A 72,089-nucleotide genomic window follows, 5' to 3' on the forward strand; every position below is an offset into this window, starting at 1 on the left:
CCACATGCCCTGGCGGGTGTTGTAGGTTCCAATCCGGTTAAAATCTCAGATTATCGCTTGGTTCGACCCATGCACCTTCCAGTATTGGACAAAAGGTAGGAGTCACGACAGCAACTTGTTAAGCGTAGCTACCAATATCCCCCCCCCTTCCTTTTCATTCTTTCCCCTCCATTCCCAAAAAATCCTTCTTCATTACTTTCCCTTACCGTCCCTTCATCAATTGTAGAACCATCGTTTCACTGGGACCTACTTAAAGGTTGATTCGTTTAAAAAAAATGAAACTAACGTTTTAAAACAACTAAGTAACTATTATTAGCTGTTATTTTCGATATGCTGGCTGGTTCCAAATTGTCGCCATCCATGGAATTTTTCAATAGTTTAACGTCAAGAATCCATACTTTTCTCCATTTGGGTCAATTCTTAGAAGATTTTCCGATCGAACGGTGTAAGAATATTGAAAATCGATTGGAAAACCACTGAGCTATTAGCGCTCAAAACCTTTCATTTTTCGCGACGCTCGCATTTTTCGATTTTTTGGAATGTCACCCTATCTCAAAACTTGCCGTAAGACGTAGTCCTACGTAAAAAAATCAAAATAAATTCATGCCTCCAAAAGCCCCCTCATGCCAAATTTGATTCCATTTGGTTGATTAGTTCTCGAGTTATGAAGAAATTTGTAATTCATTTGTTTGGGATCTCCCCTTCTTAAAGAAAGCAAAGGTTCTAATTCACCATAGAAAAATCCCCCCCCCCCCTGTTAAAAGACGGATGGCTCTCAGTACACCATAGAAAAAATTTTTACCTCCAAAAACCTCCACATGTCAAATTTGGCTTGATTAGTATCGTTACCGCTCCTAATTCTGCGCAGCTCCTAATTCTGAGCATTTTTCTTAATATATGTATATTTCAACATTGTGCATAACTATGACCATTGTGTTATTTTTTTATAAATGCCTGTTGAATATCACGCCATTATTCACAAAAGGGCCATAATATTTGACAGCGAAATAAATTAAACAGATACTGAAAGTATTTTATACATCAGAAAACAACGTCGTTAGCGCCAGTAGTAGTAGTAGTAAGGGGGAAATCCACCATCATTTCAAGGACTTGCCAGTGTATGTGGGTAGACTTACAGTAGATCCAAATTTGATTATCAAATGAATATCACACTAATGCTGTCGTCGTTAGCGCCAACGCTAAAACTGTCATTCTAGAAAATAGACAAATTTAGGATCGAAATTCCTTGCAATGATCAAATTACCCAGCATAGTTAGAAAGAATAATTAGTTTTAGTCATGTTTAAGACAAAAAGCGTGATTACATGTCTTGGTTTCGTTGGAAAAATGCGACGCAGTAGTGCGCAGATTTAGGCACAGGTTTTTACCTTTGTTATACTATATAACAAAGGTTTAGGAATTGGTCGAAAAACACGAAGTTGATCTAAGGCCCGGAGGGCCGAGTCACATATACCAATCGATAGGGTTCGACGAATTGAGCAATGTCTGTGTGTGTGTGTGTGTGTGTGTGTGTGTGTGTGTGTGTGTGTGTGTGTGTGTGTGTGTGTGTGTGTGTGTGTGTGTGTGTGTGTGTGTGTGTGTGTGTGTGTGTGTGTGTGTGTGTGTGTGTGTGTGTGTGTGTGTGTGTGTGTGTGTGTGTGTGTGTGTGTGTGTGTGTGTGTGTGTGTGTGTGTGTGTGTGTGTGTGTGTGTGTGTGTGTGGCTTATTTTCTATCGCCTATTTCTCGGAGATGGCTTAACCGATTTGTCTGCTATTACTTTTGTTTGAAAGGTATTATAGTGGAGAATATCACTATTGAATTGTTTCATGGTCCGACTTTTTGTTTAAAAGTTATAAGCAAAAATGTGAAAACTACGTGACTCGATTTTCTCCGGAACCACACAACCAATTTCAACGATCTTAGTACCAAATGAAAGCTCTTACTATTGCTATACTATTATGCTAAGTTTTATTGAAAACAAACAAGTGGTTTAAAAGTTAGCCTTAAAAAACCAGTTTTGACAAGGTCCAAATGATCGCCTGTTTCTCAGAGATGGCCTGACCGATTTATGCGCTATTAGTTTCATTTGGCAGATAATATAGCCTGATAGATCACTATTGAATGGTTTTTTGATTGGACGTTTAATTTGAAAGTTATGAGCAATCGTATACACCACACCAAAATTAACAATAATTTTTAATGATTTTAACCAAGATAATCTACCTAATTTCAATTATTTTTATATCAAACGAGAGGTTTTGACACTACGAATATATATGCAAAATTTTATAAGAATTGGTTTTACGGGTCAAAAGATATTAACCCTCGAACACTCGCGCCATCTTTTGTAACACGGTTACTCGCGCGCACAATAGCCCCAAAACCAAAGAAAATGTGCGTACTAGAGTTTTGACTAGGAAAACTTGGTTTTAGGTTTATCGAACCTGCGGAAGAGTTTCCAGAAATTGAAAGCTATATTGTCTGGTGGAATTTAAATTTTGATTAATCCCCCTAAAAGTGAAATAAAAAAAATATTTTTCTGCAATGTCAATATAATACATTGATGTGTTCTGCAAAGTTATAGAGCATATTATTACAAGAAATTTTTCTAAAGACAATAGCCTTCTATCTCTGCAGCAAAGATAGAAAAATCTTATTTATTGTATATAATTTTGTAAAATCAGTTTTTCTATTTTTGCTCTTTTTGTAATTGTTGTATGACTTTTTCATGTACTAAAAAATTGTACAAATAGTAAAAATACACAACTTTGCTGAAAATAGTATACCTCTATGTTTGCTTGTTTAGGAACTGTGGAACTTTGATTATAAAAAATACCCTAATTAGGCCATTGCGAATCATATTTAAAGTTTTTGTCACCCCCCCCCCCCTGGAAATTGGCTTGAAAAATCGGGGGGCAAACAAAAAATTATTAGTAGGATATGAGTCAAATTTCTTTTTATAACATCAATTGTCTGTGGGTTCTACAGTCTGAAAATCTCGAAAACTGAGTCTCCGAGTTGAATTAACGCTTCTAGCACGAAACAGAAATGGAAATTCAAACAATGGAATTTCCGAAAATCGTCCAAAACAGTGACCGAACACCGGAAGGACAAAAACTTTTTAAAATATTTGTAATGGCCTTACTCGAGTACCAGCAGACGGATACATTTTAAACATTTTACATTTGCTGATAGTTTTGCTGCATACAGACACCATTTTTCCATATGAAGAAACAAGAGAAAATTCCAGTTGGGGCCAAATTCTGATACACCTCACATGCTGATTGCTTCGTTTCTGTGATGGCAGCTTATGCTGATCTATTTTCCCAACAATTTAAATTATTGATGCATTGAATAATTATGATATTTTGCTCATAATAACTTTATTGGAGAATATACGTTAGTTAAACAACGATTTGTAGTTTTATAACAATATGGCGTAGGAAAACCAACACGTGTTGTACAAAATACAACAGCGTGAGTAACCGAAGGTTAATAAAAATTGATGAAAATTATTCAAGAAAACTCTATTGATGTGAATCAAATGGAATGGCATTACAGAATATTATGCATAGTTCAAAAACCTATAAACTAGACCTTTACTAGGAAATGTGTATGTTAAAGAATAAGATTTCCTCGCACAACTTACTTTTATTTGCACTTACTCAGATTAATAACGACTTACTTATCCTTACTCAGCAATTTCTTGAAAAAGGGATCTATCAAAATTTAAAAGTGTTCCTATTTTGTTCAAATTTTGTAAACCTATTCAATTTTCGAAAAATTTAAGTAAACCAACGCATTACGCAACGTTAACCAATAGACGAAGACTTGTCGATTTCTATCTCAAATAGCAAGTAAGACCGTATAACGAAGGTTTCTTTCTCCACTAGGTGGATTAAATCGGGTTTTTATTCATGTTCCAAATTCTGCGCAGTAATGTATCCTTCGAAGAAATCGCGAAAGAATACCTCAGCCATTTGGGTTGCATGAACCAGAACTTGACTAGAGGCATGAAAATTCAAGTAGAACCTTTAACTTGCATTGATTGGAATCCTGTGTTGCGACTCGGGGTCCGTACGAGCGCCAATTTATGGAACTATGCTTTCTGATTATTTTTTTTTTGAATGTTCAACTTCAAGGAGCTGTCAGGCAGTGGCGAAGTGGGTTCTACATGAAAACACAATTTTTAATATTTGTCTAAAATGTATTATTCAGTATGCAGAAAACCCGAATCACCTTGCTCTTCATGATATCGACAATAAAATTTTTAAAGTAAGCCAATCAAAATGATAACAATATTGCTGTGCCACCTGGACAGCACAAGAACGCCAAATCATGGGTTTATTTACGGTAATGGCTAATGGATTTTTGACATGCTTTTAGCGTATAAAGACATAAACAACATGGTATGAGTGTTTATAGTTACTTTTTAGGTGCGCAGAATTAGAAACAAACATGCGCAGAATTAGGAACATGGGCAAGAGAGTGCGCAGAATTAGACACAGTGGATAAGTTTACAAAACAAAAAATATACGCAATTGTTGGTCGACTTTTAGTTCCCATGTTATTTACCAGATACTATAGACCGTAGCACTACACGTTGCTGCTATCAACGTTATTAATTTAAGTCTAGAATACTTATATAGCGAATAATATATAGCGGAAGAATCATAAAAATGTCTTAACTGCGCAGAATATGGTACGTTCACGGTACTCCAGTTATGAGGAAATTTGTATATTATTTGTATAGGGGCCTCCTCTCCTAAAGAGGGGAGGGGTCTCAATTTATCATTAAAAAAATTCTTGCCTTCTGGAACCCCTACATTCCAAATTTGGTTCTATTTGCTTCATTAGTTTTAGAGTTTTGAGGAAATTTGTATTTAATTTGTATGGGAGTCCCCCGTCTTAAAAGGGGAAGAGGTCTCAGTACACCGTAGAAAAAAAATCCTGCCTTCTGAAACCGCCATATGCCAAATTTGGTCCCATTTTCTTTATTAGTTCTCGAATTTTGAGGAAATTTATGTTTCATTTGTATGTATTTGTATCTTATGCCCTCCTTAAAATTGCTCTCTACCCCCCTATAAAATTGCTGGTCATTTTATCCATCCAATGACATATAAATTGTTCAGTTTCGCTCAGTAGTTTAGTAGTTATTAGCATTTGAAATCTTTCATTCAAACGTTACACTTCTATTTTCGTTTTCACAAAGTGCTACCCAGTATAGTAAATAAAGACGTAGTCCTACGTCAAAAAAACCATACAGGTAATACACGTTGTTACAGATTTCAAAACCCCAAAATCTTTATTATGCTGCATCTCTTTTCTAATCCAATTATAATTTCTCAATAATGTATGCTTGAAGTTTTCATTAATAACAACAATCCGTATTAAACAGGTTGAACTGTAAAGCTAACGATCAATTCAAAACATAGGAAAATATTGTACCACTTTATACCACAGCCAAGGTGGTATATATGTACACGGTCTAAGAAACTTACTCGAAGTAAGAAAAAACTGTTGAAGATTTTTGCTTCCTTTTTATGGTCACTTTCTGGATTCGATTTCGCTTGAAATTGATCTTCCATTCTGTGCCATGATTGTGGACTGACTGTACATATATATATGTATTTTGATGATATCAAAAAATTGTTATGTTAAAATGCGTAGCTGTTATGCTTGGCTGTGTTGCAATTTTTGATAAATCCAATTTTTTTCAAGTACCTTACTGCCTTATTTATACGGTAAAATAAACATTGGCATCACTACGGATCCCTCCTGCCTTGTCTTGTCCACCATTTTCGAAAGAAATTAATCTAAGTATAATGCTTGACTATTGAAACTATGTAAAGAATTGCAAGCAGTTCACTGACGCAAAGCAGCAAAAGAAACATTCAAAACTATTTTTAGATAAGAGAGTCGCTGATTTGGCTCCAACACGTCACATGCATAAAAATCCCTTCCGTGCAAGACAACAGTTACGAACAAATTCTTGCAGTACCTATACAGATACGATTTGGCAAAAGGAAAGGATGGCCGCACACTTTTCTATGACGTTTCACTTTCCAGGACATTAATTTGCACTAGATTCAATGTTTAACGAATAATTCGGTTGAAGAAAAGGGGTGGTTTTATATTTTGACTAAATGGCTTACTTTCAGGACATCAAATTGCACTAGGTTAAATATCCAAACCATAACATCGGTTAAAGAAAAGGAGTGGTTTTAAACTTTTTCTAATTGGACAATGTTTCATTATTTTTAGTTTTTCAATAGTGTACACTTGCGAAATAATAGCGTTCTTCATTCGGGCCAACTCTTAGAAGATGTTTCATTCGATTGGTGCAATAATATTTAAAACTGATCGGGAAACCGCTAAATTATTAGCGACACCGTATCTGGCCAAACCTTGCCGTAAGACGTATTCCTAAGTCAAAAATTTTCATTACTTTCTTCTACCGTCCCTTCGTTAATTGTTAAAGAACTACCGTTCCAAAAAATATTAATTATATATGCCTGAAGCCTGACCTCATTACATGATCAAGACATATAACACGTGGTTGGTCGAGACAATAAGAGGAGTAAGAAATTCGTATACCGAGGCATGTACTTAAGAAAGTTATCTAAAAATATGTGATCCGTATGACCCTTAAGGGTTACCCGGTTGTATCCATTGGAATCCCGGTTGCCCGATAGGCCCTCCCAGCTGCGTGGAATGACCACCCAGTCCCGTACGTGGATGTTTTGCTCGGGGCTATCATCCGAGGTTGTCCATATTCCCGTACATTCTCTTGAACATCAGGAGCTGCAGTTCGTTGCGCTGGATTCTTCATCTGTTTTATTGGATTATTTAATTTGAATCCATATCTGGTACAGTACTGAAACAAAAAATATTAAAATTTATATAAAATAATTACTTACGAAAATTTTGACCAGTTTTGGTGGTTTCCCAAATAAAAATGTATAGCGAAGAAACTTCTCGATCGGCGATTTCTACAGTAGACGGAGGAAGAAACACAATTTATGTCTGCAAATAACTCAACCTGCCAAGGATTGGACCTTAGATAGAGATTATTTCCTGCTTCGAAACAATTTGAATTGTTGCCGATTTATATGAAAATTTTTCCAAGAACGGTACAATGAAGTTACAGCATAAAGTGTAGTAAACAGTAAAATTCATTGTAATCGTAAAGTTTTTACATTAATATGAAAAGTGAAGTTACAGCATAAAGTGTTGTAAACAGTAAAATTCAAAGTAATCGTAATATTTTTACATTAATATTCGTTATGCATTTCTATGCGGGCAATTCTTATGAAAGTTTGCATATATATTCGTAGTGTCAAAACCTCTCGTTTGATATAAAAATAATTGAAATTAGGTAAATTATCTTGGTTAAAATCATTATAAATAATTGTTCGTTTTGGTGTGGTGTATACGATTGCTCATAACTTTCAAATTAAACGTCCAATCAAAAAACCATTCAATAGTGATCTATCCGGCTATATTACCTTCCAAATGAAACTAATAGCGCATAAATCGGTTTGGCCATCTCTGAGAAACAGGCGATCATTTGAACCTTGTCAAAACTGGTTTTTTAAGGCTAACTTTTAAACCACTTGTTTGTTTTCAATAAAACGTGGCACAAAGTTTAGCAATAGTAAGAGCTTTCATTTGGTACTAAGATCGTTGAAATTGGTTGTGTGGTTCCGGAAAAAATCGTGTCACGTAGTTTTCACATTTTTGCTTATAACTTTTAAACGAATAGTCGGACCACGAAACAAGCAAACAGAAATATTCTTCACTATAATAGCTCTCAAACAAAAGTAATAGCAGACAAATCGGTTCAGCCATCTCCGAGAAATAGGCGATAGAAAATAAGCAGCGCACACACACAGACATTGCTCAATTCGTCGAACCCTATCGATTGGTATATGTGACTCGGCCCTCCGGGCCTTAGATCAACTTCGTGTTTTTCGACCAATTCCTAAACCTTTGTTATATAGTAAAACAAAGGTAAAAATGTAGGCTTTCGGATTATTAGGACAAAATAAAACCGGCTGATTAGTTACGGTATAATTTCATGTTTTTGAAAAGATATGACAATTAATTTGACAGACTTCGAACCATTACGACACCTACATAAACAAATTCCGCTCTTTCCTTTTCACACCTAGTCTCAATCTGTTAGATCCTATCGACTCTTTGTTTCATTACTGTCTTCTATCGTTCTCTCCGTCAATTGTAAAATCTACCGTTATAAAAAATTAATTATATGCATGACCTAATTCAAGGTCAAGACATAAAAACAGCGAAGTTTGTCAATTCCATAGAAACGGAGCCTTTCCCCGAACACCCGCGTTGAGAATCGCGGCTGACACGCTGACTTACGTTAAACCTCTCGATCGGTGCTTTTTACAGAAGATGGTTTAAACGTGAAAACCGAATCTATTCTTGCTTATAATATAAACGTTATTATTTTCTATGCAAAAATCTACGAAAAAAGACAAAAACGAAGAAAAATTTTTTGGACGATTTTCGGAATTGTTCGAATTTACATTTTTGTTTCGTTCTAGAAGCGTTAACTCAACTTCTACACTGATTTTTCACTCAGATAATTGATTTTATAAAAAAAATTTTGACTCATATCCTACAAATTATTTTTCTGCCCCCCGATTTTTCAAGCCAGGGGAAGGGGGGTGGGGTTGTGTGCAATGGCCTAATTAAATGCAGCTATATTTTTGTAAACTAAAATATGGTATGTTTAGTACTTTCTGTTTCATGTCATTTATTCTCGGAAATAAGAGGTACATACAAGCTAATAAACGCCGAAAATGTAGCCGAGGTTCATTAGAGGTAAAGGGTCCACTATAGGATAACTTATCCCAAGCAACAATTTGGGTTTTATTGCACTCTTATGATGGTATTTAAGACCAAAATTGGTCTTGAAGACCACCATAAGAGTACAATAAAACTCACATTGTTGCTTGGGATTCTAAGTCCATTGTGTATTTCTGCATCCGAGTTGGCTCGTTGTACCTGACATTACGTTTTTATTTGAAATAGATGCCTACAGATGTAGTTTTCATACCGTTGTGTTTCTTGGTTATTATCTTTTAGCAAATGTCTAATCGTTCCTCTCAAAGTGAATTTATGTCGAACTTACAGATGTCGTTTTCGTATTCGTTCGTTTCTTCGTTCCTCGACCGCTTATGCAAAGATATTTTATATTGTTTAGTGCTTGGTCACGTAATTTGTGAATTGTTCCTAAGAACGTCAGTCATTTCGCTTGTTCGATTTGACGCTGATCTTGTAGATGTCGTTAGAATTACTTGACAAAGGAAATATTTGCATACGTTCTGTCCTGAGGATGAATGGATATCCTTCGAAACGTCGACTTTAAACGAAATATAAATATTTTTGCACGAAACCCGTGTCCGAAAGCCAGTATCACATCTATAGCTAGATGGTATGTTTCTTGGCTAGAGAATTGTAGCTAGTTAGAATGAACCCGAACGGGGCCCTGTAGCCGCAAGGGTACCGAGTCTGCCTTGACAAGCGAGTGGTCGTGGGTATGAATCTTAGTAGAATCAGGGTATTCGATGTTAAGTTACTTTAGCATGGATTTATTCTCAGGCCCCTCCACATCCTTCCTACTGTATTCTGCAACTACTAACAATGAAAGCCTCTTGCAAGGGCAAGTTATACGGGTGGTACTTGCTTGAGGTGCGAATGAAGCGTCTTGTTCAAGGGCAAATTATAACTTGTTCCACTACCTGGGTTCGAGAAACGATTTGTAATGTAAAAAGTAGTAAGGAACACAGACACATATACACACACCCTCACTTTGTGCTGAACTCTGCTTTAACGGCTATGAAGCCTGTAGCCGGGGCTGGTTATAAGAATGATACTTGCTCGAGAGGCGAATAAAGCCTCTTGTCCAAGGACAAATTATAACTAGTCTCCGCACCTCCCGACTCTAAAGCTAGATTGATTGAAAAGCAGGACGAAGCGTAGAACGAAGAAAGGGAGTAAAAAACACCGACACTTTAAGCACGGATAATAAGTAGTTCGCTCCCTCTATAGCGATACTGCAAAAATAACGAAGTGCAGAACTACACCTGGATGATATCACAACAGATCAAAATGCTGGTCGTAGAGATAATATCCATACAAAAAACCCGAACCAGGGGTGACATTGCGCATCTCGTTTCGAGTGATTTTCGTTCGAGACGCCCATTTGTTTAACGTGGTCGAAACGAACCAAAATCACTCGAACCGAGATGCGCAATGTCACCCCAGTTCTTTGACTTGTGAAAAAACTTTCGAAAACGAGAATCTCATAGATGGCGCTGTTTCGTTGATAAATATCATTATTAATGCTGTTAAGATCGACTGAGGTACATATATTGTATTGCGGATTCTCGGCTTTCCAGTCAGTTTTATATTGAAAACGACTTTTTTATACTGCCTGACGTTTCGGCCTTTAGTTTTGGCCGAACCGTTAGGTACTATAAAAAGCCGTTTTCAATATAAAACCGACTGGAAAGCCGAAAATCCCAGCTAACTGGCACTTTTATCTCATTTGCTTTGCGTTGACAAGGGCTAACATCACTGCGGGTTCAGGAGTCGTGGGCCCCACTGACAGCTGAAGAGCTAACTTGTGTGAAGAGTGGTGAATATATGATATCTCGTTTACGCTAACGTTAACATGTTGGCATCGGCAACATGGCTGCCTGCCAGCTACTTGGAAAATACGCAATACAATCATTATTAATGATTTTCTGGCAATTTTGGGTGCTGGAAGAGGCTTTTCAAGAGGTTTTCTCTTGGTTTGACGCTGGTAATCAACGTACCATTGAAATTCTGCAATTTTCTTCCTGCAAAACACTTTGCTTTGATGAATTTTCGTTTATGAGCTGAAATAAAATACTAGAATATGGCAATATGGCCTCGCTTGAAAACAACAAGCAACTGGGATAAGATCAATTTGGTGCGCCATTTTGTATTGCTACGCCATACTTATGGTAAGTTTATAAGAGACGTGGTGCATCCAACTAGTTTTATCATGGTAATATAAGCAACCACAATAAATTTGCTTTATTAACAGTTTTATTATGGTTGTCTAGCTAGCTATAAGTGTGTTTTGAGTCGTAGCCTCTTGGTATTGTGTAATACTACAATAAAACCAGAGGTAATGGAAATACCGCAATAGAAGTTTAATAAAATGCAAGTAAAACCAACTGACTTTAGAATTGATACTTGGTTACTGAGGAAGAACTACGAGCCCTAATTACAAAAAGAGCCATCGACTCGAATTCAGTAATCTTCGAGGCATTACTCTCCTCGATTCTGCATACAAAATTCTTCCGCATCTTGTTTTATAGACTAAGGCCGTTGCAGGCGATTTTTCTTGGCCAATACCAGTGCGGTTTTCGAAATGGGCGCTCCAGGGCGGACCAAATGCTAACCTTGCGACAAATTATCGATTAATTTTGGAAACAAACTGTTGAGCATTTGAAAGCAACATTATCGAATTGTATCTACATTCGTTGTTCTACGTCAACCCAGCGATCGTGCCCCTACGCACAGACCTTTATACTTTTTATGCGAATTCTGCGTATTATTATGTTTCTTCCGCTTCCCGTGATCAGATCGTTACAAAGTTAATATAAAAATAAGCAGAAAAGCGTACAACCATACAGTTTACATTAGAAAACATTGACAATACTACGAATTCCGTTCAGTCCTACCTTGAATTGTTATCCATTTCTACTGTAATGATGCCAGAATTTGCAAAAACTTATATGTATAAATATTTTTTTCGAAGGAATGTAAAACTTTGATACACTGTTGTTGTAGCAAGATCAAGACAACGGTTCAAATACATACCTACACTGTGAAAAATAATGGCAAATAAACAAAATGGATTATTATTCACATTTCCGCTGTATGTATGCCGTTGTTGACTTTGCATTGCCACGGCCATTTATTTCTTTGGCAAAAGCAAAACTTTAGTTTGTTATTATACATACCCACTGTGTTGTTTCAGGCAAGTGCTTTCATCTTCATCGATCCGACAGTTTCGCTTACCAGAAGCGTTCTGGAGGCTATGAAAATCATCCAAGTGCAAGCCAATTTTAGTTTGATTGAGAATGGCTTGCTTTCGTGCTTGTTTATTTGGCTATTGAGTTGCTTTTATGTTTGTTAGAGAAGTGGGTAAGCTTCCTATGTTCTGCTGCAAATATTATAATAATAAACTACATGTTTTAACAAAATGGGATATAGAGTCTAGTATGGATCTATAATGCATTGATTCTGATGAACAAAAACAATAATATTGGTCTTCTGAAATAACGAAATTGATTATTTTTTTACGTACACTTACCGGTTTGCACCAGCCAGAACGTACATAAGAATGACGGGAAGGATTTTCACTGCAGGCGATTACTTACTTTGGCTTTTACTTACGCCAAGAAAGGCTCCTTGCGGATTCCAATCGAGAGCTTCTCTTTGTTTGCGCCTCTCCTCCACAAGATGTATCTGATTCACTGCCATCCTCGTTCCAGAATTTTCGCTGCTATTGTCCTGGGATGATGTATTTCGTAGAGATAGTGACGCAGTACGTTCCGTACGTGTACAGTGGAATGGATTTTCTGATTGACCGCAAAAGATTAGATTTTTTTGCGTGTAGTGTGGTATTAACATATCAAGAATTCAGGACCAAGGACCTAATCCAGTAGATTTTGTTTCATCTACGAAATTCAATTGTCTGTTATAACCATAATTGGATTTTTACAGTTCCCCGTAAATCATTTGTCAGCAGTGAATAAACTTGCAGTTATTACTAAAACAAGCGTAGATCTAACCCAGTGATGGCCAATCCGCGGCCCTCCGAGATGGTTCGTGCGGCCCGCGGACTGATTTGAAAGATGATGGACTTATGAGAATTTTTTTTAATGACATAGGGGTCACTCAGTTTAGTCGTAATGCTTCGTGCATGTTGTGGATTTGAATGCTTTCAAATGTAAATCTTGCAGTGATTCCTAAAAAAAATGGTTTCTGGTGTTGCATATTTCAAACTTTGTTATGTACATGAATGGTCAGAAATGGTTGCGGCCCGCGGCATTCATGGGCGATCTGATTTGGCCCGCATCATGCCTATGCTTGGGCACCACTGATCTAACCGAATTTTCACAATTTGATATTTTTATTTAATTCATGGTTAATGTATTATAGGATATATTGAATTCAATTCAAATTCACAATCAAATAATCTACGCACAGCGGGATAACATCGAAATCAATTAGTTTCGAATAAATGGTTATTGTCGAAGCACAAGCGCTCGACTTCTGGCTTTTCATCTCATGAGGTTCCATTGAAATAGGGACATATCTTGAAGGTCAATCAAACAGTATTAAATTCCCGAATTCACTCCATGTGTCCACAAAGGGAAATAGGGAATAGTAGTTACACGGTGGGTACGGAATAATGCCAACTCATCCCGTTCAATTACAACTCATTGATTGCAGGCTACGAAGCTGCTTGGGGACGCCTTGTTTGAATTGTGTTCGAATAGAACTGCAGCTGACACTTACCTACTTTCTAAGGGCGTGAGTGGTAACAGTTAGAATTTCAATTGGAATTTTCTCCCATTGTAATGGCATTGAGTCCAATTGTCTGCAGTGATTTTGAGCGGGAGTGAACTAAAGATATTGAAGTTAATGTGTGGTGCAGTTTATAAGCGTATAGTTTCTTTATTACTAGCATTTGATAACGACGGGGCTCTGTGTATACACTAAGCGAAGCAAAAATAGCACAACCCATCCTGGAATTAAACAGTTAAATTATTAAGCATCGTCTCAATGATTTGCTTCGTTTAACCGTTACTTTGAGCCCCAGAAATATCAAAAAAGGTGCAAAATAAAATTAACACCACTTACGTTTTCCTCTGAAATCAAATTTTATTTCTCAAAATTCATCATGTAGAAGTGGTTAATAATGTATGTAAGATACGGATAACTCATCAAATGCAATTTCATGGACAAAACCAATGTTTCAAGGCATGGGTGTAGCGACGGGGGCGGGTTTTGGGGGTTCAAACACCCCCCCCCCCCCCCCCCCCGGGAAGAAAATTTGTTTAACACTTTCAAGTTTGAAATTTCACAGTATAGCGAGCGCAGGGCCCGACAATGTTACCGTCAATTGCAAATTGTCCTTCGACAATGAAGCAATGAAGCTTCGGTTTCAACTGGAGCAACCCCACTTCGCTTTAAAACTGGGTTTAACCAGCTTCAGTAAAACGGACTTCACTTCACCATGACGATTGGTTTTAAAGTTTTTTACTTTTCTATCAAATATTCAGTAGAAGATCAGTAGCTTTTAACGCAAATGAACTGAATTTGAGTAACAATTGCTACAACACAACGTATAAAATATTTAACATAGTCAACATCGACAAATCGTGCCCGACCTTCAGTTGTCGTCATTTGAAACAATAATCAACTTCAGCATTCAACTATTTTATTATCTGAGAGTATGAAAAGATCGGTCAACTAGTCAATTTTCTACAGCGTTTTTCTGTGAGGCAATTTAATGTGGGACACCCTTTAACATCTCGTATTGTAAAACCTCCAACGTTGGTTTGTTCACTAAATATGCCCTTCGTCGTCTATATTGGCGGGGAGGGACGTTGCTAACTTCTTGTCAGCTTCTTCGGCTTCAGCTACGTCGCGACGCTTGCCGTGCAATGGCCATCGCTGATGTTTTGGCTGCGAACGAGATGCACAGAGAAGCACTCAGCAGGAAACCGCAAAGACAACCCAGAGGCTTATGGTGCCGCAGCTTAGCTAGTAACATCCGGGCTGTAGACGAGAACCTGTCTGGTAAAAGGTTCTCATGAAAGGCAGTAGAGATTTCTGATTTCATCTCTTTGTTCTGTTGGGCCAGAGGACATGGGCACATAAGAAAGAATGTAAGATTCAGAACACGGATAAGAAACCTTACTGCAACCCTGTGCCACGAGTCAACAGAGGCTGCCGACTAGCAGGAGAAAGAGACAGCCAGCTGCGCGGCGCGGTTGAAAACATCCCGAAGGGTGACATCGGAATCCACTTGGGACTTCAATGCGAAGAGTGACTCAAACAACGCAGACGTTGAATGCGTCATGGGACGTCATGGCCTAGGAGAGATGAGCGAAAACGGGGAGTTGTTTACAAAATTTTGACGTAATTAGCACATGGTCATTGGTGGACCGCTCTTTCCCTATAAACCAGCATATAAAGTCACGTGAGTTTCCCGCGACGGACCAAATCAACCACATCTGCATCAGCCAGAAATAGCGAAGGAGACTTCTTGATGTACGCAACAACCGGAGCGCTAATATTGCATCCGACCTTCACCTTGCTATGGCTGAGATACGATTACGTGTTGCACGTATCCAACGACGGAAGGAGAAAGTTGGATTACGACGTCCGCCGATTGAAGAATCCTGAGATGAAAAGGCCCTTTGTCGAACAACTTGAGTGCCGAGCCTCGGAGTTGCCACCTGGTGGAACCGTCAAAGAGCAATGGACCGGCATCAAGAACGTCTTCATTCCGACCAGTGACGAAGTCTTCGGCAAAGCGCGCATCGAGAGGCTAAGACAGTTGCTCGTCAACGATACGCCGCACTGGTAAGGGCTGTTAAACAAGTTTATAGGCGTGATAAGAGAGCTTGGCCTAACTCCATAGCCAAAGAAGAGGCCAATGATGATATTCATTTGTTGTATATTATTTCTCGTCGCCTTAGTAGTGCCAAGATGAATACTAAGATGCCGCTAAAGGATAGAGCTGGTTAGTTACTAACCGACTGTACAGAACAGCTTAAGTGATGGACTGAATATTTTGAACAACTCTTGCGAATTTCAAACGTCAGAGACTAGCAATACCAGCAGCACATGACATCAACATTGCGTCGCCTTTTTCTCGTCAACTGTAAGGAACATTACTGAACGAAAATCAGATAGCAATCAAAAGTATGAAATTTAACAGAGCTCCAGAAAGAGACTGCATTTTCGTCAAGATGCTCAAAGCATGTCCCATCTTTGTCAGCTCAGGTGATGCATCTGCTATACAGCTTTTCTGCTGGACATATTGGTTAAAGTCCCAGAAAATAAGTTCTAGCTGAATGCGGTAACTAGCGTGGCATTATGTTACTCTGTATCTTCGTAAAGTATTTTGCAAGGTAATCCTTAACCGGATCCAGGGGAAGATTGACGCTACTCTCCGACGCCAGTACTACTGTACGCCTGCAAAACATGGTGCGTTTCAGCGGAGACAACGCAAAAACTGTAAGTATTTGTTAATAGTTGCATGCGATATATCATTCGTGCCTGGTGACCTAATAACGCTGAATATCCAACGAGGAACTTCCTCGTCGATGTCTTCAACGGCCAAAACCAACAGGAAATTCGAGAATGGAGGTGGAAGTAGGTCGAACAGATTGAAGTGGATTGGAAACGAGCGAACGAGATCTGCAGAGATGCGCTCACCTGGAGTCCGCAAGGACAACGTAGAAAAGGCAGACCCAGAGGCTTGGGGCTTACTTACTTACTTATGTGTCCATGTCCGCCAGTCCGGCGGAACAAAGGGATGAAATCAGAGATCTCCACTGCTGACGTATGCACGTTGTCTCCACTGACACGCACCACGTTTCGCAGGCATACAACAGTACGGATTTAACGGTTGAATTAAAGATTCGGGTTTTCGTACGTTGAGTAATCTGGTTTGAGCACCAAATGTTTCGCAGACTTGCAAAGGCACCCCTGGCCATCCTGATCCGTGTGACTATATCAGTCTTGGTACCACCATCGGGCGTTGTTTGGCTACCAAGATATTGAAAGGTGTCTACCTGCTCAACTTGTTGTCCCGCTACTGTGAAGTTGGTGGAATTGTCAGTGTTCACTACCATAGACTTAGTTTTCGCTACATTGACTGTGAGACCTGCTGCCTGGGAGCTCCCGGATAGGTCGTCTAACTTGCTCTGCATATCGTTTCGGCGTTGTGCGAGCAAGACAATGCTGTCGGCTAGGTCGAGATCATTTAGCTGCTCCATCGTTAGAGGATTCCAAGGCAAGCCTCGATTTGGTCTACTGTCAATTGCTCCAACTAATATCTCATCCATAACGATGAGATGGACTAGCTTATCTGGAACTCTTCTACGCCTAAGTGCGCCCCAGATGTTTTCGTGATTGAGTCGATCGAACGCCTTTTCGAAGTCAACGAACACCAGCAGAAGAGAGTCCTGGAATTCGTTGATCTGCTCCAATATAATGCGGAGCGTTGTGAGAGGCTCAGGGCGTTGCAGCACTAAACACCGATATCCAGGCTATAGACGGAAATTTATCGTGGCGACAAGTGAAAGACATGTCAGGTAACCGTCGGCAGTGGAGTCATCCAGCCATTCTCCAACTAATATAGTGCTTACATGTGTCTTATATAATATTTAATACTAGCTATATGATTAATATCAATATGCTCTAGACTATAGCGAACGCAATTAAAAAAAATTACTCGGCTTAGGAAAGTGTGGTCAACTTTGAAAACTTCGATTTGTTTTCTATTAATTCTCTTTGGCTTCAATTTTCTATTCCATTCTTGCCAGCTGATAATTTTCCTTGGACAAAATTCGAAATTCACTCTTTTGGTTATTTTTTTTATTGTTGCTGTTTAATATGGTTTTAACCAGTTGGTCATTCACCATTTTGGTTATTTAATTATTGTTGTAAAAATAGTAAACGTAAACATGGGACAAGTGATTCCTTGGATCACTTTTCAAACGTCTGGTGCTAAAGAGTGAAAAGCAGCAAGTTAATCTGGGATGGACCCTTTCTTAATGAGAAAACCGAAAACTAGAGCAAAAGTGAAGCTTCTCTTAAAATATTAGCTTCAGTAGCTCACTACGTCAGCTACTAAAAGCTTTGCAGCTAGATATTTTCGAAAGGATGCGGGAATCGGAAATTAAAGTTTACTGTAAACATTTTATGTTGTAAGCTTTTGGTGTGAGTGTTCCGAAAGAATGGGGAAAGAAAAAATCTGTTCGGGAAGATACCGGAAACATAGTAAACCACTACCGATTGGGCTGGATTCGGGGATCAAGCGAACCGTAAAATGTAGCTTGACTTTAAAATATATATTCTACTTCTTGGAAAATTAGGGCGTGCTGGAAATGTTTTGCCTTCCCATAGAGAAAATTCCACAATGGAACCGAGTAACAAGAAGTTTAGTTCCTACCTAGTCCGAAGGCTAATGTTGCCCCGATGCGATGAGGTGGGAACCGATAGACGAGAGAACCATCTTTTGTGAAACGCGGGTTTAAAACCGATGCCAGGCAACCAAAACTGCTATCGACCTGCAGAAGAAAGAGTTTTCACACTCAGGAGCGCATAGTTTGACTTCAATAAATGAATGAATGATGAAGCACCTTTCATTTGTTGACCATTCTAGAAAGTCACATATAATGTCAATCCATTAAATTAAATACTTAGTAGGTAACTTGAAAATAGCTGTTTCAAAACAATAGCGCTTAATATAGACCATTTAGAAATTAAATGACTACTATAAATACAGATTCATAAAATTGGTAAATATTTCTATATTTAAAATATTCAACATTGGTATTGAATCATTGAAACTGATGCAAACTTTGAATAACATTGAACATTGAATAAGCGTCACGGAAAACAAAAATGCCCAATAAAGGATGAGCTAGTGCTCGATTGATTTAGAGTTAGAATGACGGTCGTGGCTACTGAGTGGATATGTTTTTCATTTCGTACTTTCAGTCATAAATAATCAAGTCGAAGTATGTACGTCGAAATGACAAATAGATTGATAAAACTACTGGAAAGCATTGCAAATGCACAAAAAATTATACTAAATTGGTCAAACGCAAATGTACGGTTTGCAGTCATGCAGTTGTTGTTCCCGATGTATGTGGTATATCATCGGCTACCCCTGGATGATGCATGCAACCTTCGGTTGCTACTTTGAAAACATGACAATAATTCCAATCCCAAGCTCAAAGGGATTTTCATTTTATTTTCATTCAATTCAAAAACATATGACATGCATCGTATTTTTTGTGCTTGGGTCTCAGCAGAGAGAGTGCAACACCACATAAAACATTATCGGATTGCTTTTTTGAACGAAATATTTGCATAAAAATGGTTAGATTACTGATTTTTAATTTTCTGAAATATTTTTTGAACGCTTTTGAACAACATGCCCCCTAACGTGCTCGGATATAAACAAAAGAAGACTGTATTGGCCTGGTAAATCAATTAATCGTAGGATGAATAACCTATTAAATTGCTTATCACAAAAATACTGGAAGATTAGGTTGAAAACTCCGGACTTTCGAATGCAGTTGAATTTAAAATCAAAGTAGAAATTGGACTAGAAACTAGACTTGGGACTGGGCTAGAAATTAGAATTGAATTGGACTTCAAATAGGACATCAAATCAGACTTGAATTTGAAGCTTGAAGCTTTATTTCAAATAGAACTGCAAATTGGACTTAAAATTGGTTTTGAAATTAAACTTGAATTTCAAGCAATTTATACTGAAAGTTTAAAATAAAAATCGGACTTAAAAGAGAATTTGAAGATTTTTTTGGAAATTTAATTTGAAATTAAAAATGTGGTAGGCATTAAATTGGATTTATATTGGACTTATCGTTGGACTTCTTTTGAAATGACATTTGTGGACCAAAAGATGGTCCAACCACGACGACATTGCCCTACTAATAGGTTTAAGGAATTACTTTTAACACTATTTTAAGTTAATATTTAAGTATTTTATAGCTTTAAGAAAATAATAGCAGCAGCATATATCAATTAGCTTTCCGATCGCTTACAATGTACAATGTTTACATATTTCATACTGTGCCCTATTTGACCGATCCTCGGGCGACAATCCCTCAAATGACAATGGGTGTAGCCTGACGATCAGTGGTGTAGGTTGTCAGTGGTGCTAGATGTGCATTTCGACGGGGCGTAATCAACACTCCCCCCCCCGGAATGCGCGAAGGCTCCTGATGAAGTGTATTCCTTCCTACGCCTACGTCGAGGACCGCCAGAGACACCGCTGGTCGCTCGTAGATGCCGCCGGATGCGGTTTGCACTGTCGCCTTTCTCACCTGGCTGTCTGGAGCCAGACACGTAGCGATGACACGACCTTTCAGCCAACAATTTCGAGGAAGCTTCGAATCAACAGTGATCACCAAATCTCCGATCATAATCGGATTCACCGGAGTGAACCACTTGGTCCTACGAGTAATCGTAGGCAGATAGTCTCGAACCCACTGCTTGCAGAAGGTGTCTGCTAACACCTGCGAATGTCTCCAGCTGTTCCTGAGTGGGACAGGGCTATCGTCCAGAGTGACCCAGGATTTCAAACCATTAGCTGACCCTAACAGCAAGTGGTTGGGCGTCAATACCCCATGATCGCCTCCATCCACAGGAATGTTGGTCAGTGGGCGAGAGTTTACGATGTTCTCGATCTCTATTAAAGTGTTTTCAAGACTTCGTGTGTTGGATGTCTGCTCGTCTGCACGGCTTCGAGGTTCTGCTTTACACTGCGGATTAAACGTTTCCACGCTCCACCCATGTGAGGTGTGATGGGAGGATTGAAAGACTATTCCATATTGCTCGAGACGAACTCGCTCTTCAGGGCGTCGTGGTCGGTTTTCGCTGTTGCGCTCTGCAACTCCTTGCTAGCAGCTCGGAAGTTAGTTCCTCGATCACTGTAGATCATCGCAGGAATTCCCCTCCTAACCATGATATTTCGGATAGCCATAACGCAGGATTCAGTTGTCAGTGTGTAAGCGATCTGCAGGTGAATGGCACGAGTGGTTAAGCAGGTGGCGATAACTTCCCACCGTTTCTCTATATGTGTTCCACTTGACACCGATATCGGACCGAAGTAATCGATTCCCATGTGCGTGAAGGGTCGACTGAATGCGGCCAGCCGAGCTGGAGGAAGGTCTCCCATTGCTGGAGGGTGTCGCTTAACGAGAAGGATTTTGCACATCTGACAGTCTTTCCGGATCTGGCGATACGCTGCTTTCAGGCGAGGAATGCGGTAGCGTTGGAGTATTTCGTTGATCACTGTTTCGTGGTTCTGGTGGTTGAACCTTTCATGAACTGATGAGATGATGAGGCGGGTAACATGATGATCCCGCGGAAGAATCACTGGTTCAGCTGCATCTCTAGCGATGAATGCGCATGCTTTCGTGCGACCTTTGACACGTAGTACACCATTTTCATCTAGGAATGCACACCACTGATAGAGTAAACTAGATCTAGGAATCGTTTTCACTGTATTCGACAACGAACGATTCTTTGCGAGGATGGCGGTTTCCTCTGCGAAGGCAGTTAACTGTGCACAGCGGTACAGGTGATTTTCTGCGTCGATGAAGTCCTGTTTCTGCAACGGCCCAAGTACTCGTGGCATCCCATAGCAGCTACGTTTGAGATTGTTGATGTACCGTAGAACATATTCCGTTACGCGTAGCAGCTTGGACCACTTCGAGAAGTTTTGTGTACGAATTGGCGGATCACTGGGTAAACTGTGAAGTTCTTCGAAGTTCTTCTTCCGTCGTTTTCCCAGAAAACTGATCCACCGGCCAATCTTCTTCCTTGTGACGTAGGAATTCCGGCTAGATCAGGCGCTCGCTTCCATTTCGTCCCTTCGTCGGCAACGTTGTTTCGTCGGCACCCATCGCCACTCAACTACATCTGTCGTTTCGAGGATTTCGCTAATGCGGAATGCTACAAACTGGTTAAACCGCCGAATGGTTCGAATTTGTCCAGAACGTTCGCTGACTAACGTGGATCGAAAGCGATTTCAATATCGAATCCGCAAGACGCACGCCGATGACTGCTGCTTGCAATTCGGAACGGGGAATAGATAAAAACTTAAGCGGCGCGACTCTTGTTTTGGCGCCGACCAACGCACATTCGACGGTCTCGTTATTCTCAAATCGAAGGTATACCGTAGCTGCAAATCCTTTCTCGCTTGCATCGACGAATGTATGCATCTGCACTACGGAATCTACGGGCGTTAGCGGACGATAACAGCGCGGAACCTCAATCGTTGCGATCTGTGGGAATACTGCCAGCCACAAATATCCATTTGTCGTACTGGGGGTCCTCAATTGGATCATCCCAGCCAACCGTCGTTCGCCAGACCTCCTGAAGCAACACCTTCAGAAACATCAATATGTGTGCGATGAGCCCCAGTGGATCAAACACCATCATCAGCGTACGAAGAACCTCTCTTTTCGTTGGTCGACGGTTCCGTATCATGAGCCGAAACCTTGTAGGTAAAGCAGTCCTTCGAGGTATCCCACCACATCCCGAGCACCTTTTCGGTGGCGCGTTCATCGCCGATGTCAAGGTTTTTCTCCTTGGTGGTTTTTTCACTAATCGCGGCCAACACACTATCAGAGTTCGATATCCAGTTCCGCATTTCGAAGCCGGCTGAAAAGTGAATTCTTTTCACGTCCTGCACCAGCTGGATTGCTTCTTCCACGGATTCAACGCTCACGAGTATGTCGTCCACATAGTGACGCTTGACTATTGCATCAACCGCTTCCGGATAATCCCGCTCGAACCGCTTTGCTTTACTATTTTTCACGTACTGCGCTGTGCTTGATGAACAACAGGCTCCGAAGGTCATCACCTGTACTACGAAAATACTCGGCTGCGTCGCACGATCGTCGTCTTTCCAGAAGAAACGCAGGCAGTGCTGGTCCTCTACCCGCATCAGTACCTGGTGGAACATCACCAGCACGGAAAAAAGCGTCAGCTGGTCAGGTCCCTTCAGTAGAAAGGTATTGAGCGACACTCGGTGGACGGTGGCCGCTGCATCCCACATCAGTCTCATCTTACCGGGTTTGTTTGAGTTGAGGACCGGAAAGATCGGAAGATACCACACGCGAGATCTGGAAATCTGGAGTTCTTCTGGGTTTAACTTCCTGACGTAGCCCTTGCTAACGTGGTCGTCGATCTTCGACCGTATCGCCTCGGCCAGCGCATGATCCTTCTTCATATGATTTTCTAAGCATCTTCACCGCTTCAGCGCCATGGCTTCACTGTCCGGAAGCCGAACATTATCGTATTTCCAGAGGAGGGCGGATTCGTATCGGCCGGTGCTTGTCCGACGAGTATGAGTTTCTAGGAGCATTTGTGCTCGTTAATCCTCCTGCGACATCAATAGGTTATCCGGCTTCACAACCCCGAGGCTATCGAGCGAGAAGTATGATTTCACCATCTTGTGTAGATCCTCATCGGAAACTCTGTTGCATTCGCAGCTTTTTACGCTGTGGTAATTCACGTACCGTTCAGCTTTCTTCGCGTTGGAGCAATTTCCGAACACCATCCACCCTAATCGTGTTTTGACAGCGATAGGTTCGTTGTCGTGACTCTTGACGGCATGGCCAAGCATAGCGTGATCTAGACCGAGGAGAATTCGAGGACTGATGTCGTTATACGATTCAAGAGGCAACCTTTCCAGGTAAGGATACCTCTTCTGAAGTTCCGGAAGTAGCAGCGTTTGCGGACGAATTTGCAGGGAGGACATAGTGTACACTCATAGTGAGCTATGCATAGCGGAGATCTGCAGGTTGACCTGTAGAAACTGCGACATTTTCTGTGTTTCGCCGGTCCACCTTAGGTATAATGATCTTATCGGTCCTTGCACGCCCAACTCATCAGCGAGGCTTTGCTCTATTAGAGTGAGCTCGGATCCATCATCAACGAACGCGTAGGTGCGTATCGTTTTTGTAGGTCCATACAGCATCACCGGAACGATTCGAAACATAATCTCTGACTGACCTTGGTGAATGTTGGTGAATGTTGACCTGTTCTCGGTTCCGTATTAGCGTTGGGATAGCTGGCAACAACGGATCATGCAAGCAGTCGAAACCCTGCGGAACAAATGGATGAGAATTTCTGCACAATCCGTTGCTCCACAACATGCAGAAACACGAAGCTCCGAGATCTGAACACTTTTGAAACTATGAGAAGACTTCACAGAAATGAAAATTTAGCGGATTTTGCGTAAGCTCTGGAAGACCAACAGGGAATTTTTTCTGTCTCACCAAGCATCTGTAAGATGGAAAAATATATACTTGACATTCTTTTCAAAGGAACCATGGTTGTGTTGATTCAAAATTTCGTAAAATTCGGGTATAGTCCCAATTAACTCAATTTCCATATGCTACGTGTACTTGTATAACGCGCGTTATACAATTACCCGCGTTATACAAATATCGAGTGTAAATTAGTCACACAACTGGAATTGAAATCGTACTTGAAGTTGTACTTGAAAGCATTTAAAATTGTATATATTGAATTCAAATTGCATGCAATTAATTGATTATCGTAAAAACAGTGGCAGGTGAAATTAAAAACCCCGGATTTTTGGGTAACAGAAATTGTTTTCTTTCATATTAAATTTTAAAGAGAACGTATAACACGTGTTCCAGTGTGTCCTAGCCTGGATAGGCCCGTGAACATGTCCAATCTCAAGAATAAGTAGGTAATACCTGTAATACTGAGATTGGTTCTAATGATAATTCAATAGTTAAATTATGTTCAATCACCCTGGATAACCTTTGAGCTAAGCAGTTTCTCCCAAAAGACAGACGACTGGCAGTGATATATGTAATAAAAGATTAAATTCATAGGATATTTCTTGCACCCAACTGTATTTAACACGTTATTCCCTTTCGAATGATATATCACAGTGCCAATTTGACCTCGTTTACATAAAATTTTACTTCGATCGTTTGACACAGTCTGTCTGCTTTAAAACTGGTACGTTGGTGCCACAGCTGTCTCTCGATTGTAGTCCTCTGCGTATCTGGGAATAAGTTTTTTTTCCTGCTGAACGCTTGCTGCAGCAGGAGAGAGCAACGCAATTCGCCCCCTTTATATTGCCATTGGTAGATCGTAGAACTGCACATGTGTGTATATTTCCTGCAGCATTTTCCGCATCTCCTGCGAATGGTTCCAGTCTCTTGTTTCGCAAATGACTTTGACCTGCAATGAAAAGTGAAACAGAAGTTATCGCACTTTCAGAAATGGGATTCGATGGATAATTCAGCTTTGTGCGGAAAGCCCATTTAGCGCAGCACCGGCTCAACAGACGCTCGGTTTGCTAGTAGCTTGTGTTATCTATTTTCATTTACGGACACTATGGGCTCTCTGTTGCTGGTGTGGATTGTTCGGGTACTTATATGCAAGAGGCGTGCGAAGGGATTATCGTTTTTATGCATTCAGATAGTAGAGTTATGTGCAGTTTTATATTTCGTTTTACCAGGTTTCCCCTAATGGATAGAGAAAAGTTAATATTTGGTTCGAAAATTAACCGCGGTGGTCGACGAATATGAAAAATTGCACAAGCTTTTTCGCTGCAAGTTGTTTACTCCTTGCTACACTCGCTTTTAATGGTTATCAGACGAGTCTTATTGGTTTTTTAGGTTACCTTCATGGTAAATGGCAGTACTCTAGGACTCACCTCGACACTGTGAAGATCACGAATAAAAGCTCGGTCATGCATTATATCCTTGATGGAAACTCCCATATCTGCTAACTGCTTGCACAAAGTTGCTAAGCCACCCGGGCCGTCACTGACCGTCACTGTAAATCTGCACATTTCGAGAGTTGGGGGAAAAAATAACAAATCATGTTAAGGAGTGCTGTGTTCGTAAAAGTGCTATCATCAAATTACCTTTGCAAGCGTCCTTCGGCAGCCATACCACGCTCCAGACATCGACCGAACATGGTAGTGTCGATATTTCCACCACATATCAGGAGGACCACTCTAGCGAAAAGACGAAAATTGAAACAATGCCGCTAACATGTTTGAACCCAGTCACCAGTACCTTTTGCCTTTGAACTCATCCAGATGCCCAGCGAGAATAGCAGCCAATCCAGAAGCCCCAGCTCCTTCGACTACGCATTTCTCCAGCTCAACCAGTCGCAAAATGGCCAGGGCAATCCACTCCTCTTTCACCACAATCATTTTGTCTAGCAGTGGAACGCTGGTGGCGAAAGCGTTATAGCCTACTTGTGGCACCGCCAGACCGTCTGCCAGCGTAGGCTGGTTTGGAGTGTAGATCGGTGCTTTGTTCTCCAGTGCTTTGGTAAAGCTCGGACATTTTTCCGATTCCACACCCTGCAACATAGGTGACTTATGTTACTGGATTTGTTGGAAAATATCATTGCGCCGACTGACGCTATGCCGAAAAAGTTAGTTTTATAGAATCGAGCATGCTGTTGGGTAGGTTAACTAAATTCCATTATCTTAATATATTTATTTTATTCATTAAGTTAAATATAGATGGGTATTACACAAACTTTTGTTACATCAGAGTAGTAACGTCACAAGCAACTAAAGTGTGTTTTTCCTTGATTCATTTTGGACAGAGCAGATAAGAAAGTTTGGTCTTGCAATCACCGAAAAGCACCGTATGCCTCTCTCAACATTTGGCGTTTGTTCCGTTGTGTTTTGGTGGTACTGTTGCATTGTTACCAGTACCAGAAAAAGTGAAAAGAGAAGAAGTTTTTACTGCATAGTGGTAGATCCAATCAAAACACGAGAAAAGATTGTGTTAATGCTCTTAAATTGTATCATGAACTATGATTTCTGCAATTATTTATGAGTAACTTTCGTTGAAACGAGGCCACTGCTGACACAAGGTCTTCAAATATTAGAACTTTTGTACTTGATTAGTTGAATGTGAAATTTTTAGCAAACCGTGAGATCTATATTAAGTGATATTTTCTAAATTTGTAATGAAACAACCAACACATGACACAGTTCTGTAAAGAAGAAGAACTGGGCTTTCGACTGAAGCGAAAATTTTTGGCGGCCATCTTGGATTTGGTCGCCATATTGGAATTCATCAAAAAATCATCGTTTTCGCCATGATCCATTAACCGGTTTTAATTTCAAGACCATCAATGGAAAGCTGAAAAAAATGCCATAAGAAACATTCATCAAATTAGGTGTGAAGTGGAATTAACCCGAGTCACTTGTACATTTATTACTGTAACGAAAATTCTCATAATGCTAGAAACAAAACCCTTTTTCTTCATTTGAATGTGTCTACCCTTCGTCAGCTTCCCCTCCTGCTGTGCCCAGCCACTTTTTACTCTTTGTCCTTTTTGGTACTCCCTATAAACTGACAACCGGCCAGTCGTCGTATTTTCGAATCTCGGCTTGGTGGTGCTGCTAGATAGAGTTAGTAGAATTGTTGCACTGACCCCGTTACTGTTATGTACTCTAACAGCCGGCTGCGAAGTCTGTCGATAAAGAAGGGTCAAGTCTTAGGAAGACGTTTATGCCCAAGGCTTTGCTCTGGGTTGCTATAAACCGACACAAAGCCATTTTTACGCTTTTGAACCACCCTACTATACTCGGAAAAGCAAAAATTCAAGACAAAAATCAATATCTCGAAAAATATTAGCTCTATGGATTTCATACATTCAGCAGATTTCATTTATAAAAACTACAAGGTATACAGCCCTAAGGGTTGTACGAAAGGGTGACGTGGGACTATATCAGATCATCAGATCAAAGACTAATGTTAACTGCATTTCTGGCATATGCATGTTTATAAGAATCTGTGAGTGCCATTGTTTAAGTGAAAGTTTAAAAGAGAAGAGCGAAATATTCAGATTCAATTCTTTAATGAATGCAGTGGTGGTTTTGAAAATACGTGGACGGGGGTTCATAAGTACAACGCCTGCAACCATTGAGACATAGAGATTTCTTTTAAAAATCACTTGTGTGCATCATAAAGGTTGAAATGGTAATGCATGACCAGCCCACAGATTATTGTATTGAATATAATTTGTTTCAATAATTTTACTTTAACTCGCATGTGGCCTTTAAAAGGGCCATTGGTTACAAATAACATTAAAGCCAAAGCACGTTCATCGCAAATATGACGTGTCATCCGAATGTTCTTCTCTTTTGACATGAATGGCAACAGCCACGTAAGTTAGCGGCGTCGATTCACTGTCTTTTGCTTCGAGAAGGTTTTACTAGTTTACTTTCACAGCTTACCGCTTGTTACATTGCAGAAAATATTGCACATACGCAAACATTTCTGTTTTATTTGTATGAGAGTCCTTATCCTCCTACCACAGGGGTGAGGGGTGTCAAACTATCATAAAACAAATAAATTCAAAATAAATTCATGCCTCCAAAAACCCCCACATGCCAAATTTGGTTCCATTTTCTTGATTCGTTCTCGAGTTATGAGGAAATTTGTTTATTTTTTGTATGGGAGCCCCCCCACCCCCCACCTAAAAAAGGTCTCAGTTGACCATAAAAAAATTCTTGCCTTCTAAAGCCCCCACATGCAAAATTTGGTTTCATTTGCTTGATTAGTACACGAGTTATGAGGAAATTTGTTCATTATTAGTATGGGATCCTTCCCCTCCTAAAGAGGGGAGGGGTCTCATTTTACCATAGAACAAATTCTTGCCTTCTGAAGCCCCCACATTCCAAATTTGGTTCCATTTGTTTGATTAGTTCTCCAGTTTTGAAGAAATTTGTGTTTCGTTTGTATAGGAGCCCCCTCTCTTACGCCCTCCTTAAAATTGTTCTTTTACCGCCCTATAAAATTGCTGGTCATTTTATCTATCTAACGACATATAAATTGTTCAGTTTCGTTCAGTACTTTAATAGTTACTAGGATTTGAAATCTTTCATTCAAACGTTACACTTCTATTTTCATTTTCACAAAGTGCTACCCAGTCCCAGTGTAGTAAACAAAGACGTAGTCCTACGTCAAAAGAGACCTATCATTTAGTAGAATTAGTCACTGGGGTGGTTCACTTTTGCTCGTTAAGAAAATTTTAACTTTTTATTCTTGTGATATAGAGCAATATTTCCCACCATAAAGTTGTAGAGAATTTATTTTGCAGAAGCTTTGCTGAAGAAACGAAAATTGTATATCGTCTGTGTATTGCTGTATAACGATCTTTCTAGAATGTGTCAGGGTGGGTCTTAAAAAATTATTTTTTTTTGCTCTAACATTTTTATATGAAAACCAATTGGGAAATTGTGTTCGGATGACTTTTAGGGCATGAAATGATGAATTTTTGAAGCCACTAGGTAGTTGCTACCCATTGCACAGTGGGCAAAATCGATCGAAAAAACGGAACTTTTTGCTGTCGTTGTTTTTATGGGGTAAAAAGTAACTTTTCTTATGTAAAAAATCGCGAGAAATCGATTGGTCTCAACGCGCGGAAATGACAAGAAGAAGCCCATTTTGCCCCATTTACCCCTATTTTCTAATAGTTTTGAAAGAATCATGTACAAACTCTCTCCAATTTGAGATTCTATGATAAGGAAAGAAGAATAACGTTAGGAAATGGTATATGAATAACCTACACAACAGGCATGCTTTCTTGAAAATCTCTGACAAAAGTAATGAATTGGTATTTTACCTGCAGTACAAAAACCTTGAGGAAAATGGGGCAAAACAGACTTCTAGATTATGTTATGTTAAAATAAAATTGTTCATATAACTATTTCCCAACGTTATTCTTCTTTCCTTACCATAGAATCTCAAATTGGAGAGAGTTTGTACATGATTCTTTCAAAGCTATTAGAAAATTGGGTAGATGGGCAAAAATGGGCTACTTCTCGTCATTTCCGCGCGTTGAGACCATCACCAATCGATTTCTCGTGATTTTTTACATAAGAAAAGTCACTTTTTACCCCAGAAAAACAGTGGCAACAAAAAGTTCCGTTTTTTTGGTCGATTCTGCCCACTGTGCATTGTCTGAAGGAAGTTATAGAAGTTTATGTCCGACAATATTACAGTTTTACACATCATCGCACACTTCCGTTGGCTCATATTTTCAAAATCAGAATGCATGGTCTAAAAGGACGTACCTGAATCTATAAAATCAATGTAATGACATTTTTCCCCTTTTCTCATGTTCTGTACAAAAACGCATTGAAAAAGTATGTATTTTTACATTTATATGACAGCCTTCACGCCAACTCGTATATGGGGTTGGCAGCAACCTCTCAGAATTTAATGAACCTTTGTGTGTGTAAAGAGTTTATGTAAATAATCTCTTTAGAAACTTTAAATACTTAGTTTTTCTAAAATTGGTCTCGACTAACTTTTGGAAAGGGCTCAGTTTTTCCACTTTTTTATAAAAAGGTTTTCAGCTTCGTTGATTGTCCGGCGAAACTGGGGGTTAGTGTAGCAGGTTTTGTATATCGCCACCACGAAAAAAACAAAGGTAGTGAAAGAAGAATAAGGAAATTTGAACTGGAACAGTCGGAATAGACGCACGAGACCAAAAAGGACTATGGATCGGAAACTAGGGACGTGGAACTGTCGCTCTCTCAGCTTCCAAGGGAGCACTTGAGTGCTCTTTGATGCATTGAAGAGCCGCAAGTTCGACGGCGCCGCAAGTGGTGTGCAAGAAGAGTGCAACGGTACGTACTTTCAGAGATGGACATACAATCTACCAGAGCTGCGGTAACACACACGAGCTGGATATAGCTTCCATAGTGAAGGGCGAGATGCGGAAACGTGTAATTGGATGGTGGCTGAGAATGTGCAGGTTGAGAATCAAGGGCCGGTGCTTCAACATAAGCATGATCATCGTGCACAGCCCTCACAAATTCTACGCGCAGTTGGAGAATGAATACGACCGCTGCCCAAAGCATGATAACTAGATCATCATAGGGAATTTCAATGCTCATGTAAACCAGGAGGAGCATCAAAAACCGGTGATTGGAGGGTTCAACGCACACCAGCTGACCAATGAAACGGTCCTAAGACTTATCGACTATGCCGCCTCCAAAAATATGACCGTACCGTACATAATACCTTCTTCCGAGTACACCTGGAGGTCACCAAATCAAACAGAATCACAGATCGACCACGTTTTGATCGACGGTCGACATTTCTCAGAAATTAACGACGTCAGATCTTATCGAAGCGCTAATGTAGGTTCGGACCACTACCTAGTGATGGTTAAGATGCGCCCAAAACTCTCTGTTGTGGACAACATTCTGTATCTATGCTAGCCCCGGTTAAATTTCGCGCGGCTGAAACAACAAGACGTCGCCGCAAACTACGCGCACTCACTCGAAGTTGCGCTGCCGGAAGGGGACGAGTTGGATGAAGCCCCTCTCGAGGACTGTTGGAAAACCATCAAAACCGTCATCAGTAGTGTAGCGGAGAGCTCCATCGGGCATGTGGTATGGAATCAGCGGAACGATTGGTTTGACGATGAATGTAGGAAGGTGACGGATGAGGAGAACGCTACGTGGGCGGCCAAGATGCATAGTGCCACACGTCAGAACGCGGAAAAAACTAACAGAAGAAGCTGCAACGAAACCAAATCTTCCGGGAGAAAAATCGTGACCTGGAAGAGCAGGATTATGCAGAGTTAGAGCGGTCGCATCGTTCGCGAAAGTTTTACAAGAAACTGAACGGATCCCGCGAAGGCTTTGTGCTGCAAGTCGAAATGTGTCGGGACAAGAATGGCAGTATTCTGACGGATGATCGTCAGGTGACCGATAGGTGGAAGCAACACTTCGATGGCACCCAGGTGGAGAACCATAACGACGGGAAAAGCGATTTCGACGGCGTAACAAACGGGGAGGAGGTGCCAGCCCGAGCGTTAGGTGAAGTTAAGGAGGCCATTATGCAGCTAAAGAACAAAAAGTCAGCTGGGAAAGATGTCATCGGAGCGGAGCTTAATAAAATGGGATCAGAAAAGCTGGCCGTTTGTATGCACCGGCTAATTGTTAGAATTTGAGATAAGGAACAGCTACCGGAGGAGTGGAAAGATGGGGTTTTCCGCACGATCTACAAAAAATGCGAGAAGTTGGACTGTGAGAACTATCGTGCGATCACCGTATTCAATGCCGCCCGCAAGGTGTTGTCCCTAATCATTTTTCGCTGAGTATCACCAATTGCGAACAGATTTGCGGGAACTTATCAAGCCAGCTTCGTCGAAGGTCGGTCTACAACGGATTAAATATTTACACTGCGGCAAATCCTCCAAAAGGACCGTGAATGCAGAGTTCCCACGCGTCATTTGTTCGTTGACTTCAAAGCTGCATATGATACCATATGATGACTGAGCCCGTATTGGAGTTTAAGCTCATACGGTTAGTTTGGCACCAGTCGGCAGAAACGGTTAGTTGACGTTGAAGAAAGAGAGCATCCTCGGTGGTACGAACTACAAAGAATATTTTGAGGTTATCGGCAAAAGATAACTCCATCCGGACCCGCAGAGGTCGATGTTTTCATTCGACTAATAGCTGATTGTATCATGCATTCATTGATATCGATACAATCTAGCGACTGACTTGATGTAGGAACGTTAAGCGCCGCGAGAAATATGTCAGACATTGACAACATCTCATTTGAAAAAATGCGGGTGAACTTTCTAGCGAACAACTGATAAATTTACCGTGGGCGCGAGCCCGTCTGCGCTTAATAGTGCATCGTTGAGGGTAGCCCAGATTTCTTCCGCTGCTCATTTACGTATTTCCAAAATGATTTTGGAGCTGACTTAAGCCTGCGTTGGAAGTTCTGCAGGTAATATGTATGACAGCGTCTACCTATCCTCTTGTAGACTCTGATGATTAGTACATAACGTTGACGTAGTATGCAACCACCAGCCTTTTTGTATTTTCTCAGTGCAGCCCTTTTAGTTATTTTTAAACGTCTTAACTCCGCAGTATGCCACAACGGTAGTCTAGAATGCTGAGTGGTAATGCTTTTGGGTACATGGCAATCAATGGCGTAATTCAAAATATTAGTAAAAGTATTTACAGCTTGGTTGATATCGTCATTGTCAAGAATTTCAAATCAATTAATATTCAACAGGATGTCGATAATACTATTGTAGTTAGCTCTCCTAAAATTGTAACTGACGATGTCGGAAAGTTGGCAGCTGAGAGTAGCACGCTTAACGTCGAGGACGGTATCTAACACTCTTGACAAGCGCAGAGATCAAGGATTCTACCAATTTTCGGTCACTACTGGATTGATTTGACGCAATAGATTAAAGCTGTAGCATTCAATGCTGGTTATTGGTGCCATCATGAAATGATGAACGTTCTGAATCAGGATACAAAAAGCCGTTTGCAGCAGAACACTACTTCAAACCGGGAAAATTGTAAGCACCAACAATAACAATTTCATGGACAGGAAGGGCCAGAGCCGGTATCGCTTTTCGCGAATTCGTGAATCGTTGTGCGCATCAAGTAGTGTCAAATCATGTTTTCGATCGGGTGGTATATATATAACACAGAAGTAGAGTGAGTATTCATCAAGAGAGATTCGTACCGAAACGTGCTCAACACACTCGCTTACAATATTTTCGATCGGATGCACCTCTAAACTGCGATCGACCGCAAGTAACACACCACCGCCGGAAAACTTAGAGCTGTTGCGCGAACTTCGATCGGTGCGAAACTTCGTAGTTAGGCCCTAAAATTTGCAACGACAAGGTTTTGCGTTCATTAGCTTCACATTCGTTACCTTCAAAGCCGCTTATATACCATCGATCTGAAAGAGCTATGGAAAATCATTCTACGAATGATGGAACACAGTGATATGTCTGGATTTCAGGTGGATTATCAAGTTCATTTGAATCACACAGAGGGCTTCATCAAGGTGATGGTCTCTCATGCATGCTGTTCGACATAGCGTTACATGGTTTTATGAACTGCGCGGATACCAACACGCGGGGAACAATTTCAACAAATCTATTAAATTCGTCCGCTCTGTCGATGTCATGGATATTATCGGCAGAACATCTGGGGCGCTGGCTAAACAGTACACGAGACTGAAATGCGAAGCAGAAAAGATTGGATTAAAAGTAAATAAGTCCAAAACACAGTACATGCTGGCCGGTGGACCAGAGACTTGCGTAATAATGTAACGATCGACGTCAACGACGGCCAGTGACACTAGCTGGGAGATTCGGAGGCGTATTATCAGCGGAAATCATGCTTACTATGGGCTTCATAAGCAACTACGGTCGAACAAACTAAGACCCCGTGCAAAGTGCACCCAGTACAAGCCGCTGATTAGAGCCGTTGTTCTCTATGGGCATGAAAGATGGACAATGCTCGAGGAAAACCTGCGAGTTCTCCGAGTTTTCGAAAGATGAGTGTTAAGAACGATTTTCGGCGGCGTACAGGAGAGCGGAGGTTAAACCAGGAACTCGCACAGCTCTATGGTGAACGTAGTATTAAAAAGGTGCAAAAGCTGGACGGATATGATGGGCAGCATATGTTGCAAAAATGCTGGCCAACTACCCTGAAGAACTCCGGTAGGAACAAAACACCAGAGGCGCAGCGAGCAAGACGATTGTTTTCGTTTTTTTTGTAGAGGGATTTGACTAACTTATCCATTAATTGGAACTTTTACAATATATTCCTGTTTTTACTGTGCGTGCTATATGGCTAGACCATGTGGAGCAGCATCTGGCGGAGTGTACGCGGTGTCCAAGGAATTGGAGAGCGGTAGCCCACAACTGAGTAAATTGGAGAAGCTTGGTTTATCACGCTTTGTCTGAGCACTGCAAGCCAACGAAGTCATTAAGTATGTATTGAATGGCCCATGTATAAAATGGCCGAAAAATACATAGAAATTGATAGAAAATTTGTAAAGTTGCAATAATTTCGTACTCACGCTTTAGAGTTATTTAAAAAAAACTGTCTGATAGTAAGTATAGGTATATAGGAGCATTTAGCTCGTATGAATAATGCAGCATTTTTAAAATTTATGAAACACATCAACTGTCCATCAATATTTCACTTCAACAGGTTTTCACAGTAGCGACGACATTTTCATCGCCCGATTCGGTCCAATGTGTTTCGGACTACTCTGTATTGTGCTCGTGTTAGTTACCATACAACATGCCAGCGGAAAACAAAAAACGATTAATTCACATGCACAAGCAACTCACAATGATTTTGGTTTGAGGGCTCAAGTTTTTGATGGCGGTTGCAACGCCGGCAATCAGGCCTCCGCCTCCGACGGGCACCACAACGGCGTCGATGTTGCTAACTTGTTCGGCGATTTCCAGTCCAATTGTGCCCTGGCCGGCCATGATGTGCGGATGATCGTACCCGTTGATGTACGTGAGACCCGTTTCGTGTGCCATTTTCAGCGCAATCTTTTTTGCTTCTCCCATGTCGCAGCCCTGTGTATAAGCATATGGATCACTGGGTTAGATGCAGCACCAACAACCGGCGGCAAAAAGTAGGCAATTCCAATGAACGTGCTGTTTGACGCAGCATGAAATTCTCACGAACCGTCGATTTTGCAAAGACTCACCTGAACGATGACATTTGCATGATAGTCACGGCATTTTTGTATCTTCATCAGCGATGCTTTCAGTGGCATAACCACCGTCACCGGGATTCCCAGCTTCCAGCCGTGGTAACTGAGTCCCTGCCAAGTAGAATGGTAAAGGAAAGAACAAAAAGGAAATTTAATTTCCCGCCGCATAAGCCAATGCTTTACACAATAACCTCTGCACTACAGTGGTGTACCAAAAGTTTGGAAGCACCTTGGGGGAAAATGTGAAATGATTTCAAATTAAGTTGTTAGTTTGTCTTTTCATCTTGGCAAATGAAGCGGGAAAACTGTGCCATAGCTGTGTGTGTAGGCGACGAAGGAATATATGGGATTGCTGATTGGATTTTCTGTTTGGATGGTACGTATGTGTATGTAGTTATAATGATCTTTTTTTCTGCTGTGCTGGTTTCAACGACATGCGATGAAATTGACTTGGTCAGTTTTCGCGTAATTAATTCCGAAGAAGTATAAATATAGTAGTTTCATCATTTAGTTTAGTTTTTTAGAGGATTCCAAAATTGAATGAGAACGAAACAATGATAACGAAAATAATGACCTAATGAAAAATACAAAATGCATTTGCTTTTAGATAGAGAGAAAATATGATTATGTGAAATTGTATGAAACAGTTTCTAGTTACTACGACTTGATAAAAACATCAATTTCTCATTCAATCTCTTTACCTTGCCAGTTCGATACTTTCCCAACGCACTGTAACAGGTCATATGACGAATCTCTTCTTACCTGAGCATGGTTTCCCAGGGAAGCCGATATAACGCCCTTTTTTCGTTGCTCCTCCGTAAGCATCACCAGCGCGTACCGTGCGCCGCGCTCCTTGAAGCTTCCGGTGAATTGGAGAAACTCTTTTTTGAGAAAAATATCCATGTCGAGAATTTCTGATAGGTGAGATTTCTGTCGGAACTCGTAGAAAATTAATCTAAACGTCAGTTTCCGACTCAATCAATCGCTTACCGAACAAGGTGTGTGCTCGATTCCTTTTTTGATTTTGAACGCCGCTGAGGTAACATCCTGAAAAGTAATTATCTGTGGATTATCAGCGTTGCAAAATGGATCTTCGAACTCCGCCGGCTCCGAGGTCCCGTTGCTATCAACCGTGGTGCCGTTTGCCAGCGGCACATCATTTTGCTTCGTTTCTTTTTCCTCGCCCGCGAGCTTGGTAGTTGACAGAGTACTCGTTATCTGCGCCAGGGTGCTCATGTTTCACGCAATCTGAATGAATGAAAAGTGGAAAAGTTTGTAGACGGTTCGTTACACCTCAACTAAAGTGAACAGCAGCTCAGTTTGCGTTTATAATCATATCCAAGAGATGGAACTTTACTCGCGATGTCAAGTAAGCATTAAGTGGGTTTAGTTAATGGTAATTTACTTTTTATGCAAAGTTTATGTTATATTCGTGCATAATTTTCTGTTGAGTTTTTACAAATTATCAGTTTGGATCAGTTACCATGTTGCATGTTACGAAGATAGTAATTGTTGGTTGACAAGTTTCTGTTATCTTTAGCGTAACTACGACGATTGTTCATTCTATTGATTTTTTTTTGCGAAATCTCGTTCAACTGATAACGAGACAATAAACAAATTGACTAAGAATTTTGTTTTTCGTTACCAACAAGTCGACTGATATCATACTTAAATCGACCAACTGTGTGTACCAAAATGGTCAGCAAAATTTTATGAAAGTGAATTTTATGATCTAGCATTGCAAATTTGGTTTCATAGCAGTAAAAGAAAATAGAAAATTGCAAAATCACATTCACATGCTGATGCTATGAATATCTGACGTTCTCTAAGATGCTCAAAAATAGCTCTTAAAATTATTTGACTGTATGAGTAACTGGATTGAATAACAGGTAAGCTGTGAAAAAATTTAACTCATTAGGATCAATGTGATTGAGATGGATGGTGGTTTTATGTTAATGAGTGTTTTGAGTTCATTAGGGATAAATCTAATGTCAAACTTTAGATATGTGTGCAAGGTATTTCTACCTGACTGCCCGAGTTGATATGTGATCGCACATTGATGCGCTATACAGCGCACCACGTGCGACGTAGTTGCGACACACAGAACAAGAATAAAACCGAATGTCGCGAGTCGATTATTACGGTTTTCAACTGCAACAACAATAATAGCCTATCTTCTCTGCGACAAAAACAAAGAGCAGTCACACAAAAACAATATCGTCACTGAGTAAGTGTGTGGTGCGTGCGGGGAATGGTAAAATTGGAAGAGTGAAACAAAACCAGATATTAGACTACACAATAGTATGGTGTGGTTGCGAAAATTAATGTTCACATCAAAAATCCGACGAGGTTAGGTTAAAAAATTATGAAGATAATTGGCCTATTCGACCGTGTGCAGCGTTTTCAAGCATTTCCAAATGCAGCATGCTTTCGAATGGTGATAGCAAGCGTCGTAGTGGAACTAAGGATAGGAAGCTGTATTTGAAGGTGTTCAGAACGATTATGGCAAACCTAGAACTGTCAGATTATAATATTGACAAGAATGGCACTTCATTGGATAATTTTAAGGATTTGGGAGGAGGAGAAACTACCGGAGCAGTGGATGGAAGGTGTTGTCTGTCCCATCTACAAAAAGAGCGATCGGCTAGCTTGCTGTAATTACCGTGACATTACGTTGGTCAACGCTACCTACAAGATGCTCTTCCAGATTTTGTTGCGTCATCTATCCCCAATAGCAAGAGAATTTGTAGGGCAGTGTCAGGCGGCCTAATGGGGGCACGTGTTGCCACGGATCAATTGTTTACTCTTCGACAAATCTTGCAGAAATGTCGGGAGTACAACGTGCCCACGCATCATATTTTCGAGGATTTCAGAGCAGCATACGATACAGTTGAACGCGAACAGCGATGGCAGATAATGCTCGAGTACGGTTATCTGGACAAACTGACGTGACTGATCAAAGCTACACTAGAGCGAGTGATATGCTACGTGCGTGTTTCAGGGCACTCTCGAGTTCTTTCAAATCGCGCAGAAGGTTGTAGCAAAGGGATGGACTGTACTGTATGTTATTCAATATCGCTATTGAAAGTGTGATCCGGTGAGCGAGACGAAAAGAATGAGCTTCAGCAAGAGTAGCCAACTCCTAGCCTTCGTCGACGACCTCGACATCATTACTATAAACATTGGGACGGCGGATACATTCTACGCCAGACTAAAAATGGAGGCTAGGAGGATAGAGTTATAAATCAATGCGCCGAAAACCAAATATATAGCAGGAAGAGGCTCCAGAGAAATCAACGTTTGCCTCCCACGGACAGTGACTATTGACGGCGATGAACTGGAAGTGGTTGATGAATTCGTATATTTGGAATCTCTGATCACCGCCGACAAAAATACGAGTAAGAAAATTCAACAATGCAATCAATCTGGAAATCGAGCCTGCTTTTCCTTCCGCAAGACACTACGATCAAGGAGCATTCGCCGCCGCATAAAGCAGACGATGTACAAAACGCTAATCAGACCGGTAGTCCTTTACGGACTTAAGACAGTAACTTTGCTTACGGAAGACATACGTGCACTTGCCGTATTTGAATGAAAGCTGTTGCGGACCATTTTTGACGGAATACAAACGGATAGTGGAGAGTGGCGTGGATGCATGAACCATAAGTTGCAAGCACTACTTGGAGAGATTTCCATTATACAACGGGTGAAACTTGAGGGCCGGTCACGTCGCAAGGTTGCCGGACGACTGTGCAGCAAAATCCATTCTCTTCAAGAAACCCACTGGTACCAGGAATAGGGAGGCGCAGCGTGCCAGATGACTCGACCAGATTGAAGCCGACTTGCGTGTGGCGAAACGCGCAACGAATTGGGGACGAGTAGCCCAAGACCGAGTATAATGGAGAGGAATTCTTGAATCTTGATACTTTACCTGGCTCTCGGCTGGTAAAGTAAGCAGGTAAGCACCGTCAGAAGGAGTCGTCTGCAAGAAGGATTTCGATCTTTTCGGGTCAGTAAGCAACAAAACTGGACACTGAATCAGAATTTCGTGGCCAAAAGGCGTGCCTGAATACTGTACTAAGACGTAACAACCTCGAGCCTCGACGTACGAAGGATGCATCCTCATGGACGACGAATAGCGAGAGCAAGATGGCTTCATCGTTTCGTTCCTTGGGCCGTGAGCTTAGAGCAACCGGCCAAACGGCGAAGAAGTACCTGGTCAAAATGGAAATTTTAATGCGGAAGCGTCAACCGAAAGCTAGTCATGTCTGAGCAGCAGGCAACCACTCAGAAGGAGTAGCTGAAGGTGCTGATGAAAAGCATTATCATTGCGAAACCCGCACTCGATGATCTTATTTTCTTACAGACGCGTTCTCATTCTAACGAACGCACCGGCATAACTATTTCTTTCGGACGCTCGCTCTATTAGCTATTAGCCACGGTCGTCGTTCTCGCTCGTCGTTACAACCCGAGTAGTTGATACCGATTGCTCGCGAAAGCTCGCGCTTTTATCCGCGTGAGCAAGCGAGGGCGTAGGTTGGATAAGAAATAATGCAAGATCTATATCCACTGTGCCGGACTGTTGGCTGCTCACGAGTTGTTAGCCTCGTCAGCAGACTGTGCAGAGACGCTACGAGGCTGGTGTTCGTGAATGCGTAGATAGCAGAATGTACATATGTAGACAGCACCGGCGGTTGTTTGTCGTATGCTTACATCAGTGAAAGAAGCGTTAGATGCTATGCTTCTCATTCTCGCTCGCGTGAGTGTAGGCACCGCTTAATTCTCGATCGATTTGCAATATTGAACATCTTTTCGGCGATCAATAGACATACTTGACATTAAACGGCAACGACTTGCAGGGGACAGAGTACTTTAGGAGCCCCAGTAAGGAAGTAAATGATGACGTCAAATATATTTTCTATACCAAGTTGCCAAAGAAAGTCCTTCTGTGACTGACGATCACGAGAAGAGGTGTCTAAGCCGCTGTTCTTTCATTGGGGGCTTGCGGTGAACGAGGAGATACACAGCACGAAGCGCCTGCCAGAAATTGCCGCTTTCATTAAGAAGTATCATGCGATGGAGGATGCGGTCTTTTGGCCGAATCTGGCCTTAGCTTTAGATTATTGAACAAACTAGATATGCCAGTCTTCGATTTCTGCATACATACGAAAAGAGTATATCATCAGCTCTATCTACTAACGGCAGGGTTCACCAGACTAACATATTCTTTGTATCGGCTACTCATTTTACACAAGCGTTAGTGACAGACGAAGTAGGGTAAAGAACTAGTTTTAAGCAGTCTAAGCGGGTCACTGATTGTTTTACCTTATTACAAGCGATGGGTTGACTAAGTGGGGGATATCAGCATACCAATCTTCTTGCTATCTTTAGCTCTTCAAGCTGTTACCATTGGAAGACACTATTATTGAGCTAAACTTTTGATTTTTCGCTTTAAAAGTTGGAGCGGCGGAACTAATTTTGAACACACCGAACCCATTTTCACCCGCAAGGTGCTATTTTAAGTAATCCTGAAATCTGAATTTTTTTACGTCCCGTTAAAAAATCCCTCGAACTTTTCCCCCTATTCAGTAAGTTCGCGTTCCTATCCGCGACCTACTAATCGGCATCTGATGCGTAACCGGCATAGCGTATCGGCATAGATGCGTAAAATGCCATCTGTCTAAATTGTTTATCGGGGCATACACTCACCGCACCGTTCGGCAAACGGTATTCGTCGTCTCTTTTATTCTCTGGTGTTCTTATGGGAAACTGCGAGTTTGACGTCTCACTCGCTGTTCATAAGGATGGTGGGAGAACAAAAGAGGTAAACATATAGCAGTACAAACGATCAGTACAGTGTTGTCAAAGCAAATAACATTGAAACACATCGTTGCTTTATTAAATCACTGAGAAATTTTCGAAAATTATTGAAAAAGCTGTCTTTTGTGTTGTTTTTAATAAAGAAAAATTAATTATGAACATACATTTCTCTTGAAAGTATTGAATCACCATAGGAGGTTTCAGGTAATTTCAGGTAAATTGTGTTTGTGCGAATCAAATGTATAGTTAAGTGATTTGTGAAGATGATCCTATCAAAAGATTTTGAAAATATGAATAAAAAAGTGCATTTTCGCCATTTATGTTCAACTGATTAAAATAGGTAACACTGCTTAACTCGTTCCTTACCCTAATTAGATGTGTGGCTATCAAAAACGCTTTACGAACACTACGACAGGTTACTGAATTCTCTTGCCGTCAGGAGCCACTTTACTGATGATTGAATATGCGAAGAGGTGCGTATCTATATTCTTTAATAATCTAAGCCATGACCCATTACGCCGATCCTTGAAGGAGATGGTCCGGCTATAAATAAACGTTGTACCGAAGACCGCTAACTCTCGCAACGTCCCCAAACTGCGACTGATAGCAAATTTTTCGGCGAACTTTAATCGGCGGATCTAGTCCAATAATTTCGCTACCAAGAAGGGCAGAGCAGAAGAACATGCCGATGTCCAACTTTTTATCGGCCATAGCTAAGGTTCCGGTCAACTGACGTGAGGCCGCCCGGCAGGGCATCGAAACATTTTTTAGATAGCCTAATAAGCGTAGGATTTGAGGAAAATTTCTTCCATTGAATTATATTTTGAAGTTGTTTTTCATCGTCATCCGCAACGGGCTATGTCATCATCATTACGACGTGTTTAGCGTTCCAACTTCCAACCTTCCTTTCGATTTTGACAAGTGAGCGTATGTCCTCTGTGACATATTGAAATACATAGCGTCACAGATTAAAATACATAAAGAGTTTACTTATTTACTTAGTTGGCCTTACGCCTTATGACAAGGTCTGCGTAGCATAATTCTTCTTTCTAGCTCGGTCCATAGCGGCTGGTCTCCAGTTCCGCGGGCACCCTGTACTCGCCAGATCTCGTTCCATCTGGTTTTGCCACCTCATTCGCTCTTCGTCTTATTCCTTTTTTGCAGAATAGTCATCCGGCACTCTAGCAACATGTCCTACCCGACGTATCCTTCTAGCTTTAAGCACTTTCTAAATAGTAGGTTGGTCGCAGAGACGCGCGAACTTGTGGTTCATACTTCGCCTTCATACGCCGTTTTCTTGCATGCCACCAAAGTTGGTTCTTAGCACCTACCGTTCGAAAACTCCGAGCTCGTAGGTCCTCTTAGTAGTGTCCTCGTTTCGTGCCCATAGAGAACTACCGGTCTGATGAGCGTTTTGTACAATGTGAATTTCTACGGGGTTCAGATTGTTCGGTCGCAAGTGTATGTGGAGTTCTTAGTAGGCCGGACCTCCGCTGATAATATGCTTTTTAATCTTACGGCTAGTATTGTTGTCCTCTGTTACCAGTGAGTCAAGGTATACGAACTCGTCGACTATCTCAAACTTATCCCCGTCGATTAGCACGGTACTGGCCAAGCAGACTCTGTTGCGTTCGGTTCCGCCCAGCAGCATATATTTCGTTTGAGACGTAGTTATCTTCAACCCAATCTTCTCTGCTTCGCGTTCTAGTCTGGTGTACTGATACCACCGCCCCAAATGTTCTGCCGTATCTGGAGCTGCTGCAGCATGCTGTAGAGGCCTCTCCGATGGCTGATCCTATTACATGCTAACAGTGTTCGAAAGAAGGTAGCGCCTCATCAGTTACTCAATATTGGCGGTTTCAAGTGAAAAAAAAAACTTGATTTGTAGCCCAAACCTTCTAGCCTTCGTATTTTATATGGCGTAGAATGCCTCCGCCGTCTTAAAGCTTTTATTTACCTGGAGCTTTGAGCAACCTCGTCAGTTTGTCCTCAAAATTGTTCTCGTGTATTATCTGCCATAGCTGTTCACGATCGACTATATCGTATGCTGCTCTGAAGTCTAGGATAATATGATGCGTGGGCACATTATACTCCCGATCCGAGTAGCACGGGCCCCCATAAAGATCGCCTGGTATCGCTCTGCGAAATTTTTAGCTATTGGGGAAAGTTAAATAGATAGTCAGACTCTTACAGTCTCTTTCAATGGAAATTCGAGCCTACGACGACTGGCTTGTTAGATCGGCGTCGTACCTCGAATCCATCTGGGATTTTTATTTGACTACGAAAAACAAAATTAAGTTTCAAAATTGCAAAATTCAGTGTTAAAGCTAATAATGAAAAAACAAATTTGAATGAAAAGCTCAAATTATCAATGTATGTTTCTGCTGGCTGTCAGCACCAATAGCGTGGAAAAAAGGAAACAAAATAGTGGAGGCTTGGTCGTTTCAAATGCTGCTAGAAAAACACGGACGGTTGATCAAAACAATCGCAAAAACATATTGCATATTATGACAATTTTTTGTAAATGTTAATTTTTTACGCGCCAATTAGCTGCATGCCAGTTTAGCTCAGTGTAGTGATGCGAAGGGAAATCAATTAGTAAAGATTATTCCAATTTGCGCTGGACGGCTGCCACGGTACAATTTTCAACTGTAAAATTATTTTGTTACCAACTAACTAGGTATACTTGCAAAAAAAATGATTCACATCTATTGACAAGCTGCCAACAAATTTTCGCTGGTCTATAAATTAATCGGTTTAAAAAATCAGACATGACCTCAATACCAATATCAAAGATAGTATCAAAACAATGAACAGCTGAAACAATTAGAGCTTTTATGCTAATTAGTTTGCAAATAGAATTGGGTTTTGTTTTCTTTTATATGTTATTTCATTACCACCACTACTAATTCAATTAATATGTTTAATTACTATTTAGAAGTTTATCCATAATTGAATAAAATTAGTTCTGCTATAGCAATCATTCCGAATTTGTAAAATATTCCGCGAGCCGTACGAATATCTTCGGTGGGCCACAAGATGACGCAGATACTATATACAAGTTTAAGATTATCTTTATGATAATTAACTTGAAAGAGAATCATCGCGGAAATTCTCGGTCGCAAAATTCACAAGAAACTCCTTTATCAGAAATCTTTATGATGCTAAATCAATAGCAAAGCAAAGTCTAGGTGCTACATTATGTTTTCGAAACTTGACCTATTTACTGTTTTCTATTTGACAGATATCGCAGCTAGCTGCTAGAATACAGGACAATTGTGAGGTCCGTAGTACGATCCTATAGACTCTAACAGCTTTTCCCCGCCGAGATTCTTTCGTTAACTGTATGCGAAGTATCAGTCCTACTAAATTGATTTCTACAAATTACAACATTACTAAGAAGTAGAGAGGGTCTATAATTCGGAAAATAGCTGACCAGCTAGGAACGTTGATATTTTATAATAGATTAGGTAACTTATTTTAAACGGCGTAAGCGGATCTCTGATTGCTTTACCTCTTTATAAGGGATGGCTTGACTAAGTGGGGGATATCAATATACCAATCTTCTTGTTAACTTTAGTTCTTCAAGCTGTCACCACTGAAAGTTAATATTATGAAGCTAAACTTCTGGCGTTGAATCTATTTTCAACCGCAATGCATTTTAAACACCAAGGCATTTTCTTAAGCAGTCCTGAATTTTTCTGTTGTATTGCAAACTTGTTCCAAATTATCACTGTTTTAAGCTTGCGACCATGACGTCAAATGACGCAAGCGCTCACATGTCTACTATAATTTGGTATATGAAAATTAAGTACTTGACTTTTAGAAATGCTGTAATCAGGGCTGTAATCAGTAGCGAGGTGGCGATTTTCTTGGGCAGTATCGAAGTAGTGGTTCTCTTTAGCAGTTGAAAAAATGTAAGTTTTTTGACAACAGTCTTTAATTTATCATTTTTCTTGTTAAAAACGCAATAAACTGTGTTTGCATCAGTTATATTAATAGTTAAGTGATTCAAGATGACGTGTTTATCAAAATATTCTCAAAATATGAGCACACTACTGCACTTACTTTTAGAAGAGTAAGAAAGACGAGCCCGATTAATCAATTCCTTACCATATTTAGAAGGAAAATGATTCTACTGCCTTATTCCGTGGATTGCTGTATTTGATTAAATTACTCATAATATTGGGTATGAAATGGAGAGAGTTACCTGGAAGAAGTGTTAAACATAGCTCTGGCGCTCTCAAACTGCCACCGAGCGCTTCCACGCAGATCTAAGTCAAATGATGACGGTCTATGGCCTTACCCGGAAATGCTTCATGTACTTACTGAAGCAGCTAAGCTAGGAAGTGCGAACTAGAGCGCCTGTTCTCCAGGTGAGGGGCAGCTCAAACAGCGTCTGTCTCGAAAGGGGCGGCTGAATATGAAATGCTGTATCCCGCAAGCTATACCTAAGATGGCAGACCCATCAGCGGGATGTAGGTATCGCGACCCCAGTGAGGTAGTATACCGAAAACTCAATTACTACGAATAACGAAGAAAGAAATTCAGGATGGAACAATCGGTAAAGGAAACGGCAAGGGACAAGGAAACGATTAAGGGATAACGATTGGAATCTTGGTAGCTGGAATGTCCGAATTCTCCATGAACCGGCACGGGCTGGTTTGCTTGCTCGAGAGCTGCATCAACTCGCTGCTAACCAGGAAGTTCGGTTACCAAATTCCGCAGAAAGGGAGTTCCGTACAGTAGACCCTATTGCAGGCACTTCTTTCAAGTACCACATCTACTGCAGTGGCGGTAAAAAAGCAGAACATGGAGTCGGTTTCGCAGTGTTGGGAAAACAAAAGCAACGAGTTATCCGGTGGAGGCCCGTAAATGACCGTATATGCGTGTTGAGGATTAAGGGCAAATTCTTCAACTACAGCCTAAACAACTTATACGCACCGACAAATGATAAATCCGATGATGCTAAGGACGAGTTTTACGACAGGCTTGAGAGGACCTATGTAGAGGGCCCAAAACACGATGTGAAAATCATCATCGGAGATGCGCAGATCGGGAGGGAGTCCTACTAGCACAGTTGTTATAAATTAGTTGTGGTAACCGATTAATGATTTCAGTCATAAATAGGTTGCAGCAAACAAAAGTGACAAAAGTGTGCTACTTGGGAGGAATTCTTCCGACCATTTGAAGTCATTGGAAGACATAGCCTTCATCTGTCGACCAATGATAACGGTCTGAGGCTCATAAATTTTGCCGCGGCCAGCGGAATGGCCATCTGTAGCACCTACTTTCCACGTTTGAATATTCGGAAACACACCTGGAGGCATCCAAATGGAGACTCTAGCTTTCAGATCGAACATGTCTTGACGGTCGACACTTTTCGGATGTTATCGATGTACGGTCTTTTCGGGGACCAAACATCGGCTCTGACCACTATCTCGTAGTGAGTAAGATTCGTGCAAGGTTGTCGAACGCGGCGAAAGCTCGCACTGAGAGTACGCTGCGTTTCAACATCCAGCGGTTAACGGCAGACGGCGTAGCAGCGGAGTACGCCAGAAAGCTTGACCAATGACTCGCAGAACAGCAGGTAGAAGGAGAAGAAATAAATGGGCTGTGGGGGAACATCCATGGTGACATCAAAACAGCTGCGAGAGAGGTGGTAGGCACGACGCGTGGAAGACAGCGTAATAGCTGGTTTGATGCCGCATGCCAGAGAGTGACAGGTGAAAAAAACTAGGCCAGGAGTCGCATGCTCGCTGCGGCAACGCGTCAAAGCAGAACGAGGTACAGAGAGACTAGCGTTGCGGAAAAAAGAATCTATCGTCTAAAGAAACGCGAGTACGAGGAGCACGTGCTCGCCGGCGCAAACGTGGAAAGGAATAGAACTATCATCACGAAATCTCACATGCTTCTTGGTTTTGCGGATGACGTCGATATCATCGGAATCAATCGTAGAGCAGTGGAAGAGCACCGCCAAAACGAAGTACATGGTTGTTAGTAGGGAACGTGGGAGTCCAATGGTGTTGGTGCCGAGGTGGAGTTTAAGCTGCGAAGTGAAACGACAAGTTGCAGCCGCGAATCGGGCTTTCTACGGATTACGTGGCCAGCTGAAGTCCCGTAGTTTGCAAATTCGCACAAAACTGGTGCTCTACAGAACACTAATCCTTCCGGTGGCCCTCTACGCACACGAATCATAAACGCTAAAGGAAGCTGATCGGTGAGTGCATGGGGTTTTTGAGCGTAAAATTCTGTGATCTATCTTGGTGGTGGACTTGGTGGCAAAATGGAGTGTGGCGCTGTACCAAGTATACAAATATGCTGATATAGTGAAGGTAGTGCAATGTGGCAGGCTGCGGTTGGCTGGACACGTGGCCAGAATGCCCGACGAAAGAGTAGCCAAAACTATTTTCAGCAAAGAACCAGAAAGAGGCCGTAGACTCCGAGGCAGACCCCGCACCCGGTGGGTGTGTGCTGTCGAAGCCGATGCACGTTCAGCTGGTGTTCGTGAGGATTGGAGAACGGCAGTCCTGGACCGATGGTACTGGAGGACCATAATTCGTTCGGCGCAGGATCGGTAACGGACCGTTACCACTAAAGTAAAGTAAAGTAGTACCCATAATATTTTGTTAAATATTCTCTACATCGCTATCAACATTATGTTAAAGAATAATTTCATAACTATAACAATTTCTTCAGTTGGGTGTACTATTGTTATTCATCAACACAAAATTTAAACAATTTAGTATGATGCCTAATTTTACTTGTTTATCTAGCTTCATATCAGCGATATGAAAACTTTATAAAATGGCGTCTAAGTCCATCGTAAAAGCCGCTATGTTATACTAATGCCTGAATGCTACACTGGGTATTTGCAACAGCAAAAGCTTGGAAGCTTAATCAAAAGTACGTTTCAGTTCTAACAACGCCATATTGATACACTTCACGAAGATACCGTGATTGTCCTGGTACTTATCTATCAATGTCTTAATGTTAATATTCTTTCACAATCGCTTCAAACAGGTTTTCTCCTGCATGCAGGCTACTGATAAGAAATCGTAATCCGGATTTAACTAAAAATCTGCTTTAAACCTATAGCACGTGACCAACTGTTGCAACAAGTTTTCGTTAACAAGACATTGATAAGGAAGAAGGTCATGTGTAACGACATGAAAACAACCTTGAGTCACTCTTGTTGTGCTACGTTATCAATATAAGCACGTTTTTTTGCACTCAAACATAAATATTTTTGGTTTTTACAATCTATTTCGTAATCTTTCAAAACAGTTCCAAGCAGTTTGTATTGATTGGGTGTTTATATCGTTAGGTTGTTACCAATTTCATCAGGACATGGAATAAATGATACAAATGTCTGAATGACAGCAATTGTGCTGTTGAAGGTTCACAATCACCGTATTTAATCAATAACGTAAAAGTTTTCGACAACCCTTTTACTCCTGTCTTGTTTTTATGCTGATTGCCTTCAATTGCTTCCCGGTTTGATTGTTGTAGAGGCATTCTTCAGTTCAGTTTGATTGTTGTAGAGGCTTCAAATGTTCAAATCGTCTCGAAGAAAAGTAAACTGTTCTATATTTACTGCCATCAACAGCGAACCGGATTTTAATAGCTTTGCTACCTAAAGCCGTATTTATATACATAACAATCACATGGCAATCCAAAGGAGCTCAAGTCTATTTGTTTCCACAAGCACCGAATTTAATTATACTTTTCAAGAGTTTAAATTCACAAAGACGCACTAAATCAAATTCAAACGAATTGCCATGAAAAATGGTCGGAAGAGTTTTCTTTAACTACAGATTCACTAGAACTTCCATTATATTCACAAACTGTTAAAATATTCATAAGACTTGCACTATTCATTAATAATAAATGTAGTTTTCCAGCCCCTTATTGAACTAACTGTAATTTTCGTGTTAAGTAAATTGAAGTATTACTTACTTGTGCTTAGGATGACTGTTAGAAATCAGTACAAATTGTAACGATTTCACCACTGGGTGCTTCAATTTCACCACAAGGATGCTTCAGTTTACACTTGCCTCGCAGGCTGCGGTAAATCACTCCACCGCGGAATCGATGCTGTTCTCGGCAACGAAGGTTTCACACAATTGATCTGAATTCTAGACGCCACCGATCTAATATTATTTATTCAATTCAATTAACACATTTTCTCAACACTTCGGTGTTGCTACGGGCTTCTTCTATACGTGTCTATTATCATCCGCACGTCAAAATCGATGCATGCTATGTGCATTACTCATTTTCACGCTCAGTCTAAAATGACGCTGTTTTCGCTTAATCGATCAACCGCGCTCTAAAACAATGAATGGCACCATCTGCTGGAGCTGGAGCTGGATGCAGTCTGAACGGTTTGAGACAGATGCAGATGAACATAGTTTTCTTTTGCCTGTAATCTGCTATGCGCAGCTGTTTGTCCGGCGGGACAACCACTGGCACTGCAAAGACTACAAATCAGGACGAGTCGATTCGTTATCAGCTGTTTGATTGAACTAGGAAGCACGGAGCAGCAAATGCTTGTCAACTATTTTGGTCTCGGTGAATCACAATACACAAGCAGGGTTGACGGTAGTAAGTCGGTTGAAAGAATGTTCTCAATAAAATAAAATAAAATAATTTTAGTGGTCTACGAATCCTTTGTTACTTTCTCACGTATTGCCACTAGAATTTCGTTTACCCGTTTTAACTCTCTATTTAACACACTATGAAGTAATTTGCGGTTTCGTCACTAAAGGAGAATGACATTAGCTGGGGGCCTGCGGCTCGTATGTGTAGGGTTCAGAGGGGGGCAAAGAGTGGAGAAGAGGATCCGGGAGTTTGGAATTTGAAGTTGCTGATTCCTATTGCAAACAGGTTCAGTGAGGTCCACAGCTAATGTCAAAAAACCTTTATATATGTGCGTGGTGGAATACTTTATTGCAAAAACGGTTATCGAGAAATAGAGTGATTGACATAGAAAGTTGCCAATATTGTATTGGCTCTATCTTTGAACGTATACTAGTGATGGTGCCCTAAAAGTTGGCATGATAACAGCTCATTGTATTATCGGCAAGCCAGCGGGAGCATTAGCAAGAAGAAATTGACGTTTTATTTTCAATGCGATAAACATGTTTCACGCAATAAAATATTAGCGTGATAAAGTGGCTTTCTAGCGATTGGTAGTCGAATGTCTCGACCCGAGATCACGAAGTAATTTTCTCTTGTTGCATTAAACCGGCCACTGATGCAGTGGATCATCTGTTACCGTGTGACTCGTGGGCAGGGATGACACATATAATTCTGTGTTTTTTGTTGGAAAAATCTGACAATCTGTACGGCGAGGAAAAATATCTGTGCAAAAATCTGTCCAATGCAAAACAATGAGAGTGAAAGAGATAGAGAGTCATTTTGCTGACTATTTCCGTCTCTTTCACTCTCATGTAAAAGCTCAAAAATCTGTTTAATCTGTGTAATTTGGCGAAAATCTGTATTCTATGCATACAGATTCTGTACAGGGGATTTCTTTCAAATATCTGTTAAACACAGAATAATCTGTGCATGTGGCAACCCTGCTCGTGGGATTTACATAGAGAAGCTTAATTATCTTAAATGCGCTAGCAGATGTTCAGTCCTGGCCGAGTGGTATCAAAATAGTGGTTTCTACAATTGGCTAGTAAGATTCATGGAAAAGACGCGAAGCCAGCCCCCCCAAATGTCAGCGAGCGGAAAATTCACCTCCATCATGCGAAGGTGTCCTTTCCAGGATCACTTACCACAGTGAATCCAGCTCTGACCGTATCTGTCATACTAACACAAATATCCTTCCCGTGGCATTCACCGAGGCGCAGAGGTAAACTCGGCCTCAAAACAGCGAATGTTGAACTAACAATCCTTCCCTTTTATAACGACCGCAAGGACGTGGCCGGAGCCGTTACTGATCTACTCAAAGTCGAAACCACTGAATTTTTGTACATTGAAGATGGTAAATCATTCCAAAATGCTATCTGTGTGGTTCTCGGTGCAACTTCACTGGCTTGGATCAATCATGGAGATGCAACTCCGATGTGTGTGGTCGCTCATACTCATACTCATGCTCAGGTGTACTTTCCAGGAGGTTTATCATAGACACTGTGGATCTGGCTCGGATTCAAGAACCTTGGATCTACAAAAGAAGAATACAAATGACAAACACGACTTTTCGAGAGCTGCTGTTTTAGTCAACACAAAGATTAATTGCTTTCTTATTACAGAGTTCGTCAAACGAGACATCATCGCGTTCAGCCTACTTTCCTGGTGATGATCCTGAGGTTCCTACACAAGAGATTGCGGCCTTCGTCAAATATTGCAGATAAGTCAATAAAGACTATAGCCTCGGCATGATACCTGGATACTTGGAGTATGATGCGAAACCAAACCGTCTGCTTTCTGAACAATTAGTTTTCATCTGTATTGTTGAAAACTATGGAAAAAGTATTGCATGAATACATTAAGTCTAAATATATGATTAGATGTCCATTATCTAAATACCAGTTTGCATACCAAGCTGGTAAATCAACAATCACAGTGCAACAGCGTTTGTGATAAAAATTGAAAGTCTCTTGTATCGAAAGAAACAGCATTAGGTGCATTTCCCGATATTGAAGGGGCCCTTGGGAATACTTTTTACTTATCAATGGCGAATGCAAAGACAAGACAATTTGAAAACTGTGTCGTCGAATGCATCCACAGTGTACCCATATATAGGCAAATCCCCTTGGAGCTGGGGATTCTTTTACCTCTGCTTTGGTGAGTGGTAGTTGATGATCTTCTGAGAGTAAGGCTGGCAAATGAGTGAACATGTGCAAATATATCACCTCTGTTTTCTAACTCCTATCTCTACCTCCACGAGGTGCCGGCTGGGGTACGGTAGCCAAAGTTGCGCACCTGGTGGTACGCAACTTTGGTTGTCGTATGCAGACAGAGAAGGTGGAACACTCGCCGTGTGGTTTCCGGCTACCTAATCATGCAGTTCGGCGCAGAATTTTCGGAGGGCGCGGCTGCGGGGTGTGAGCACACCGGGAGAGAGTTATTTTCTCAGCTGGCTTAGCACAGAGAGAGAGAGAGAGAGAGAGACTCTTAATCGGTCTGTTTTACACAATCTGCACTTACGCCCTTTGGCGGTTGGTGCCGAATTGTACGTTTGGGCAAAAATTGAGCCACGGGACCTGATCCTGCCGGGAGTCGGCAAATCAGGTGCCCCTAAGTCAAGGTCTATCTCCGTGCCGATGACTGAATGGCTGGAGGGGTGAAAACATGCCAGTCGCGAACGGAGTGCTTTGGGCATCTTGCCCCTACTGTGCCATGCGGGGCTCTGGTACGGTCGATCTTTGTTGTCCCTTGCGTTTCGTGGGAACAGCATAGTAGTCCTGCCCAATTTCCCTTATGGGCTTTACGCCAAGTGCGTTCTGGCCAACTTAATTGGCTTCGCTTACAATTTGCTGTCTGATCTGTGTTGGAGATTGTTTGTGCATATACTCCGCTAGTCAAATAGTTAGAGTCGCACAAATAAATCTTCAACACAAACGGGCAGCAAATTTGTATTTATGCGAAAAACTTTTTAATGGCTCTGTCACCATCGCATTGGTTCAGGAGCCATATTTTCGCAAGGGGTACTTTCATTCGACGGATATTGGAAACCAGAACTTTGCTGTTTTCAGCAAAACTGGTATGACAAATCCTCGTTTGATGCCCAGGGTATGCATATTGTTGCATAGGTCAATTAGTGCATGCCTTATCTCTGAGTTGACTACTCGAGATATTTGTGCAGTCACAGTAGAACTCGTCGTGGATGATGTCCATAGGCGCTATGTCTACTGTTCTGCATACTTACCACACGATGAACCGTCTCCCAGCGACGATTTCAGAAATGTGGTGAGATACTGCCAATCCAGTGGGCTTCCGCTCATTGTAGGCAGTGATGCCAATGCCCATCACATCATTTGGGGCAGCTCGGATATCAATCTGAGAGGCTCTAATTTGATGGAATATTTGAGTGGTACCAACCTTGGAATACTCAACATTGGCAATTGTCCAACTTTCATACGAGCTGGTAGAGAGGAAGTGTTAGATATAACACTCTGCTCTAACAGGATCAGTCATGAGTTGGCACAATGGCATGTTTCAAATGAGACACCAATATCTGATCATTGCTTTATATATTTTGATCATTTGGGTGTCTCCTTGAACGCTGCAACATTTCGCAATCCGAGATTTTCTGACTGGGAACTCTTTGAGGAGGAACTGGCGATGAAATTTCAAGGATTCGAACCGACGATTGAGTCATCGATCGACTTGGATGTGGTTGTAGATGTCACAACATCTTTTATTGCGAAAGCTTTTGAAGTAGCTTGCCCGCTAAAAACTATTAAAACGACTAGAGGAACACCATGGTGGAACTCTCATCTCGCGGAACTAAAGAAACGATGCAGGAGAGCCTGGAATAGACGTCGGAGGGATGGCGTGGAGCCTTTTAAGCAGGCCCGGAAAGCCTATGCAAAGGCTTTACGATCTTCAGCACGCACGAGCTGGCACAGGTTCTGTAGCAACGTTTCCAGTTTCGGCGAGGCAAGTCGACTTAATAAAATACTGTCAAAATCGAAAGATTATCAGGTTAATAACATTCGAAGTTCGAACGGTGAATACTGTTCGAATGACAATGAAATCCTGGAATGTCTCTTTTATAGTCACTTTCCGGGCTGTGTGGAACCTGAAGTTCGAAACGATCCAGAAATCGTTTTAGGTGGCTTAGACTCATGGGCTTTTGCTCGGAGACTTGTCACAACTGAAGCGATTGAGTGGGCCGTGAACAGCTTCTCTCCATACAAATCTCCTGGAACAGATGGAATATACCCTATTCTACTGCAAAAAGGATTCAAGTACTTCAAACACATTCTGAGAAGGATGTTTGTGTGTAGTATTGCTATTGGGTACATCCCAACTCAATGGCGTGAAATAACCATTAAGTTTATTCCTAAAGGTGGACGCGCGACATACGAGCAAGCCAAAAGTTTTAGACCAATCAGTCTAACGTCTTTCTTGCTTAAATCACTTGAGCGGATTGTTGATCACCACATCCGCGAAACAAGCTTAGTAGAAGTTCCTCTTCATTCAGCACAGTATGCTTATCAAAGTGGCAAGTCTACAACCACTTTATTACATGATGTGGTGGATAAAATTGAGGTTGCTTTTTCACAAAAGGAATCTTGCTTAGGAACTTTTTTGGATATTGAAGGCGCGTTTGATAACGTATCTTTCGCTTCCATTTTGGAGGCTGCTCGTTATCATAATGTGCCTTCAATAATCATAAAGTGGATAGAACAAATGCTTAGTAACCGATTGCTTTTTTCGTCCTTACGGCAAGCAAGCATTTGGAAGCAAAGTGTTTGTGGATGTCCACAAGGTGGCGTTCTCTCGCCTCTTTTATGGAACCTTGTGGCGGACGGCCTATTGAAGAAACTCAATGGTCTAGGCTATCCGTCATATGCTTTTGCGGATGACTATCTCATCCTAGTAGTTGGAAAGTGCATAAGCACATTATTTGACTTAATGCAGCAGGCACTACGTGTCGTAGAAACGTGGTGCCGAGAAACTGCACTTTCGGTAAATCCGAGCAAAACATCTATCGTCTTATTTTCAAGACGTAGAAATATCAATGGAGCTCGCGCGCTGCGCTTTTACGATTCGGATGTTGATGTTGTGAACGAAGTGAAGTACGTGGGGTTGATTCTCAACTCCAAGCTTGACTGGTCCACAAATATTGACTTCCGAATTAAAAAAGCGTGCATGGCCTTTGGGCAATGTAGACGAGCAATTGGCAACTCTTGGGGGCTTAAACCCAAATACATACACTGGTTATACACGGTCGTTGTCAGACCAATACTGGCGTATGGTTGTCCTGTATGGTGGCAGAGAGGGGAAGTTGTGACTGTCCAGACAAAGCTAAACCATCTTCAAAGGATGTGTTTAATGGCAATGTCTGGTGCATTTACTACAACTCCTACTGCCGCCCTAGAAGCTATTTTCAATATTAAACCTCTACACTTCCACCTGAAGCAAGAGGCACTAATATGTGCTTATCGACTACACGCGATTGGCCTTTGGCAGTCTGTGGACGGTTCCACTAGTCATACTCGACTGTGGTCGCAAATTGTTGCTGAGGACAAGTTTGCCCTTGCTCCTAGCGATGTAACGCTCATGCGTACTTTCCCGTATAGGACTTTCTCAAGTGACTTTCCTCCTAGAGAGGATTGGATGTCAGGCTACATGGAAAGGAAAATTTCCGACTATGTGGTCTGTTATACCGATGGTTCCTTGTACGAAGGTCGCGCGGGTGCTGGTGTTTACTGCCGTGAGCTGGAATTGGAGGAATCCTATTCGTTGGGTAGTTACTGCACCGTTTTTCAAGCTGAAATCTTTGCAATTATGTGCGGAGCTCAGTTTGCACTTCAGAAAGAACTGATAGGCAAGATTATCTACTTCTGTTCTGACAGTCAAGCCGCTATAAAAGCCCTTTGTGCGGCTAATTCTAAATCTAAAACAGTCATCGCCTGCCACACCCAATTAGAAGAACTAAGCATTCTAAATGCCGTTCATCTGGTTTGGGTTCCTGGCCATTCTGGTATAACCGGAAATGAATGGGCTGATGAACTAGCAAGATCTGGAGCAGAAAAGTCGGTTTTTGGACCGGAACCTGCTTTACCAATTGCGGCATGTTGGATAAAACAAAAGATTCGATCTTGGTTTTCATCTGAACATGTACGTTATTGGGAAAATCTTGAAACTTGTCGTCAAACGAAAAGTTTCATTGTTAAGCCTTGTGAGAAGGTTGCGAAATTTCTTTTGCAACACTCAAAGGTAAATTGCAGTATTCTTGTCAGATCACTGACTGGTCACTGCAGACTAAATTATCATATGGCTACGATTCAGCGAGCTGAATCGTTTCATTGTAATTTATGTGAATCCAACTACGGTACACCATATCACGTAATTTGCAACTGTCCTGCAGTAGCACAATTGCGTCATAGGATCTTTGGATCCTACGTCTTAAATGAATCGGATTTTAGGAAACTAAAATTACGAGACATTTTGATGTTCCTTACCGAAAGCGGTATTGAGCTATAAGCTCTTATTTATCATGAGTATACCCCCCAGGGGGTGTACTTTTGATAAGTTAACTATCAAGGATTGCAGTATCCCCTCGGGGGTACAAAAATCTCTCGGTATATATATGTTTGTGTTTGTCCAAATCCCTCATCCACCCCTTCCTATTCCTCCTGTTTTCCTTCCCGTCCTCATCAGGTAAATGATGACACGGGCAAGATGGGCAAGGCACAAATCTTCCACATGATTGTGAGGAACGTGCTGCTCGAGCCAAAGATGCTGATAGGTGCATTTCCCGATATTGAAGGGGCCCTTGGGAATACTTTTTACTTATCAATGGCGAATGCAAAGACAAGACAATTTGAAAACTGTGTCGTCGAATGCATCCACAGTGTACTCATACATAGGCAAATCCCCTTGGAGCTGGGGATTCTTTTACCTCTGCTTTGGTGAGTGGTAGTTGATGATCTTCTGAGAAGTTTGGAGTCAAATGGGTTACAACAAAGTTACAAAGTTTCGCTGATGGATCATGATGAGTCATAATTAGTCATCATGGTTTGTGATAAATTCGGCGTGGTATCGGATAGGATGTAGAGGGCCTTAAACCTTACACTATCTTGGTATAGTAAAGAAGGCCTGGGCATCAACCCCTCGAAAATAACAATTGCTTCCTGCACTAAGGAGAATAAACTGAAGCTGCGTTAATACCTTGGAGAAGAGGAAATCAAATGTAACGTCTCAGGTAAATATCTGGGAGTAATCCTAGATGCCATACTATCTTAGAACGCAACTTAGATTTAATAATTGCCAGGCAAACACTGCCCATAGGTATGTTCTAATGTATGTTGTGGAAAAACATGGGGCCTCAAACCAAAACTGGCTTTGTCGGTTTACACCGCCATTAACACATCACATGCTCTAGGGTAGCATTGATCAGCCGTATCAGTTTGTCCGAAGAACCGTTGTCGGCTATTAACCCATCATCTGTCATAGCTATTCGCGTTTGACTGTATCGAATGTTGCCTTGAAATCGATGTGGGTACGTTGTACTCCCGACATTTCTGTAGAATTTATCGGAGTGTGAAAAATTGATCCGTTGTAGCACGGGATCCCATAAAACCGGCCTGATACTGCCTTACGAAATTTCATACTATTAGGGATAAATGACGTAACAAAGTTTGGTAGAGTACTTTGCAGGCGGCGGATCAGCGCAATGCCATAATAATTACAGCAATCGAGCCAATCGTTCTTCTTATAGATGGGACAAACCAAACCTTCCATCCATTCCTCCGTTAGTTTCTAATCTTCCTATATCCTTGAAATTATCCAGTAATATTGCGTTGTTAGTGGTTCTTTGTCTTATTTTGTCTTTTTTGTAGTATTTTACCAAGAGTCAGTCCTTTCCGGCGGCTCTATTATTCTTCAGCTAGACCAAATTCTCCCTTGAGGTAATGTTTTTCCAATCTCTTTTGTACCTCTCCAATAATTGTTTACATTCCTCGTCAAACTAGTCATTTCGTACACTCGAGGTTTGTTCACCTAGCACGGCGATTACTGTCCCATGGAGGGAACCGGTTGTCGATAAAAATATAATCGATTCGATTCAATGTTCGTTGGTCAGCTGACCTCCAGATGGCTTTGGGGATATCTTCGCGGGTAAAAAAAGCACTTCTGATCACCAGGCCTTGATAGGCATAGCGAGCGCGCCAAATAAATAAAATATAATTAAGAGTAATCAATTACAAACTAAATGTTTGGTTGCTTGTCAGTGAAATACTATAGTAACCATCTCATTAGCAGGTCTATCATTTTATTGCGTCAAATAAAACGTTCTATCTTCGTTTCGGAATATCAGTTAGATTTTGAATATTTATGCAATTAAATTCAATACTTGCCCAAAACTGCATATCAATATCATCTTGTTAGTGATAACCTGCTGAAGTTGCATTTTTTAACTTCACATAAAAATGTTACATGCGAAGGACCGAAATTTTAAATTGTCATTTTCATTAAAACACCTCTTTTTTGTCGGATGGTTAAAACACCTCAGATAGTTATTTATACGTAAACAAACACACTCGATTTCTTTTTATTTATACTACATCGATGTCACACCCTGTGACCGTGTAAACGTTCTTTGTTCCACGTATTGTTTCTAAGAATAGATTACTATGTATACTCTGTTTTTCCGAAACAAAACAAAAATTCTTCTGAGAATAGCAAAACATGAAAAGAGTAGGTGAAGAATTAATTTACGAGTGTCTTGTTTCGGGGAACGAGTTTATCTGATGGAGGCGAATACTTCCGTTTACCCTAACAGAGTTATGCAGCGGGCGACAAGCAGTTAAGCTTCATTATGATCTACCAAGAGACACATTTATCTTCGAACATCTAGCGAGAAGAGCAACATAAATCGATTATTCGCAAGACCGTTCACAACTTCCGACAGGTCCTTCGTTCAATCACTGCTGCTTGAATGTATGACTACTACCTATAAGCATGTTTTTGAAATGTGGTTCGCAAACAGGCCGGGTCCGCCTTTTGGCGATGTCAGTGCGTACATCTTCGACTATCCTTCGCCTCTGACAAATGGTTATATCAAGTCCTATTTTGAAACGAAATCAAATATCCTTCTTATTAAAAAGAGAGTGGGATGATTTCGTTATTTTTTTCTTGTGCGATGCCAGTCGAAAGCGTAGTGAATGAATGAAGGACAAAAGGTCCGTTCGAAAGTGGCAATTTCGGCAAATACCTCTTTTAAGAAAATCATCAATGGCAAAATAAAAACCAAACAAAAAGGCAGTGAGCCAAAAATCGATGAGTTTACGCAGCAGTTTTTGGATGGCAGCTACTTTCTCACCATCAGCCCGCGTGGCTGGTAGAATGGGCAATTCAAACGCACGGAAATGCGGGTTTCAGGACACGCGGAAAGGGGAGTATTTTCCCTTGAAGGTTCGATTGAATCGCAGCAAAAAGGACAAATTGAAAAGAGAAAGTTTCATCTTCGGCGTGAAAACCTTGTCTGGGCAGTCGCAATATAAAATATAAATATTGGTTTTATTTGAAATAGAGATCATGGCCGTAAACACCGCGGAGCATTGTACTAAAAGTTTGCTTTCTTAAACACCGTTTTATGCCTCCATCTATTGCGGATTTTATTCGTTCTCAATTCCACTCTCAGCTTTTAGCAGATAGTTCGCAAACATATTTTGTTTAGCACGTATAAAACATCCGAACATTTTAGCACTTCTATAAATCTGTCGATTTTAGTGCTACGTGACCTATACCGCAGCAGGTTAGTTGAATTCTTTGTTTATCATCGGTGTGTTATGTTGTTATAAAAAACCCGAATTAATCCACCTAGCGGTGTGACCTAGCCTTTCTACTGCCACAATAATCATTATTTAATTTCTCAGAAACATCTGAACAGAAAAATAATGTTAACACAAAAGATAATTTTTGCAGACTTGAATGAATATATATAGAAAATTATAAATTAATCCTCTAACGGGTCTACAGACGGCCTTAACTTTCGGGCTTCAGAGCCACATACGAAACTTGTTTTGAATTGATAAAAAAGAAGAAAAACAAAAAGTTATTTATATCCTTTAATTCTACTACTGTGTTTTATTGATAAATACGTATTTCGGTCTCGACGTGTGACCTTCATCAGTATCTAACTAACTTACACTGGTTTGTTTTGAATTGACAATATGAAATATGTGTTCATAGCAGATGTTTTGATATTTTGATATTAATACCATGCGTTCAAAAGTTAGCATCTTTGAAAAACAAGAATTCAGAAAAATTATTAGTATACTTCACTTTTGAAGAAATAGGATATGTACAACAAAATGATTAATCTGAAAATTTTACTATTAGTTTGTTTGGCTTCAATTTTGCAACATATCTGAATTAGAAAAAATAACTGAATAGAGCATTAGATATGAAAAAGAGAAATTTCTTAGCTGGTGCTCCTTCAGATAATTATTTTTGCATACAAATTAAAACTTGAGTTTCTTTTGAATGTACTTTCATGAAAAGATAGTCATTAGCCTGATCGCATCGTTTTTACAATGTTAGAGGGTTAGGAAAACAAGAAGAAGTCGAAAAATAGTGCAAAAGCTGCGCCATAAACATGCTTGAGAATGAAAAATATGATCGACATGATTTCCAGCGCTTGTCATTTTGGATTTATTTATTAAAACATGATACATGACATAAGACATCTGTCCTTTAAAATGTCACTAACGAAAACAAATCTTACAAAATTACTACTGTGCACCGTTTACTTCCTATTTTGCAAATAACATTTCTAAGCTCTAATATCTAATGATTGAAAAGAACATCTATTGATGCGCAAAATTTGTTTGAAATTTGTATAAATTTATTTGGAAAAATCAACTCACTAGTATTTTAAATCCTATACACCATTTTACCGACATGCTTAAATTAACTGCTTCTTACGGTGCTCAAGTGTTAAAGTTTGAATAACTTTTGAATGAACCGTCCGATTTTAAATAACTCGGTTTCGTTTGATAGATCTCAGCAGTAATTTTCAAATAATAATAAAATGTGTGATGTTTTTCATTGAATTAATGTTTATATGTTTCAAAAATATGTTTTAAATACTATTTTTTCACATTTCTTTATGTAACTTTCAAACTACAAGGCCAATCGTCATGAAATTTGGAAGTTAAGGGTTTGCAAGACTCCTCTTTTATATGCAATCAATTTTGTTCAAATCGGTTAAGGGACCTGTGAGATAATGAAGTCCCATATTTTTCGTATTTTTATACATAGCTTTTGAACTAAAAGTCCGATCAAAATGAAATTCAATAGCAACCTATGGGACACCTAGACCTTTCATTTGACACTAAGAACATTAAAATCGGTCCAGCCATCTCCGAGAAAAGTGAGTGAGATTGAAAGCGTTACATACCCACACACACACATACACACGCACACACACATACATACACACACACACAGAAAATGCTCAGTTTTCGAAACTGAGTCGAATGGTATATGACATTCGGCCCGCAGGACCTTCTTTCCATTTCCGGTTTTCCAAGTGATTTCTATACCTTTATACTATATATTTATATAGTAGAAAGGCAAAACGTTAGGGACTTATAATTGATAGTTTATTTGCGTCTCATAGTCTACGTGCGTATAAATTTCGCAGAAAGAAATGATTTCTTTGATTTGGCTGTGTTGAATATTTGATACCCCCTTCCCATTAATAAGTTATTAGTGCGTTTTTTTGTATCATTAGTTTTTACCACTATACCGTTTATACGCTTTTGCTTGCTGCCTCAAAGTCCATAGGGTTGATGGGTTTTGGGTTGACTCTGTTCAGATTGCATTTTCTTGCGCGACATCAAACAGCAAGCATGGCAGCCGTGACATTCTTCGAGATTCGACAGTGTTCTCGTTGCTAGCACAAGGTTGATTAACCGCGTCAGTTTGTTCGGAGATGTTTATTCGTGTATAATTTGCCATAGTTGATCCCGATGGATTGTAAACCACAACCGGGCGAAAAGATTTAGCAAAATTGCTAATTAATTCCAAGTTGTCGTTTAGATCTGTAACAAAAATAATTTGGTCCTTCTTTCCATTCCATTCATCACAGTTTCGCTAGTTCTTAATTTTTCGCACCTAAGCTTACTATAAAACTTCACAGTATTTAAAATGTGCTAACAATTTAAACTTTCCATTCTAAGGCGTTTTTGCTTGTAAAAGCGGAAGCGTTTGATTTTCTTTTACAAAATCGGTATACCTTGTAAGAAAATTTTTTGCAACCGTCGTAGACGTGTCCTTCTGTAGAAAAACCTGAGCCTTCCGCCATGCTCGACTGCTGGCCAATTTACCACGTTGAATGAATGAAGCCTCGGATGAGACTTGAAGCTGCTTGTCGATGTGTAGCCTGGCTGCACTATGAGATATCAGGCGGACAAAAATCAGAAAACTGACTTTCACTAATCCGCTTAATGAAATTTTCTATTGATAGCAAACACTTCAATTAAGAAAAATCCAAAATAGCAAGTCTCTAGTCGATGTTGTTTCTGAGATAGAGGCTGTCAAAGTTGAAAAACGATATGACATATACGCTTTTTGCCATTCAAACACGTTTACTTTCAAATCAATTTTTGAGCACTATTTCCAAAATTGAATCGTATGTATTATATATCATTAGAAAGGTAATGAAATGAGCTTTCCGAAAAATAAATGGTTTAGACGGCTAGAGGAAGAATTATAATAATAAAAAGCATGAGAAAAAGGAAAATATAGAAAAATAAGAGAATTTTCTGCTTTCTTAGTCGAGAACTTTTTTTCTCCAGATATCTCCAGGTTAATTCCGCCTTCTGGGTTAAATCTCAGGTATATACTATCAACTTATGAAAGAATTACGTGCCACCATGCGCCACTCTGGGAAATATAGTGTTTTGAAAATTTCTAGTCACCACGGGAGATTTCAAGATTAAATATATTTCCAGCGAATAACACACACACATACACACACACACACACACACACACACACACACACACACACACACACACACACACACACACACACACACACACACACACACACACACACACACACACACACACACACACACACACACACACACACACACACACACACACACACACACACACACACACACACACACACACACACACACACACACACACACACACACACACACACACACACACACACACACACACACACACACACACACACACACACACACACACACACACACACACACACACACACACACACACACACACACACACACACACACACAAACGCGCGCGCACAGGTAACTGATCAACGTGAAATTATGTCAACAGAAGAAGCATTTAATATAATCATATTTAGAAACTGGGTTAAACAGATTTCAATATGAAGTAATTCATAGGGAGTCACTATCGAGATTTCCTCCATACAACGTTAATGGAACTATGAAGAAAACATGCGCCCCTCCTGTTAAGTTCATCGAAGAAATGTCTTCGAAAATTGTAAATTGCAATCCATATTGAGTGGGCTGAATTTTTATACCTATGGCCTATTTCAAGATATGTTCTAGGTCTGCTGAACTTATTGACCAATTTCGGTAAATCTTACAAAGCTTATATGGGACGAATGAATAACTTAACTGGCCTGATAAACTCCATTAAGTTAAATACCATAATTACCAGTGAAATGCATTATATTGCACAAATAAATAGCACAATTAAATAATAGAACTATACAAATTTGTACGAAATTATTACTTTTATTTAAATACATACAAAAGTATCCAGAACATCAAAATTTATTATGTTGATTCTATGTTGAAAATGCATCTTTTTCATTAAAATACATTATTTAGTCATAAAAATGTCTGGAAGCTTCAGGTAAACGTATTTAAACATACTCTTACTAACAATTCAGATAGAATAACGCATGCCCCGGATATTCAAAACACCATATCTCCCAAACTACCAACATTGTCTTTTCTAGTTAAGTGATTCTTATGTAGAATTTGTCTGGGGAACATTTTGAGCATATTTATTTGAAAATAAAATTGGGGTGTTTTGAGATATTCGCATTTTTGGTTTTAAATTGCGAAAAAATGTATGATCTTGACAAATTAGATAAAAACTGATAACATCATTCGATTGCGCGGTCAAAAACCCATAGAAAAAGTATATTGGCATGTCTCCACATCAAACTGTTGCAGAGATATTTAAGCCCGAAAAATGACTTTTTTTGAAAATCTGTAAAAAAGGAAGCAGCGCCACTGCTAGGGGAATTGATCAATCGGCGTAAAACTTCGGGAAACTGGTTGTGGGGTCGGAATGAACAATTATGCCAACTTTGGTTGAAATCGCTGATGGTCGAATCCAAACGTTTGAGGTGGAATGACCCATATTAGTTTTTCTCATATGACAAAGGTAAACAGTTAAACCCTTTTCAAAATATGTTCGTGACACGTTTACAAATGTACTCTAACAACATATTTTAATCATATCAACTAGAAAAACGTCAAAAATCCTAGAAAAAAATCGAAAATATTTTTGTCCGCCTGCTTGTATGGAAATCCCCCATAGTGGGCTGGCCGCTGGCTGAGTGACGATGCGCACCGAAGGGCACGCAATATGTATCAAACAAATATAATATAAATATAAATAACAAAATTCGAAACTGATACGATAGATGGCGCTTATAATGAGCATATTGATTTTTTTTTTGGAATATCTCAGAGTCGTGACGAGATAGAATGTTACTGTGTTCTACAAAGTTATTTGTTCAAACAAGACACATTCGGTAATGCATAACAAAGTTTGAAACTGTCTCACTAGGTGGCGCACGTCAGGTGGCGGTGGGTCAAATTATAATCTTATGATGATATCTCATGACCATGATACGATAGACGGTTACGGTTTTTGACAAAGTTGTGTGTCTAGACAAGACAAATTTGAAAATGATTGGTTAAATTCGGAACTGTCCCGTTAGATGTCGCAGTTGGTAAAATCATATTTCTTTTTGCGATATTTCAACTTATGTCGAATAAACGGTAAAATGGTTTATCTGGTCTGGAAAAGAACACCAAAATGTTTGCAAATAGTATTCTCTTGGCGATTTTCCCACAACAGAGTTTGTGAATCATCGACAATGTTGCCAAACTGAATAATGCACATATCTCACCTAGAGATAAATGATACTTATTCAACTTACCCATGTAGTACTCTTACGATACTTTTATTTATATCAATTTATTAATGACTCACATTAGTTATATAACAATCAGGTGTACAGTTTTATAATGAGTATGTTATTAGGGAAGTTTGAGGTAATGCTTTAAACATTAGAATGTTAGAATTATGTTGACACTCACCATAAAACAATACAAAGCGAGCATTTGTTTGTTTTATTTCCTGCTATGATAATGAGAATGAAAAATGTCCATTAGAATCCTTACAATCCTATAATATTCTTGTTACGGTCACTTATATCATACAGGAAATAACACACACGTAATACAAGGAAAGAGTAAACTATTCGAGCCCAATGAAAAAAGCAAGTTGTATACGAATGAGTATCAAAAGAGTGCACTTCAGTCGTATTGTCGCGTTAGCAAAACGAATAGTTTTGGTTTTATCATCACGCACACGTTAATAATTGCAATCATCAACGTTGCCATTAAGCCTGCCCGCCAAGTTAGCTCCGGGGTACGATGCTGGCCCAACAAGCCAGTCGTCATATGTTCGAGTCTCGACTGGGCGGTGCCGCTACAGAGTTAATAGGATCTTTGCACTAGCCGCGTGATATTCCTGTACTCTAAAAACCGGCAGCGAAGTCTATCGATAAAGAAGGATCAGGTTCTGGAGGACGTTTATACCCATGGTTTTGCTTTGCTGATAAATCTAGATTTTACCAGATTTTTTATTGCATACCAGACAAAGTTCAAAACCTTCCAGATATTTGGTATTGTGCCAGATTTTTGTCAGATTTCTGTTTCTCCTTTCTGCAAAAAGGCATCACTTCTAATTTCAGGCAACAGTTTGTGTCTGCGTTGAACAAAACTGGCATGACGTTTCCCGAAAAAGTCCTCCTCATCGGTCAAATTGATCGCCAGATTTTGGCCAGACATTTGTGTAATTTGTGTACGCCAGATTTTCGAATAAACCTATTAGCGACCCTGGGAAGAATAGGAACTCAAACACTCTCTAAAATATTTTTAAACAATGTGATGGAAACGCAGCACGGGTTTCCAGGAATCTTTTCCTGGTGATCTTTCTGGCTAGACGATGTAGACTACGAAATTGCTTCGTCAAAAGCATTTTGATCAGTCTGTGCTCTTCTTCTCATCTTTTGATAAAAGTTGAAGAAATACGTATCAATTGCTGTTGTCAGGAAGCCATAGAAATAGCTATTGATTAGCTGGAATTGACGACGCCATCAATGGTGAAAAGGACAAAGATGCGTTATCTAACGTGTTTTGACTACACAAACCACTTTGTACACTCTTAAATGATTCTACCTGTAAATAGGTCAGATTTAGTTAAAGCTAGGTTGAAACTACTCAAAATGCCCTTAAAGTGTACAAACTCAAACTTTGGGTAAAAATTTCAACCAATTTTGGCTACTTGCTACCGATAATTGAATTATTCTCTATGACAAATAACGCACTTGTAAGTTCCTACTACCAATTTTTTGGTTAAAAAACTACTCAAAATCTGAGTTTGTACACTTTAAGGGCATTTTGAGTAGTTTCAACCTAGCTTTAACTAAATCCGACCAATTTACAGGTAGAATCATTTAAGAGTGTAGAGAATAGCAGTGTTCTATGTCATCATGGTTCCGCAATATTCCGAAAAGAATTTGATTTTCTCATTATCTCCACCTACTACTGACTTAATTCCGAATTTTATTTACCATCATAGAAAGTATCTTGACCTGATAAACAACTTTGTCGAAAACATCAACCTTCTATCTCGTCATGGTTCGGAAATATCGCTAAATGAATTAAATTTCACCGTATACTCCATCTAGCGGACTAGTTCTAAACTTCAGTGTACGTTACCAAAGGCGTCTTGGCTTTACAAACAACTTTGTAGTAAATAGCAACCTTGTAGCTCATAACGGTTCTAAAATATTCCTGAATGAATTTAATTTCTTCATTATTAGCGCCATCTATTGAATCAGTTCCGAACTTTGTTGTATGTCACCGGATGTGTCTTAACTAGATAAGCAACTTTGTCGAAAGTCGCAACCTTCTATCTCTTTCCAAACTTGAGCTATTGCCCGCCGTGTACTCAGTACACGACGCGACCGCTTGTGTAACTTTTTTCATTTCAAAAAAGTTTCGTTAGTGGTCGCGCTGGTGTACTGAGTACACGCGCGCGGACACACTATTTTTACAAGCAATTTTCGGCCACTTTTTTTATTTCTTTTTGCTATATTCTTGCATCATTAGAAAGAGGAAGAGTAGAACTTCGAATACAACCAAAACCTGGCATGATTTGATTAAAATTTCGACGATTTTTTCGCGTTTTTCGAGAACGCGTGTACTCAGTACACTAGCGCGACCGCTCTAGGGTTAAGGGAAGCGCCGGCCCTGCATAGGATTTGTCATTTATCGATGCGTAAACGTTCATTAGACTATAGTTGAAGAACTTGCCTTGAATTCTCGACACACATATATGGGCCTTCTATTCTGTATTTCCATTTAAGTTGTTCGTGGTATGTAAGAGTTTCGGAATACTACCCTACTAGGGTCCTGATACCAATATCCCGCTGAGGGGTCTTACATGTTAGGTAGCTTGTGGTATACAGTATTTCATATTCAGTCGCTGGCTCCGAAACACACACTGTTTTAGCCGCCCCTTACCTGAGATTCAGTCCCTAGTGCAGCCTCCAGTGTACATGATGCTTTGTCAAGCAATGCAAGCGATTATCAATATTTGATTTAGATCTGCGAAAAGGTGCTAAGTAACGGTTTGGGAGAGCCAAAGCTATATTTAACACCCGGGTAATTCTTCTCATTTCATATCAAAGCAGGTTCCAAAACTATTTCTTTTTTTGCAAGAAATATGGCAAATATGGTTTCAAGTCATAGGGTTTTTCCAGATGAGATCTTCGAACGTATTTCAAATCAATTTGGGGACTCTGGAATACACGCTACGGTCACTATCGGGTCTCCAAATTGGTAGTTTTTATTCTGTGAAATCATATGATTTCTTAAGGCGATTTTTGAACCGATATTTCAATGCATCTTGAATTAATCTGACAACTCCGGAACATTCGTTACCAATACTTAACTGGTATCAAATTACAAAGTTTTTTCAAATACCATTCAGATGCATTTTAAACGCAACTTCTATCTATTTTCTATTTTCTTTTGAAATATGGCAAACTAGAGACAGGTTTGCTGATCCGTTGATATACAGCTCATTGTATTCAATAATTCTTAGAGCTATGCAATATGAATATAACAACAGATAAAAGAGATCAACTCTGTCAGAGAACCGAGTTATATTGCAAACAGTGAAGTCTATTTAGCCGCACAAATAAAAGCTATACATGTTCCGTATTCCTAGATCCTTCAATTGGTTTATACCTAATCCTTTAGAATGAAATGTTAATTCTGCTTAGAATGTGAATCCAATTAGCTTAAACATTTACTCTTATCGTGCATGTTCGTTTCTGAATTACTATACGGAGAATCAATTTGCGGATAGATCTATGTGCTTTGATATGCTTTTATGCATTAACACAAACACACTAGCAGTCACACACACACACACTGAAGAGCATACATTCCGTTTCCGGAACACATAGGCGTTCACTTTCAAGGTGTAAAAGTTCCAATTTACATTTAAATTGAATCTGGCGAATGGACGAATCGTCTGTTTACTAACGGTTATTGCCACACGCTGCTGCCAGTGCTGTGTTGTGCTCTGCCTGTCTTGGCAGAAGGTGAAATAACCTCGATGCTATCTAAACATTTATACACAGTTCCCGAAGACGTCTATTGGTACAGAACCGATCACCTTCTGGGTGTTTCAATATTGCCTAGATTGCCATGTTATACGGCAGAACAGCTTCGTACTCGACTTCCTGCTCGGCGATGTCATTTGCTGCTTGAAAGATTCTATCTTAAATTGAACTTTGTGCAACAATGTCCACTCAAATTGTATCCATTGAACCAATTAAACGTTACTGTTGGTGAGAATACTATGGAATATAATTATCACTCTTGTAGAACTTGAGATAAATGAAAACCATATTGCACGGATATAATACTATAATGTTATCACGGTTTTGTCTTTCTACCATATAAATATAGGTATAGTAAAGTTATAGGAACCACTCGGAACACCGAGCTTTATTTATCATAGGATAATTACGCATAGCCATTTGACAGAAAACCTCAAAGTTTTGAAAGAATACTTCTTGTTTGTTTGTCAAAGTAGTTGAAAAATTGAAAATATTGCGAAGCAGAAAAGAGGAACCCACCAAGAAACTCACCGTATATAGCACTTTTCAACGGGGTTTGCTATTTTGCGAAAAATAATAAAATAATAATTAACGGATTCAAGACGGAATCATTCAAAATTGTTGTTTTCAAAACTTATTTGCACTCATCAATCAGCACGGAAACAATAAAGGTTCGAAAGCGCCATCCATTATTTAGTCTGCCAATCATTTATCCCAGCGAATATACTGTACTACATTTAAAAATTGCAACTAAAGAGCCATTAAGACCTATTTACTAATACACTCAAAGCAGTCATGGTAGTCATTAATACGCGTTGAGGGCTAATTTCTCGTTAACATGATTAGAAGTTTTATTTTATTCGTATTGGTGCCCTGTAAAGAAAGATCAACACAACTGCAGTCTACAAACTACAATCTTAAATTAGAAGAAAAGTTGATACAGTACAAACACAGTACAGTATCCTCAAAGTAACTTTTGAACCGGACAAAAAAATCAGAGGGGTTGTGTACAAGACACGACCGCGTATATAGGTGGCGCAGGACTACGTAAGTGTCTTTGTAGTGATAGTAGCATGTATTCATGCTTGTAATCATTCGATTCTTCATGTATACATGCTATATGCAACATATATACATGCTACATGCGTTGTATGTAACATTTATCAAAGTAGTAACTTTGCATACGTTCAATTATCAAAAGATTGTACATTTGAAAACAATTTAACAAAATCAAGAACACAAACTATTGCTTTCCTGTTACCTTACTGAAATTAAAGATTGTTTTTATTACACATGGTTCCCACGTTGAAGGGATTTTACCAATTCAATCCTATTTTATCAACAGCACATCTTTTCACTACACTTCTAATGGAACGGCAAGCATGCGTATTCATACAGAGTCATATTATAACCGAACACTACAGCTGTAGTACATTTTTCCAACACAGATATCAAATTCGCCGAGGTTTAATCGTCTCGCAGTAATGAATTTGCGATCTGTTGGGACAATGAACTTGTGTCATTTTTTCTGGCACACTTCCCTAACACAGACATCAAATTGGACTAGGTTTAATCGCGTTCGAAAGAAATTTGTTGGTACGAGGGGGCCTTGTCACTCTTTCTGGCATACTTCCCAAGCAAGGACATCAAAATGGTCTAGGTTTAACCGCGATGTGAAGAAATCTTGTTGAAATGGGGAAACTTTGTCACTTGTTTTGGCTTACTTCCCAAGCACAGATATCAAATTGGTATAGGTTTAGATCATCGTAAAGAATCTTCCAACCAATCACAAAGCGAGAATTCTGGTAAAACATAGGTTCATTATTTTCAATTTTTCAATAGTTCAACATCAAGAATCCATACTTTTCTTCATTTGGGTCAATTCTTAGAAGATTTTCCGATCGATTGGTGTAAGAATATTGAAAATCGATCGGAAAACCGCTGAGCTATTTGCGCTCAAAACCTTTCATTTTTCGTGACGCTCGCATTTTTCGATTTTTTGGAATGACACCCTATCTCAAAACTTGCCGTAAGACGTAGTCCTACGTCAAAATTACGATTAAAAAATGAAATTAAACGCTACAGAACCGAACAGCAAAGTTTTGCAATCTTGCATAATACCAGGAATGCTGATATATGCCGATATTTGTTTGTTTGTTTGTTTGTTTATTTCTGTCTTGATAGCGTAAAGGTAGCCCTTTTTCATTTGCTATCCTCGAATATCTACGGTTTACATACTATATATCTTAAAATCTATAAATCTATAAAACATTTTATTGCAACATGCATACTAATTGAATTGCTAGTTTCTGTTGAAGAACTCGAGACAGCCCACTCTAAATATATTAAAGAAATATAAATGCTAGAATTAAAAGGAAAAGTTTCGTTCTTCTCAATCAATATTGAAGAGCCCCACTTGAGGTAAGCTCTAAGTATCCCTGAGTGAACAATCTCTCGGCAACAACCGAAATCAAAAGCATACTCGATGCTCAACTTTGAAATCCTTGAACCTTAGGTAGATGATTGCTCCCCATTAGTCAAAAATTATATCAGATTTTGTTTTTATGGATATATATTCTCAAATTGACGGAGCTAGGATGAAACTCGAAATTAACTTTTGAATTATTTTTCCGCATATTATCAGAGTCCGAAATCCGAATGAACTGTCCTATTGCAGCCGAGATTGTCAATCATAAACAGCCCAACAGCTACAACGTACATATATAATGAACTTTCCTCAGGTCCTCGTATAGTTTGAAACGATTCAATATTATTCGATGACAATTCTTATCCCTATCTATCTCCGGGCGGAAATCCGGTACAGATTGTTTGACACAACTTTTTCTTCGGATTGTGCTGCTGCTGCTGTTGCTACAAGAGCACCAGCACAATATGCAATTGAAATATGCTAATAAAACTGCTGGTGCACCATAAATCTGATGCACAGGCATTCCTCGACAATCGACCGAGCAAGCTCTGCCCTGTAGAAATGGGAACTGAAAAATTGTCCAAATCATCAAGAGTAGATTAAAAATTTATGAATGGAAATAAGTTCGGCATTTGTCCAAAATAAGCAAACCGTGAAAGGAAAGCATCCGAAAGTCAAATTTGGCGGCAGATTGGTAACAGAAATGCCAACAATTATTTGTCTGTCTTTAGCCGGATTGAAATAGCTGCAAACGAGCTGGAGGCAAGTAATTTGACAAATGG

General features: G+C 40.2%; 2 protein-coding genes across 2 annotated transcripts; both read right to left on the reverse strand.

The window, feature by feature from the left end:
* Positions 1-19,958: 19,958 nt before the first annotated feature.
* On the reverse strand, positions 19,959-21,493 carry LOC128739901 (uncharacterized). Its single transcript, XM_053835403.1, has 2 exons — positions 20,696-21,493; positions 19,959-20,615 (listed from the first exon to the last, which is right to left on the reverse strand). The coding sequence occupies exons 1-2, from the start codon at positions 21,491-21,493 to the stop codon at positions 19,959-19,961; spliced, it is 1,455 nt and encodes a 484-aa protein (XP_053691378.1).
* A 3,243-nt stretch (positions 21,494-24,736) lies between these two features.
* LOC128742250 (L-threonine ammonia-lyase) lies at positions 24,737-49,593 on the reverse strand. The gene is made up of 9 exons (XM_053838546.1): positions 49,182-49,593; positions 36,393-36,650; positions 36,165-36,332; positions 35,397-35,513; positions 35,026-35,262; positions 25,932-26,224; positions 25,778-25,870; positions 25,565-25,694; positions 24,737-25,086 (listed from the first exon to the last, which is right to left on the reverse strand). Exons 2-9 carry the CDS (start codon positions 36,636-36,638, stop codon positions 24,976-24,978), a joined length of 1,395 nt encoding a protein of 464 aa, XP_053694521.1. The 5' UTR covers positions 36,639-36,650; positions 49,182-49,593; the 3' UTR covers positions 24,737-24,975.
* Positions 49,594-72,089: the final 22,496 nt, after the last annotated feature.

Source organism: Sabethes cyaneus, chromosome 3 (genome assembly GCF_943734655.1).
Source record: "Sabethes cyaneus chromosome 3, idSabCyanKW18_F2, whole genome shotgun sequence".
In the NCBI taxonomy this organism is placed as follows: domain Eukaryota; kingdom Metazoa; phylum Arthropoda; class Insecta; order Diptera; family Culicidae; genus Sabethes; species Sabethes cyaneus.

What these genes read in the sequence shown, in the direction of transcription:
- LOC128739901 (XM_053835403.1), bottom strand. Translation starts at nt 21,493, where the DNA reads ATGCCACGAGTACTTGGGCCGTTGCAGAAACAGGACTTCATCGACGCA. An exon ending in ACGCCCTGAAGAGCGAGTTC is followed by an intron (nt 20,616 to 20,695) that starts GTCTCGAGCAAT and finishes TTTAATCCGCAG; the next exon opens with TGTAAAGCAGAACCTCGAAG.
- LOC128742250 (XM_053838546.1), bottom strand. Translation starts at nt 36,638, where the DNA reads ATGAGCACCCTGGCGCAGATAACGAGTACTCTGTCAACTACCAAGCTC. An exon ending in TCGAGCACACACCTTGTTCG is followed by an intron (nt 36,333 to 36,392) that starts GTAAGCGATTGA and finishes GAGTTCCGACAG; the next exon opens with AAATCTCACCTATCAGAAAT. An exon ending in GATGAGTTCAAAGGCAAAAG is followed by an intron (nt 25,871 to 25,931) that starts GTACTGGTGACT and finishes TCTTTTCGCTAG; the next exon opens with AGTGGTCCTCCTGATATGTG.